Source organism: Vicugna pacos, chromosome 5 (genome assembly GCF_048564905.1).
Source record: "Vicugna pacos chromosome 5, VicPac4, whole genome shotgun sequence".
Classification (NCBI taxonomy): Eukaryota; Metazoa; Chordata; class Mammalia; order Artiodactyla; family Camelidae; genus Vicugna; species Vicugna pacos.
Window position 1 is genome coordinate 70,929,837 of NC_132991.1, and position 72,089 is coordinate 71,001,925.

The window sequence follows — 72,089 nt, forward strand, 5'->3', positions numbered from 1 at the left end:
GCTCTATTTCCAAAATTCTATCACTTGAGGTGTATTCTTGCCAAAGGCACAAAAATCGTGGTCAGTGTTGGCTGAATATTTCCTCTGGTTACAGGCCTCCAAGTAGGGGTTTCTCCTTGTAATAGTGTTTCCACTGGAGATTACTCACGCTGATTACATCATATTCTGGAATAAAAGGTTTTACATTTTTAGGCTACCATTTTGACTCTGCATTATTTCAGTCAAATCAAGATCAGTCTAGAGAAAGGGAAGGTTAACATCAGCATGGAGGAAGCACCAACTGCACAGAGGAAATATAAACCAGCATGCGGTACATTCTAATGAAATGATCATCAGAAATGATTACAGGCTCAATGGAAAGAAAGAAAAACCACAGAAACCTTTGTCTGTTTGTGAAGAAGCATAAGTATAACCATCATTTGCAGTTTAAATCTATTCCTAGGTAAGCCACCTGTCTCTGGCCACACTTTAAAAAAGCATGTACATTTTCTCAAGTTGTTCTTTACTGAATTAATAATATTTTGAAAGAAACTTCATTTATCCTCATGCTTAAAAGTGAAATGTTCCTTAAAGATTGTAAGCAACTTATACTATAATATATATAAAAACCGCCCTCCTTTATCTTCTCCCTCCCCCTGCCAACTCAATTGACAGCTAATCTGAAACTCAATAGAAATGTTCCTATTTAACACTGCGGGTAATTGATCCAGAGAATTTGGAAATTGCCCATATTAACCGAGGAGAGGAAAGGAGGGCTGTGGTCTGCTGAGCATGCCTGAGTCCCTGGCAGTATATGCCTTATTCCAGTCAATAGCCTCAGATTCATTATTTAAAGCTGTACTGAGTTCATTCAAAAATGCTATTGATGTAACATGCACACGTGTGTGTGTATACCTTATTACCTTATTTGAGGTTACAAACTCGAGATGAGTTATCAATACAACTGCTATATTAAAAAGGTGTGGAATTTTAAGTGCTGTAGCTCTGGAAACTGAGGGTTGTTACAGTCTTCAGTAAAAACCTCTGCCTCCCACTCCCACCTCCATCCTCAAGTACTGGGTAATAATACCTATGGCAGACCAAGATTTGTCTTCTAAGTTGTGGAATGTGTGTCTTTTGAGAACTGGGCTCTGCTCACAGTAGGATAATTAAGTAATCACTGCTATCATGTGAATCCAGCCTAAAAATGCAATGTTTGGGTCCATATGGGAACAATTTGGCATGGGAGATAATTACTGAAAGTATAAATGTAGTTTAATTCTTTGGCAATTGGTAACATCAGAGATAGTTACCCATCAACACTCCAATTACCTGATAGTGTTTATTAAACACCTAAAGGCCACTCATTCTGTATTGTGCATTGTATTAACAGTTAAAGTGGGCAGAGGCCTTGCCCTCTGGGCACCTACAAGAAAGAACAGATAGCAGATCCTCAGATGCACAAATTGAACACGTCTCAGTCCTCCTGGTTTTCAAACATCATGACTTTGCTGGTTGTTGCTTATCCCTGGGCAAACTGTTATAGACAATATGAGCTCTGGGACAAAAGATGGAGGATTATGATTTCCACAGGGAATTAAAGGTCTTGGTGCCTCAGCCTGGTATTATCTTATGTGTCTGTGAATACAAAAATACATCTAGGATCAAAAGGAAATGCTGTCAAGAATGTGAATGGGTCACCCCACCCTGCCACCAGCCAATTGCAGCCTCCTAGGAGAAAGCTCAAGAGTCAGATTTGGCTAGGATCTTTCAGGCCACTTAACCAACTTCCTCATTATATAGGAGTCTTTGTCAGTTGAGGTTATCACTGGGCATGTTGAAAACAAGCCTATTAAAGCTGTAAGAAATTTAAATAGACCGCTGAGTAATACACTGGATTTGAAATTGGATTTACTTGGAAATATGAATATTTGAGTAGCCAATAAGGACTCTAATGTTTATTTACTGTGTTGTGAGTGTGAACAGTAAGCCAAAGCCCATTTGTTTATTTATTTATTATTTTTTAACACCTTTATTGTAGTGTGGTTCCTGTACAGTAAACTATATATATTTCAGAAGTACATTTTGATGAATTTTGATAGATGTATACACTGAATGAGACCACCACCACAATCAAGATAGCTAACATTTCCATCACTTCCCAAGAGGTGCGATTTTCACATTCCCAGTTTATCCCTTCCCACCTCCTTTAACCCCAGGTAACCATAAGTGTGTCCTCTATGTCTGTGAGTCTAAGCCAAAGCCCATTTATGATGTATTATGGCTCATCACAGTCATTTGTTCTTCTCTGTTCTTTATTTTGGTAACTTCATCCAAATACCAGTTCTATTTTAATGTATTATCCCCAATTTATATGATGTCATTGTGGTTTTCATGGAATGGCCTTCTATTGCTGTTTTAACTTGGAAGACACAGAAAGATCTTTCCTTGTGGAAATGATTATGATGAATCAGATCTCAGTCTTAAAATTTCATATAGTTTTGGAAGCAAAACTTCAGACCTGAGTGGAGTTGTAGAGTGGGAGGAGAGATGAAAGGGACTAAGGTCTTTGAAAAAATGTGTTCCTTCCTCAAGGCTGCAGAATGGAGGACCCAAATGATGACATTCATTGAATAATCTGTTTTAAAAATGAATTCCCAGAAGACAGATTATCTTCTCTATTTTCTGGAAAGAACCTGCAAACTGCTTCCTACAGAAGAATTCTCACTGTACCATTTGATGAGGAATAATCCACTTGAGGTGGGTGTTCTCTTAGTGAAAGGTTTGCACAGGACTATGAGAAATCTATTGCACCAAGTTTTTCCTTTTGTTGAAAAATTTATTCAGTTTTTGCTAATACACATAATGTATATGTCCTGACTATCATCGCTCAATTAAACAAAGTTTTCCTTTATATTTTTTACTATTTGCAAAATTTGAAAGTTTTGGTGAGTTACAACTCTGCCCATATGAACACTGTGTATGTTGACACTGTAGTATACTTATACATGGAATCAAAAGCCTAGGAGAAGTACGTAGAATCTTAGAATTGGACAAGAGTCTTGGGTTCATGTAGTCTGATCTCCTTTCAAATTCAGAGTGTCTTTTTATACCCACAAGGTGTAGCACACCTGTATTAGTCAAGGTTCTCCAGAGAAATAGAACCAATAGGATGTGTGTGTGTGCGTGCATATATATATATACATATATATGCATATATATGCATATTTTTATATATATATGCATATTTTTATATACACAGAGAGAGAGAGAGAGAGAGATTTGTTTTAAAGAATTGGCTTATGTGATTGTGGAGGCTGGCAAATCCAAAACTGACAGGTTGGGCCAACAGGCTGGAGACTAAGGAAGACCTTATGTAGTAGTTCAAGTCTGAAGGCTGTTGACTGACAGAATTCCCTCGGCTTGGGACAGGTCAGTGTGGAGTTTTTTTCAGGCCTTCAGCTGATTGAATGAGGCCCACTCACATTAAGGAAGGCAATCTGCTTGACTCAAATTCCACCAATGTTAATCTTATTCAAGGACACCCTCATAGAAACATTCATAATAATGTTTGACCACATTTATCTAGGCATTGTGTCCCAGTAAAGTTGACACATAAAGTTAACCATCACAACATCCAACAACAGCATTTGGAAGAAGTGTTGCTTTCCCCTTTTTGCTCATTTTGGGCTACAAAATTTTGCTTGTAATAGGGAAGTAATACACACACAAACACACACACACAGACGTGAGGAGTTCATACTTAGACTTAATGAAAACAAAGAAAGGTTAACAGAGAATGAGTGAGTCCACTCTGGAATGACAACCTTACACATTTTACTCCATTTTATTGTTAAATTTCATTTGGCCCATCCATGGTTCTGGCCTTTCAAAATCTAGCTGTCAGAGAATAACATAAAACATCAAGGATCCAAAATATAAAAATTCTGATGTAAAATAATTGCTGGTGAGTGAAAGCAATGAAACCAAATAAACATACATTTAAGGAGAAAAAAATCACTGTTACATTCATATAGAATTATACATAAAAATAATTCCTTCAAAAGGAAATATTAAAAATTATTTTAAGAAGTATAAAATGAAAAGGTAGTAATTTAGTAGTAGTGATCTAGCTATAAATCTCAGGTTGTATCAATAAAGGCCTGAAGTGTATGGGGGAAGTGATGGGGAGACTAAGAACGTGCCAAATTCTTAATATCACATCATGAGAATCAATGGTTTTGTTTCATTCATGAATTTGATATTTTGTGAAATATAGGTTCACATATGATTTGAAACACTTAGCAGCAATCACAAGTGAAATAAAAAAAATAGGATGTCTGTGTTCCAAATCACTATGGAAGATAAAAGGAATCAAAACACCAATCATAGAGCAAAACACAGGCACACACAAAATAAACAGCAAAACATTACCCCAAAACAAAAGGAATGAACAAAGTACTAGAGGTAAGGTCAAATATCAGATACAACAATTGAAGTAAATTTTGTAAACTTTCCAATGAAAAAGCATATATTCATTAGGATAAGCTTCAAACAAGGTTAGGACGTGCTTTTCAAAAAAAGATAAAAGAATATGTATATTTAAAGCAAAATGACACAAATGTTTAATACAAAAGCATAAAACTTTACGACAAATAGAGCAGAAAATGGTTACTATCTTTGATATATAAAAACCACATAATAATTGTCAAGGAAAATAATAAATTTCCATTAGAAAAAGGAATAAAAGACAAGACAGAATTCACCAGAGAAGCACAAATAGTAATATTTATATGGAAAATATTAAATATCACTGTAGTCAATGAAATTCAACCCAAATAAAAAAGAAATTTGAGATTTGTTTGTTTGCTTGCTTGTTTTTACCTACCAAATCAACAAAGAATTTGAAAAGGAAAATCATTCTGAATGAGGGAAAGATGGGCTTTTTCCTCAAATCACTGCTGGTGGTAATGTAAATTGATACAAGTTTTCTTAGTATAAGTTCAGTACTATGTATCAATAATTGTTAAAACATCTTTTTACTCAATAATTCTACTTCTGGAAATGTACCCTAAGGAAATAATCAGAAATGCAGGTAAATATTTCTTCACAATAAATTGCAAAATTATTTATTAAAAATAATTTAAAATTTCAGAATAATAGAGTAATAAATAAATTTATGATTTCAATTGTCTAAATATGTATGTGTCTGTGGTCTGTGTATATATTTTCTCAGTTCTAATGTATTTTTTTTATATTTTAGTGCTTCTTACTAGGATAAATTATACATTTAATACAGTTTCTTTCTCAACTCAAAAGCTGTTTTTAAGTTGATACATTATCTCACAACGAACTACATCTTGGAGTCAAGGAAATACTATGTGTCCCACAAGCTTTAAAAAGTTGCTTATATAATTAGAAAAGAATTTTTTTTTTCAAACAGAAAAAGTCCTCTGTGGCTACCTTTAAAGGTTGCTACTCACATTGGTATTTAAAGAGTCTGCCTTATAGGAGTTCCTCTCTGCTATGTTGATAGTATGTGTCTATTACCTGCTCATCTGTTTACTTTACTAAAAAGAGAATGAAGCCCACTTGAAGTGGATTTTCACTATGAATACACAGCAGATCCGACTGATCAGCATTTTGTTTTATATGGTGGACAGACTGCTTGTTTCATAGTCCTTTCTGGAATTCTGCAAGATAACATCATGTCTACTCATTTACTGTTTGTAGAATCTGCTCCTAGACTCCATGTCGCCCACCTTCTGAAAATCCAAGGAGTTGTTCCATTCCAGTCTCCTGGGAGACTTGATTCAACAATTACCCCAAGTCACCTCACAATCACGCCTACAAGTTCCCTTAGAATCCTTGGGTGCATGTCCTCTGGGGATGGAATGTAAGATTCATTTAAGCAGCCCATTCTTTCTGGAAATTCACGTACCTTTTTAACCCATGCTGGACTTGTTAAGTTTTGAAGATAATTTTCCTTGATTGAAACACTTCTCTCATCTACTCGCATTATACCGTCCTCTCCAGTGCTGTATGTTTCTTTCTTGTTCACATCTGTGATCTAAACAGAGCTGAGATGATAGGTTTGATTGCCTTTGTCACTTTTGTAAGCTTTGGCTTATCAGCACATTAACGATTCTGACAATTTTCTTATACATTTCACAATTTGTGTCTTTGGTTATATGACCTTCCTTGCATTTATATATGTATTCTTGCAAAATCTAAACTCGTCAGAGCGTTTCTGGGCAGACTCACTGATGTCTTTATCTCCACATTTATTCATCATAATGTGGTCAAAATTTCATTTTTAGAACCCCTGTCTCTCTTAAGCTGTTCTCTTTCCAAATCTCTCATTGTAAAGCCATATTTGAACTTTCTCTATGCTGCTTTTCAATTTTTTAAAAAAATTCTTAAGGTGTTGGGTACATGCCTGAGTCTGTTCAAAAGTCTGCGTATTATTTGACACAACATTGTAAAATGATTATAAATCAATAAAAAATGTTTTAAAAAGTCTACATATTAGATATTAGCAATTCCAAGATGGCGTGATCACTTTCTCATACAGTCCCTACTGCCTTTCTGTTTCCAGAAAACGAAAGATTAAACAAACAGTATACTTTGTCAAGATAATTAGGCTAAGTAATTGATATCAGTGAGTAGCTCTGTGGCGGGGTCTGCTTGGTCCTGATTGCTCAGTTCTATTCTGTAACACAAAATGAGAGCTGTCAATTTTGGGCTTTGCCCTTAGAGAAATGCAACTTGACTGGTCCAGCAACTTCAACTATAGCTTCGTTTGAAAAGCTTTAAAGTCCACACGCACACCGTGTAGAAGTGTACGTAGTACACATAGCACGTTGAAATAGAGACTCCAAAGTAGCTCAGCCTGCTTCTCCAGGGCTCTGTGATTCATGACCACAACGAGCAGACAGCAGTGCTCCTTGTTTATTCCATCTGAGTAACCCAATAGGAGTAAAGTTAAAACTTCATAAACAAGAAGACATTGAACTCTTGAGCAAATTCAGCTATGTTGTGAAAAAGCCCAAATGGGGTTTTCAATGCAGGCGTTTTGTCAAGATGCTTAATTTGTTTGTCAGACCCAAAATGTGGGAGTTTCAACAATGGTTATTTCTTTTCCATGTGGGATGTAACAGTATAACAACTTATATCATTAGCATTTTGTCCTAGCCTTCTCTGTCAGGTTTTAGTTGAATTCTCAATTGAAATGATGATGTGTGTGATGGCTAAAGCACATAAGTCAAGATATTTAACATCTGTGAGATGGGTGTTTGCCGAAGAAAGTCCATTGGTGTGAAGGAAGAAAGTAGAACTTTAATTTCATCTCTTCAATTTCATTTTTGTGGATATTTTTATAATGTGTATATAATTTAGTAGTATATTTATAAAATATATTAATAGCTACATGTAAATATATCACAGGGGTTAAAGTTTATTGATTGTGGTGCATGATCAAAAAAGTTGGGAACCATAGTGTTTTATATAAAAGTGTAATCATTTTTATTATATGTATGTATGTTTTATGTACACATGTATATATAATATACACTTGTAGAATAAATATTCTCCCAGAGCTTGAAACTGATATTTTGCTACATTAAAAAATGGAGTCACTTAGTATTTACTGTGAAACCAAGAGAAATAAATATGCTAGAGTATAGAGAAACAAGTTAAATTAAAATAGGACCAGTGATACACACACACACACACACACACACACACACACATATGCACAATGGAACACTACTCAGCCATAAGAAAGAATAAAATAATACCATTTACAGCAACATAGATGGACCTAGAGATTATCATACTAAGTGAAGTTAGTCAGACAGAGATAAAGTATCATATGATATCACTTATATGTGGAATCTAAAACAGTGAACTTATTTACAAAACAGAAACAGACTCACAGACATAGAAAACAAATTTATGGTTTCCAAAGGGAAAGTGGAGAATGGATAAATTAGGAGTTTGGGATTAATAGATACCCACTACTATATATAAAATAGATAAACAACAAGGATCTACTTTATAACACAGGAAACTATACTCAGTATCTTGTAGTAACCTATAATGGAAAAGATTCTGAAAAAAAATATATATATATTCATATGAATCACTTTACTGTACCCCTGAAACTAACATAACATTGTAAATCAACCATACTTCCATAAAAAAATTAAAAATAAAATAGGACCAGTGAAGTTTGGTAAACATTAGGATAGTCTATGGAGGGACAGACTTCCAGCTCTCCCTCAACATTTGTTCTCTTTTCTTCCTTAGGCGTGGAACCCATGGTTTTTAAGTTGTTCACATTTCTCTTTCTTTTACCACGGGTGCTATATGTAAGTAAGTTATAGCTAGTGGGGTGTAATCAGATGTGCTTTGGCTTATCAGTGCACTAATCAGTCTGACAATTTTGTGTGCCACTTCTGAGATGTGCCCTAACAAAGAAGAGATCTACCATTCTCCCCTTCCTGCTGGCAGGAAAAAATGACGTGATGGCTAAAGATCAAGCTTGCATCTTGAACCACGAGGAGGAAGCCACACACAGAGGAGGATGGAGCCACAAGATAGAAGGACCATTGAATCACTGTATCAGCTCTGGACTGGTGACCTCCAGACAGCCATTACAGAGGGAGAAGTTAACCTTTACCTTATTCAAAGCACTGTTGTTTGGCGTTTTCAGTTATCCGCCGCTGAATCTAATCTAGTACAACCCTTAATTTAGGTTGTGAAATATCTCCTTGAGGTACAACATATTGAAGATTGCATTACAAAGCAGCACATGAACTATGGATTTAGTTATATACATTTGTCTCACCTTCATTGAGTATTAATGAGTATATGAAAAGGAAAAGATACAATTTCTTATAGTTAAAATAGGAGATATAATGCAGACAACAATAAAAAGTAAGAGAAGTACAATGAAAGGACTGTGGTTTAAAACAGATAAAAACATTATTAGGAGGAGAGAACATTTGATTTTGGCCCGAAGCGACATGAAGTGGCAGGGGGTAGGGGTGGGGGAGTAAGGCTGGTCACGCAGGCACAAAACATGTTAAGAAAGCATGAAGTGTTCGTAAGGAAAGGTAAATAGATGTGAGAGAAAACTCTCAAACTTGGTCTGAAATAAAATGGTTTTTGTGTGTAAGGCAGTTCGCAACCAACCTCTGGAAAGAAATTAGCATTCCTGATAAATGCTTAAGCAATTTTCTGATAAACTTTAATGCAATTAAGAGCCTTTCTGGGAAATCAGCTCCTCACCCTCTCAGCTGATGTTTTTTAAGCAGACAGATGATTTTTTCCTGAATTCTGCCTAAAAATTTATCTAAATATTCTCTGTTCCTAAAACACGTCCCTACCAAGAGTGAATCTTTGAATACACCCTTTTGCTAAATTAGCATCTCAGCCAGATTTAAGTGCATCATGCTTTTCAAAACATGCTAAGATTTACATGTATAAATTTATGTGCTTCTAAATTTTCTTCCCATTTCTTGTATTTGTACCTAAATAGCTAAATCAAGGACCCTCTCTCACGAGTTTGAGAGCTATGAATATGAAAATTCAGAGCCTGAAGGCTTTCAGAACTCCCAAGGATGTCGCTTTGTTCACTGCCTGCCTGGGAAGAGAGTCATAGAGGGAGAGGGGCTGCCGAGTGATCGTGGAAGAGGATTAGCAGGTGGTCAGAGGGCACTGGCATCCCTGGTACAAGCAGAATGATGTTTTTAAGGGCAGAGTCACTTGAGCTTCTAAAGGAGATAGTATATCAGCTTTCCTGTGAACCAGAACATTGGCGGGTGCGGACTAGAGGGGAGAGGACACTGCAACCAGTGTTAAGCCTCTGAGATTCTGAAGCAGGAACAACTATAAACAAATATGATGAACCTTAAAAAGAAGGAATATCTTATTTTCAAAGCTTTGATTCTTGTTACAGGAGCTGTGTTCTTTGGCCTGACTAGAAGGGAATTCTTCGCTCCTTTTAATACATATAAGTGGCTTGGCTTGGTGGTGAGACAGAAACAACTCCTGGACGAAAGAGACAGAAAAGCCAGCTGGCCAGGACAGCCTGGCTAACAGTCCTCCTGCTCAGTGACCACGGGGAAGAGGAAGGTGACGAGGCCTCTCAGCTAGGAGATGGGATGGCGGACATCTGAGGGGCAGTTTTTGACTTCAGCGGGGTCTAATAGAATTTTTGCTTTTGAAATGGACCTGGTATTGCTTAGTTGTTTATGGAATTTGGGGAAACTGCTATACACTTGTTAGACGTCAGCTTCTGAGGGTTTTACTCTTCCAGAATACGGAAAATGGGGCAGGAGTGGGACTTGTCTATTTCTTTCAAACTTCTTTGTCTTGGTTGTAGTTAGGGTTCCTGCTTAATTACCCACGTTTCCCTCTGCCTGGAATGCCCTTCCCTCCACCTGTACCATCGGCGGCCTTCCCATCGTGAGCATGTACTCCTTGGAAAGGTTTCCAAGAACCCTCCCTCCTGTCACCAGAATGGCTCACTGCCTCATTTGTGGTATCACTGATGGCACTCACACCTCTAAAAGATCATTTTCTCTGTTGTGTGGTCATTATCTGTCTTTGGACGTCATTCACCAGACTGTGAATCCCCTAGAAGGCCAGCCGTTGGTTTTTGTTTGTCTCTTTGTTGTTCGTTTGTTTGTTTTCCTTGGATGAAATACAGATGCTATGTCTTTCCTGATTTTTTCATCCCACTCCCTGGGCAAGTGATAGATACTCTCCTATGTGGGTCTCAACAGCTTGCCAATTGCAGAGAGACAAAAAGGCCCTCGACTGCCTGGGAGGAGCCAGCTGGGATCAATTACTACCTGTCACCTCAGCAGGAGAGTCAGTGACCCGTCTCCTCTTCTATAAAGTCTCCCCGGGGACATTGGTGCCGGGTAGCTGGTATACTCAGCACGGGTATGAACGTTCCCTGAGCAGCTGCTAACAAAACTTGGGTTGTTTTGCCGCCCACCCCTTATCACAAGGCTGCTTTCATGAGAACCCTAGAGAAAGAACAGAACAGGGGCTGGGTCTCCCCCTGCAGCACACCCACGGTATGCCTGGCCGTGCCCAGTCCAGCCACTCCTCTTCCTGGGATGCCGAGGCAAGGGGGCTCAGTGTTTATTGACCCTCCACCTGTGTGCCTCAGTCTGTTCTGGATGGTGACTATATGTGTTTGACTGGGCCCTTTCTTTGCCTGACACCAAGCCATAGCTTTGTGATCAAATGATCTAGAGATAATAAGCAAGTAAATAGATAAATCAATACAAAATTTGTGAGCTTCAGAAACAAGTGGTTTGAGTAAAAAGCTAATTTTCAAAAGTCTCCATCAACCCATGGCCACTGTCTCTTCTTCTAGATGACTTGCTGATGCAAAAAGCCAGAAAGGCAGATTCCATTACATTGCCTGGACATGTTTTCTCAACTTCCTTGTCATTTTGATTAGAACACCCTTGATTTCTGCTACTGACCCCAGTCAAAACTGATTTTTGAATCCTGTTATGCCCTCTGGAGGTGTGGCAAACTATCTGGGGGCTACCTGATAACCCCAGAACAGCGAATGACTGAAGAAATAATGAACCTAGTGGAAAGCTAGAATTAATGAATAAATTTTTTTTCACTGTTGATATCTGCTACATTTGAAGGAATCTGAATTCAGTGTTCTGCGCTCCAAAATAAAATATTAGGACAATCTCTGCCTTTGGGTCAAAAACAGAAAGATTCACTACCCCTTATCTTTCTGCACACTGTTGAATAGATTTGTGGTGTGACTGTTAGCTTAGAAAGGAAACCAGTGGGAAATGTTGTATTCTCCCAATGAACAAACCCATGTAAGGGCTATGCTTTCTGGTGGCAACAGTATGTTTTGTCTAATCATCATTTGAAATTTTACTTTTGAGTTGTGGTACTTGAGCAGGAAAACTACTATAACAGCCTCAAAACCAGGCAAAAACTCATTCTTGCAACTCTAGAGCTATTTTGGTATTGGTTTATAATATGTCTTACTTCTAACAAAGATGCTCCGAAGTTATATTTTATCATAAAATTCTCTAAACCTTACATTAAACGTTGTTATCTCTACCCAGATAACACAGATACCTAGAAAAGTGATTCTTCATTGTGTGCAACCACGGTGGGGGCAAAGGTAGGCTGGCTAGTCCCTGAGTCTCCTAATTCTGTTCTTTTGTCATAAGCTGCGTATTCCTCCACGGGCTTTATGGTTTAACAAACAAAAGGTTCAGTAGAACCTTCGGACATCAAATGGCCTTCCTGAAACAATGTCTTGATGAGTTAAATAAAAATGAATCAGAAACACATGGACCCAACTTCCCTTGAAATATAAGAGGGCATACAAATCAAGGCAAGGAGCACTTAGCAAACACTGGGTTTGGGTTTCCTGAACCTGAAATGTTAAAATAATTAGCAAGGACTTACTGAGGCTGAAAAGTGATCAGTTCCAGTATTTCTAACTCAAAACTGAAATGAAGAGAGGCGGAAAGGTCCTAGAAGAGAGGAGAGTGGCTGTGGGGTGCAGGGAGACCTTTGAAAATTAGCTCCCCCCCCCACACCACTTGTTTCCCGAAGCTCAGAAATTTTGTTTGTTTGTATGTATGTGTGTATGTGTGTGTGTATGTATGTATGTATGTATCTTCTCTTTTGCTTTGATTCCTAGGTTTCAGCTGAAGACCTACCTGAAATACTCTGAACTGGTTCAACACAAGTCTTTCTCATCCCTTCTTAAAGGCAGGAAATGATGATATGTGGTAAGACAGTGTTCTGTTCATTCTTAACTTGGAGATGAATTCATATACTGGCCACTCGGGAAGTTTGGTTAAGTAATCAGGTTGAATTTATTTCTTAGTGAGCTGGACTTCTCAGCATTCCCCAAACCCAGAATATTATTCTTTTAGAAAGCACTGTAAAAAAAAAAAGTTGTAAGAATGAATTATTACCTACTAGAATACAGATTTTAAAGTAGATCGTAAGCTTGGAGAAAAAAACCAAAAACTGAATTTTTAGAAACCAAGAGACAGTGCTTTCCTGGCTTGATCCTTCACTGTGTCTGGGATTCCCAGAATACCTGTGCTGGCCCAGATCTCCTATCTTCCTCACAGAGGCCCCTGGGACTCAGCCTGCCCCCTCTATTTTCCTATGGTCGCTTCCCTCCATCCTTTGTGATGTTTTCCCCCCACATTTAAGTCTGGCTGCAGAGTGCAAAGCAATTTCCTATCACTACTTCCGAATGCACACTATTTTTAAAGATTATTTTAGAGATTTTATTGGTAATCGTGGGAAACCGAAAGGAGCAACAAAAATAACCTTGGGGAAGTCTCGGAGCTAAAAGAGTAATCCGGGGTCTCTTGGTTCCTGATTTTGTCAGCCAGAAGCTTGAATGCAGTGGTCCTACCTTGCTTCTTACCTCTGCAGGTAGATCTCAGCAACTCTCTTCTGAAGGCCAAGCATCTCTTTCCTTTCCCAGTAGCCCTTGGTCAAGCCTGAAGATACTATCCAAGTTGCATCATTAATGTTTCCTTCTATCAAGGGGCAAGTTTCCATCTCTAAAGTCCTTTTCAGTAGAGGACACTTGTTCACTACTGTTGTGCACAGTCTAGAATCAGTCTCGTTTTTGTTATATTCTCATGTACCCCCTTCCCATTTATAAAAAATATAATTTTTTAGCCATTTCAGACCTATCAATCAGAAGCAAAATTAAAAATAATATTTTTATTATTTAAATATGAAACACTTCACTTATTCATCCATATAAATTTATGTCACTTAGGCCCAAAATGTCTGGTACTAAGAATTCAATGGTCAAGTGTGTGATGTAAGCGTCTTACAAACTGTGAAGGTATTCAACAAAATCCAAGAGTCCTGGCTGAGGGGAACAACTTCATTAATTCATTCAACAAACACATCATGTTACCCCTTCTGGGGTCTCTACTGATAATATTTTAGCACATGACAGAAAAAATGACACAAATCTGTTGGGTTTAGAGAGTGTTATTATGCAATCTGACACTCCCTTAGGTGCAAGAGCTTTCAGATGCTTGAATCCATTATTTCTTTTCCTGCCTCTGTGATAATAGCTTCCTTTTATTGGGCATCTATCAAGAGGCAGGCACATGACGTATGTTCTCTCATTTACTCTTTGAACAATGCTATGAAATAGGTAATGTGAGCCATATTTCATGACTGAGCAAAGTGAGACTCAGAGAAATTAAGCAATTTGTTCAATATTGAGCCACTGATAAAGTGAAAGAGTCCAAATTTGAACCCAGATCTAACCCAAAAGCATCTTGTATTCATTGTATTCCTCTCTATTTTCTCAATTATTCTGAATTGAATGCCTGGAACTTTCAAAGAAAGGTGCTATATAAATCAATTCTGACAATAGGGTAATTGTGGCCAGGAAGACCAGTCTCAGCTGTTTTATAATTACACCATTATAGGTTCACAAAATGTTAGTGTAGTAGGGACATTTAAGATCTCCAAAGCCAACCTCGTTTTCACATAGACAACAACTCCCTAGAAAAAGACTGTTGTCTTCGGAGTGACACTTAAAGCAAAAACCAAGACTGCAATCACATTTACCCACTTCTCAAGCCAGTGTGCTTTCCAATCTGTTTATCATCTGATATAACCAATCAAATTACATACAATCAAAAGAGAAAAAACTTCACCAAGAAAAAGCAACTCAGAAATCCACCTCACTTAAGCCCCAAAGCTATTATGTCTAAATAGTAACCATTTCTCAAACCAAGAGATCTGGGGAGACTTGTGAGCGTTTTGCACTAGGTTCCAAGGGCTAGCCAATCTTTGAATGTGCTGTTGTTTTTAACAGCTGGAGGTCAAGATAGAAGGAAGTAGGGTTATATTCTTTCAGATGTCCCATATACTGATGATATGAGCACCTGCTCTGGTGTCATTGAGTCCTCATTTTTCATTTTCAGTAGACAGTCAGGTTTAGAATTCCAGTTCAGTCCATCTATAACAGCTTTTTGATTGCTTAGACTCAGGGCTCCTTATCAGTTCTAAATAATCTTCCTGTGTTTTCTTTTTCTGTTTGCCTCAAGCTCTAGGAATTCAGCCTGTTTTCCTATCTCAGTGTATAATAATAATAATATCAGTGCAATCACAATTATGTTTATTGAGGTCTTGTTATATGCAAACACTGTCCTAAGTGCTTTACATGTGTTACTTCATTAACCCTTATGAAGTAGGTCATGTTATTATTTCCATTTTATAGATGTGGAAACTAAACAGAGGTTAAATAATGTTCCCAAGGTTAAACAATTAGTGGTTGAGCTGTTCTGTACTATGTGATTTTAGTTTCTCCTTCAATAAAAGTTCTCTCAGCTTTTCTTTGCTACTTCCCAAATACACACATACTACATGCCCCGTCTCATCACAATGAAACAAATAAGGGTTTGCTGGGAATTGCTGCTACAAAACAGAGTAACAGAATGTGAACACTGGTAAGTTACAAGGTTACGGAATCTTCTGAAGTTCTTTTGATTGTGATTTGTGGTTTGCAGCTTATGACTGCCTCCCGACATGACAACTGGAAGCCCCAGTGGTCTTCTGTTTGCTTCTTTTATTTCCCTGGGGAGAACAGGTGTTTACTCATCTGTGCTTTTTTCTGTGCCTCAGGAAACTGGGATGACTGAGTACACTGATAATAGAGGCTGAACCAAAGGTGTACCCTAATCCTATCCCATGGACTGATGTCTTCGCTGAGACCCTCCAGACGCCACTGTATGCCCATCACCTGATTTCTGTGTAGTCCAGAACAATGATCCTCTTTTGGGGAGGAGGAGGAAGGAAGAGGAGAATAAGGAGACAAAGAAATATTCTTCTCAGTTAAAGGAGAATCAGCTTGTTTTCCTGGTAAACGTTAAGAGTGTACCTGGCCTTAATTTTTATTTTAAACATGTCTATCACCTACCCTTGTGGGGATGGTAGAGGATAGATATAATTGAGATCACATGGTGAAGTACGCTATTCAAATTTTCAATGACAACACCAGAGGTTGAACTTTTGATTCCTAGCCTGCTAGTTGCCCAGGTGTTGGTCTGTTGGAAGCAGGCAGGCACATTTCACGCAGAAATGAACTCCACTGTTTTCTTATAATCTAGTATTATGCCTTCACTTCTGTATGTTATAAATGAAATTCTAATTAAAACCAGAAAAACCAAAGAAGTCACTAATGGGAAGACACATGTCTTGGCTCTGCCACTAATTAATGTTGTGATTTTGGCAGATTCTTCATCTTCTCTGGGACTCAGTTTCCTAGTTTTTTTTTTTCTTTCAAGTGAGAGAAAAACACCATTTCTAAGGTATTTTTCAATTCTAACATTCTTTGATTGATAAGAACCATGTGAATAAAAGGCGGCTTTAGAAACTCGAAAATATAATACTATAGGAGAGAGGATGCTTTTCTATTTTGAATTCTATCAGACTTTTATTCTGAATTTTAAAGCAGAATTGAATATTTTTCAGTTAGCTTTCTAGGTAGTACCAAACACATATCTAATTCAGGGAGGAAAAGAAAAAGCTAAAAATTTGTTTGGGGAAAAAAAAGAAGTACTCTTCAGCGTTCCTAGACATTAAATGGCTCGTTCAAAGCAACAGTTTGATAAACTGTGTAAATGAGAGAGGAACATATGGATTAAATTTTCCTTGAAATACATACGTACTTAAAAATTAAGAAGAAAAAGTGCTTGGCAAAGCCCATTTGGTGTTCTGCCAAATGGGAAACATTTTAAAAATAGTCCAAAATGTAGTTTTATCTCAAATTGCTGCCATATTCACCCATCCTTATTGATTATACATTTTAAAATTTGTTACTTACACTCCTTGTGTTTATTTTTGCAGTTTGTTTTATGCCCTGGGGGCTTGTTCAATTTTGCTACCAATTTTTTTTTTTTTTTTTTAACCAGAGGGCATAGTCCGTTAATCACAGAAGAGCACATCACGGTATCTATCGCTTCCTGTGAGATTCCTGTTAATTGGACTTCTGTGGAGGTTTCAGTTTGATCTCTCCTGGAGTAACAACTGGCATTAATTCATATTGCTGTAATGAAAATTTCTAAGGAGCACTTTGTGGTAGAAAAATAAAGGGGATCTGCTCTTTGAAGATGTGGAGTATGGTAAATAACTTTCCGGTAAATAACTTTCCATTAAATCATGCTATTGCAGTGGAAGAGCTTTGAGGGAAGACAAGCCCAGGGTTTCCTGATTATATATAATTCAAAACCAGAGAATCAAAAGACTTAGAGATAACCCTCCTGTGGATGGATAGAAGAGTTTGGTTTGTCAAGTGATCCCATGGTATAACTTGAAAAAGAGAAAAAAACTATTTTCTCAAAATTTTTAAAAATCGCAGGTTTCTGATCAAATTGGCAGTCCTTCTTAGTTTTAAGGGTTGAATTTATCTGAGTAAAATGACTCAGTGCAATTTGTTTAATTACTTTACAGCTCTCTGCAGACACTGTGGAAGTCACATCTCTGCAGATGAACGTACAGGTTCTGGTCCCTAGGACATACTCTTGAAACCTGACATTCTGGGTGAGATATTCTCCCACCTCCTTCCCTTTTTGTAATCTAATCTTTTTAGAAAGGATGCTATTTTGTTATGGAAATACCAGGAAACATGAAACATATTCAATTCTGTTTTAAAATTCAGAATCAAACAAAGTCTGATAAAATTCAAAATAGAAAAGCATGTTTGTTGGTGTTAAAATCTCAAACCCTAGGAGACAATATCATCAAATACAGCAGCATTCTACTCTGGATATGTCCAAAGCAATGATAAGATTTATTTTCACAAGATGGTAACAAATCTCACTTATCCTTTGAGGATAATCTTTAGAACACAAGAGTACATTTTTATTGTTGGATTGTTCTTTTTCTTCTGTAGTATTGAAATATTATATGTTATTTTTAATAATTATTTTTCCATGAATTCTTTATAATTTATAAAAAGGCCTCATTGGACTCATGTATTTTACCCATGCAAATTACCAATAGAACTTGTATAATTTCATGAGCTTTGAAGTGAAAAGTGTTTTAGGCAATTTTGCATAACAACTCAGTAGCAGATACAGAAGGACACTATTGGAACTTCCCATGTGCTCAGTTTTATTTTTAAAGGGTCATTTAACATAACAGCGTATATTTGAAATATAAAGAAAGTTATTTTGAAATGCTTTATTCCATTTCCTTAGGGTCTATTATAAGTAATTTTATAAGATAAATTTTGATGTCTGGTAACCCAAACATTTAAAATTTACATTATTCTATTCTTCAGTCTATTTGTTTGAAATGTAGTAGCGTATTTAGAAAATCTGAAAAAGAAAGAGTAAATGTAATTATTTTACTAATGGTATTATGGGAAATTATTTCAGTTTATGAATAAAGGAAGCTAGTAACTGAAATGCCTTCCTCAGTGTAAGGTGTTCATTTGTCATACTTAGATCAGAGTTAAGTATATTATGGTGATTTGGAAACTTAGATTATTGTCATAGTTTCTTAGTTACTATGAGAAATTACTTTGAAAGAAAAGCAACTTCATTGAGTTTTCATTTATGTATCATAAAATGCATCTATTTTAAGTGTACATCTAAATGAGTTTTGACAGAAGTATACATGTATGGAACCGCCATCGCCAGTCAAGAGAGAAACAGAATATTTATATCACCTAAAAAATTTCCTTTGCTTCCTTTGACAGTCCAGTCCTCGCCTTGAAGGTCCTTGGCAACCCCACAATAGATTTTGTAATGGAATCTGCTTATACCATAATAGGTTCGATTTGCCTGTCCTAGAATGTGATATAAATTTAAGGACACAGTATGTCCTCGTCCATGTCTGACTTCTTTCACACAGCATCATGTTTTTCAAATTCATCCCTGTGGCATGTATCAGCAGTTTGCTCCCTTACACCACTGAGTATGCTCCATTTTATGGCTGTATCACAACCTGCCCATGTACACTCAGGCTGTTTCCACCTTCTGCCTAGTGCAAGTAAGGCTACTCTGAGCATTTACGCACAGGTCTTTGTGTGGACATATGTTTCATTTCTCTTGGGTGACCACCTAGGAGGTAAAATTGATGGACTGTATTTTAAACATATGTTATACTTTTTAAGAAACTGCTCAAATGTTTCCCCAAATCGGTTACACTATTTTATACTCCCACTAAAAATGTATGTGAGTTCTAGTTGCTTCACATTCTCACTAACATTTAGTATCATTATTATTTTTATCAGCTATTTTAGTAGCATGTACTGGTGTCATAAACCAGACACAAAAGGATAAATACTGTATGATTCCACTTACATGTGGTACCTAGAGTAGTCAAACTCGTAGAGACAGAAAGTAGAATAGTGGTTACCAGGGGCTAGTTGTTTTCAGCTTAAAATAAGATGTTATAAATATAAGATATTTCATGTAAACCTCTTGGTAACCACAAAGGAAATACCTACAGTAAATACACACAAAAAATTATGATGAAGGAGTCAAAGTGTGCCGCCACAAAGTCATTGAATCACAAAGGAAGACAATTAGCAAGGAAGCAAGAAACAGAGGATCTACAAAATAGTCAGAAAACAATTAGCAAAATGGCAATAGTAGGTCCTTACCTATCGATAATTACCTTACATGTTAAGAGCCTTAAAAAAAATGAATATATATACAAAACAGAAACAGACTTACAGACACAGAAAACAAAGTATGGTTACCAAAGGGGAGAGGGAAGGAGGGAGGGACATATTAGGAATATGGGATTAACAGATACTAACTATTATACAAAAGATAGATAAACAACAAGGATTTACTGTATAGCACAGGGAATTATAGTCAATATCTTGTAATAACCTACAATGGGATATAGTCTGAAAAAAAACTGAGTCAGTTAGCTGTATGCTTGAAACTAACACAATATTGTAAAGCAACTATACTTCAATAAGAAAAATTACTTTAAACATATATGGATTAAATTGTCCAATCAATAAGCATAGAGTGGTTCAAAGGACGAAAGAACAAGACTCATCTTATGCTGCCTACAAGAGACTTCATTTTAGCTTTAAGGACACACAGACTGAGAGTGAAAGGATGAAAAAAGATATGTTAAGTAAGGGATGACAGCATTTCATCCTGGAGAAGAAAGGGTTATTTAAGGAAAAAGAAAGAAAGAAAGAAAGAAAGAAAAGACTGTACACTCCTCCCATACAAGGAACATCCAGCAGACTCGACATCCTACTCCTGCTGGGGACGGGGTGGAAGTCAGTTTGGAAACCGACTCCAGGCAGTTTACCTTCAATTCACTCATTTTCCCTATAAGCATTTAGGAATGTATTGAGGTGATGCTTGTCAAACTACCTTATGCAAATAAATTTCCCGAGGATCTTGTTATGCTACCTGACTTCGTAGGTTTGGGATAAGGCCCAAGATTCTGCATTTTGAACAAGTTCCTAAACCAGGCAGATGCTGCTGCCCCACGGCAGACCTGAGAGGCAAGGTGCTAAAGGTTATCAGTTCCTCGCACCCAGTGGTCAGACAGTCCTAGAGCCAGAGACTGCAGAACAGCGGGATGGGGCGAGAGCTTAAACCTTCTCAAAAATGTCAAAGGGAACTTTCTGAAGGACCCCAAAGAATCCTTACTTTATCAACTGATTTCACTGGCAGTGAGTGTCTTATGATAGTGAAGTGCTCATGTCTTTTACTGACATTAAAGGAACTTTGTTCCTTGTGTCTTCTGGCATCTTTGTGCCAAGCCCCGTGCCCTGGTGACAACTGTCAAGATCTGTATCTCGCATTCTTTTGCTCTCTCTCAACTCCCACTCAGGGTTATACGTTTGATTAATGCTTAATTGAATAGAGGAATAAATGAATGACTGAGTAAGGGAAGTCTTGTGTCCTTTGGGTTTCTATGCCTCCAGATAAACCCAAGGTGTGGGCACTTCAATAAAACTAAAGTGCTGTTCCACTTACTCCACTTCTCTCCCTACCCCGTATCCAGCCAAAAAAGGCAGATCTGCAACGTCCGCCTGCCACAAGCAACCTTTGGGCCTCTCTAAACCAGCGAGTTAACTCTGGTTACCTTACTTACTCCTAATTTGCAAGACCCTCATGACATTCCCAGGGTTACAAAGACAGAACCAGGATTCCGTGCCTCTTAGAAGTTTGCAATAATCTCTATCATTGAAACACCGACAGGTTTTGTGATTAAACCATCCCTTCTAATTTTTTTTTTTTTAAAGAATTGAGGAATTAGTTTCTGTCTCTTTCTTGGGTATTTTATTGCCAAAGTTAAAAACCCTCATATTCAGAAAGTCTTTTTAAATTTTTTTACCCAGGGTTTTTTCTTTTTTTTTTTTTTCCTGCAAAGTCAGTTTCTACTTATTTTGGCCTTAACGGAGACACAGACAATCAAATCGGCACATTCGCACTTTATGCACTTGAAATTTTACTATATTAGGACAATCTGGAATTTTATCTGGCTAAAGTAAACAGTCCTTAATAAAAGCTGGTTTTCTCTTCTTCTGCTTTTCTGTGTTGGTAATTCTATCAAAACAACGAATCAGAGGGGAAAAAACTATACCGCTAGAGGTAATTAAATAAAGAACAATGAGCAGCTTAGGGGGTATAACCAGCAAGGGTATGTGTCAGGCTGTCCGGTCAAATTGCTGGGAAAACATTATCTGGGAAGACTTTATGGGAAGAAGACAACGTCCAAAGAAGTCTCAAGTTCATAATGGGAAAGTTAAATATGAGCTTTTTAATAGTTGACAAAAATACTCCAATACAACACACTACTATTACAAGCTTCTCATGAATCATGCCATGTTAGAAGGATGATGAAAGACATGCCTTTTTCAGAGCTGAATCGACAGTCCCATGACCTATTTCCAGGTGCCAAAGGCTTACCACAATCTCATCTCGCAGGCAACCATGGTGCCGTAGGGACAGAGTCTAACATAGACTCCTATCTTCAGCAGATCTACAAACTGAAGCAACTCTCCCAGTTTTTTTCTAAGAGTTGGAGAACTGGTTCCTGTACCTTCCTTAGGTCTTCCACTGCTCGTGCCACATGGAGAAAGCTCTTTTTGTGTTTTTCACCTTAAGGTCTTTTTGTATTGTTAATGTCAGTTTCTACTTACTTTGGCCTGAGTAGACATACAGAAAATTTGATATGCGCATTAGCACTTTATGCATTACTATATTAGGACAATCTGAAATTTTATTTGGCTAAAATAAATAGTCCTAATTCCATTTACTTCTCAAATCCCTATTACCCAAGACTCGAATTATCTTTATTATATCCTTTTACACATCTTTAACTTTTCCATGTCCTTCTAAGTTGTGTTTCTAAAATTTAAGTACAATTGTTTATTAAGGTCCCAGGAGGAGATGGTTTATATTCTTAAGGCTCTCATATATTGCCTTTTACCTAGACAACTCACAGTGGGTATGATCTTTTTCTTAAGAAATACCCTTGTTTAAAAATTGGACGTTTAACTTCCAGCTGAAAATGGGAGACTGAGCACAGACATTTACCTCCCCTTTCCTCCAAAGATCCCTTTGAAATGACAGTAAAGCGTTTTTGTTTTGTTTTGTTTTGTTTTTTAATAAAAGCAGAACAATGCTGGGAACCATCTGTCAGTCAAAAATGTTGAATTCCTAGAATACTGAAAACACATGTGATCAGAATAGATAGAGAAAGAGCAGAGGAAACCAAAGCCCAAGATACCAGAAGGAAGCAAGGGACGTCCTCAGGAGTCCAGACATCTCCAAGTTCAAATCACTAAATGTGAAGGATAGGGTGGGCCAGTTACCAGTTAATCCTTCAAAACAGCATCCTTGCCCCTCTCCTACCATAAAGTGGCTGACAATGAAAACTCCTGCCCTTAAGCTAAAGCCAGCATTTCACACTCCAAAGGAAGCATGTAATTTGTGCCCAGAGCTTTGTAGTGAGGGTTTGGGGAGCTGAGAAAGAACCACAAGAGAGGTTGAGCGTGTCCAGAATAGACATAAGATATGGAGAGGCTGCTCCAGGGTCATCACCATCGTCACTCTGGGACCTACACTGATGGTTCTGCTAGATGGAATGCTGTCATTCACCATGGTGGAGGCAAATGGGAGGGTTCTAGAGGTTCTCAAAATAAATGCTGTGGCCTGGAAGGGACACATATCTCTCTGCTCACAATTCATTGGCCAAAATTAGTCACATGATCCTATTCAAACTCAAGGAGGCCAAAAAGTGCAACCTTACCACAGGCCAAGCACTGGAAATTGGTGGGCAGGACTCATGACTACTCTTATTACCTGCAAAGGAATGAGCGTCAGATGACAGAATTTCCATCATCCAACTGTGTGCTAGATGACAATAAAGCAATGCTTTCAAAGTTATAAGAAAAAATGAATAATTGCCTAGCACTTTATTCTCACAATCGAACTATTAATTAAATGTGAGGACACGCAGGAATTTAGAAAACATACTGCCCATCCACTCTTGCTGAAAAACTTCTTTACATGCTTGAATAAAAGGAGATCTCCAAACTACATGTGCCACTTACATAAAGGTAGATCCGGTGCTTAAACTGTAGTGCTGTTCAGCAAAATATTTGAGAAAATGTTCTGTGATATGGAAGAATTTGTAAGGGCTCAAATATTTGACAACCCTCTCCTTCCCTTCTGAGGGATTGTTTTGGACAAAAATAAACATATTGCAAAGAGTTCTGGGACCCAATTCTAACCTGTGTGTGTGTGTGTGGAGGTTTCCCACACCAGCAAACAATTCTCAGAGGTCAGCCGGATGTCCAAGATTTCAGGTCAGTTCTTACACTATCTCCCTGGAGACAGAATCAGATTCCACAGGTAAAGGGTTCAGTCCTATAAGACCGCCCTCCCCTTCAGATGCCAGTCACAAGCTCAAGTTGTTACCTGTGCTTTTGACCAACCAGCCATGAACTGGAGGTGCCAATGACCCCTGTAACTCAGGATGCCAATCACAAGTCCAGGTTGTTACCTGTGCTTCTGACTATAAATCAGAGTTCCCACGGTCCACTCCTCAGGTTCAATTAATTTGCTAGAATGGCTCCCAGAACTCAGGAAAACCCACTTAAGTGCTAGAATACCAGCTTATTACGAAAGGATATTAAAGGATACGAATCAACAGCCAGGTGAAGAGATACATAGGGCAAGATCCCAAAGAAAGACGCTTCTGTCTTCATGGAGCACAGGGGCCTGGATGGTGGCACAGGGAAGCTGACGGTTCCCAAAGTGGAAGTTTCTGGAAAAGGGCCAAAGAGCTATCCTTTGGGTTTTCATGGAGGCTTCAGTAAACAGTCATGATTGACTAAATCATGACCAATGGCGACTGATTCAACTTCAAGTCCTCTCCCTCCCAGTAAATCAAGGAATGGTGTTCAAAGATCCAGCCTCCTAATCACACGATTAATTCGGCCGGCAACCAGCCCCAGCCCTGGAGTGGGATGAAATCCTCAGGGTTTTTAGGAGCTGTGAGTCAGGATCTGTGGACCGGCAACCAGCCCCAGCCCTGGAGTGGGATGAAATCCTCAGGGTTTTTAGGAGCTGTGAGTCAGGATCTGTGGATGAAGGCCAAATATATATGAGAAATATGTTTTGGTCATCTGGATGACCATATATATGTATTTCTCAAAAATCATAGTATCGTACAAATGAAAGCCTTGCCTTATTCAGGATCACATGATACTAGAATACATTCTAATAATTCAAAATATTAATATAGACAATGGAAAGAAATGGCAATTGAGAAACAGAGGAAAAAGTCAAGAAAGTTATAGAAGTTATAAAAGGATATAAATGTGTATATATGTATGTATCTATTAATATTTATTTATTACATACATAACCATAATATATGTTATATATTAATTTTCAATTTTTCTAGTCATTCTATGTATAGGCAGAAAATCTGTTATTCTAATTTAAAAAATTATAAATGGTGGGAAAATGGAGGATGTAGAGATAAGGGTGAAAAAAGTCTAAGGCAAGGAAAGTGTGATAAAACCTCATTGGGTAGCGCTTGGCAATTCACAGAGCATTTCCGTTAATATTTCATCAGAACCCCTTAATGGGGTTCCCCCAGAATGGAGGATCTGAGAATTTTTTCATAAAGTAACAGCCTATCAACTAAAAATAATGTATTAGATTTTAATTCTAGCTGCACTTTTCCTACCTGGCCATGAAGCAACTGATCCATGTCACTGCAATCATTTCAATGAACTATCTTAGGGCAGTGAATCTGGGGACATTTTGGAGCCAAGGGCCTTTTTGAAAATCTGATGAAAGTTACGGATATTTTCTCAAAAAAATGAGTATACAGCTTTGCGAACCACTTCAAGAGGTTTATGAAGCCCCGGAAACCTATCCACGGAGCCTGAGATCCACAGGCACGGTTTCAGAATCCTTGCGGAAGAGTGGCCTCACTTCACTGGTTTAGGACCTGGTGATGCTCACGCTCGCAGCGTAAGCCCAGAGAGGGCACGTGTGCGCGCCAGGCAGTCCGCGCTTTTGACTGGGGAGGGGAAAGTGGAGTCCGCCTCTGCTCCTAAGGTTTATATGGGTTCTCTGGGGCCTCACCACGTGGTGAGGGAGGGAATGTGAAGGGCTAAGGGCCGCCTGATAGGGTTCTCCACAGGACAGAGTGCCCTCTGCCCCCATCACCATGCGGCGGAACTACTGACGTCCGCACAACCCTTGGCCGTCGTGAAGCCCTTTCACGAGGGTCGTCTCGTTGGAACTCCTCACTGGGAGTTTAAATGTTATGTCTTCAAGTGGGGCGGCCGAGGAACAGCAGTTCTGCTTCGGAAGATGAGCCAGTGCAGCCTCGCACAGGTTAAGTGACTTGCCCAGGGTCATCCGAGGAGTGAGTGACAGGGCGGGATCAGACCACAATCGCATACTTTGTCCATTCTGCCCCCTCAGGCTAGCCTTCTGTGCGGGTGAAGTGTGGAATATGATTTTGGATTTTTGGAAAAACTTCTTTTCTCTAAAGGAACATAATAAAAAATTGTCTATTCACAAGCAGAGAGAAAGCCCCAAATGCAAATTAAATGTATTGCCATCTGGGAATAATCGGTACCAGTTATCAGAGGATGGGGCTGGAGGGAGGCTGGGAACTCCAGGTGTGGTGGTCTGCAGGGACCCTGGGTGGGGCCCTGGGTGCTGACGAGGAGCTGAGAGAGGAAGCAGATTCTCTGGGCCCCTGTTTCCCAACGAGGCCCAGGGCTGGACCTGAGAATAATTCAAGAGCAGCAGGAGGCTGGCCAGAGAAGAAAAAGGTAAAGTAGCTCACTGTGTAGAGGCCTAGCCACTCAGCAACTGGTTCCTCCTCGGCCTCGTGACTCCTAGCCTGGCCTCGAGGGTTGGTGCCAAGTAGGCCCTTGGGATTACCTGTGCTGAGGTGTGGAACGCCACAGGGCACCAAGATTAGTACCTAAGGAGAACGATTACCTAGATGGTCAAGAATAACCTTGCCACGTGTGATACTGTCCACTGGTACAGCAGTGCTGCAGGGGGAAGTACTTGGGATACAGAAACTGGAGTGGGCAAAGAGCCGGGAGCAACAGTGCAGCGGTGGGAGGGTCCCACGTTGGCAGGCGCTGGATCCAGGACCCACAGACCTCTTTTGTCTGTGGTTCCCAGATGGTTAAATGACAAACTGCTTCTAATGAGGGCGACTCAGTGGTTCATTTCCATTAAAAAGAAAAAAAAAAAAACAACCATCAACGAGGGTCTTGAATCTTCTCAGCTGAGAGAAGACAGGACTGAATGAGGAAGAGAGAGATTGAAGACCCCCTGCTCCAGCAAAGAGGGAGAGAGAAAGGCGAGGCTGCGCTAGGAACCCTCCTCTCACTTCCTTGCTGTATAAACACTGCCATGGGGACAGCCAGCCGCCAGGACCTCCAAATGCAATCGCTGGCGTGACCACTGTGTTTCCCTAGGAAGACACTGGAAGGAGCACAGAGAGGCTGGTGGGGACATCCTTGCTCCAGGATGTGACACTCCTCTGTTTCTCACAGAAGAGCTGAGAAATGTCAAGAACATTCTCTGACCCAGAGTTTCTCGAACCTTAGTTACTTATTTACCACTGTCACAGTTTTTGTTCTACGCAAGGAACAGCTTTACTTGTATTTCATTGATAGTTTTCTATAAATACGTCTGCATTTTTTAACCTAATACTAGAGAAAAGTGTTCAGTATATAAGCAATTATTTTTCTGGAAACAACAAAATAGCTTCAGTTTTATGCTGTGCTTTGTGGCCTGAAAGCACATTTTTTCACTATGATATTTCTTTGAATACTTGGGTTCTTGGGGAATGACATCACTCAGAACAGAAACTGGGGAAACACTTTGTACAGATTTTTTTTTAATGTGGTTAAAAGTTGAGGAAAAAACAGATTCTTCCAATCAATGACAGTTTTGGAAGAAAGTATTTCTTTCTTACTGTATTTCATTTTCTGAATGAAAGTCACCCCAAACCTCTCCTTTCCCCAGCCCTGGCTGTGCAAGCAGGGAAGGGGGTGACTTTCATTCAGAAAATGAAATACAGTAAGAATGATGTGAATTTGCTCAAAATAATAACAAGGAAAGGAAAACATCTCTTAAAGGCAAAATCACACTTCAAGTCAATTTGTACATCCCTAAAAAAAAAAAAAAAACCTGGCCAAAGCAAGAGGCTGTAGCTAGTTCAGATTCTTGGTGAAGATTAGATGTCTCAACTTCATTCCCAGCAAGGTGAGTCACCCGCAGTGGAATTTACAGGTTTCTAATCCAAATGATCTTCTCCATCTGCAAGGACCTCCCTGAAGAATGAGAGAGAATTTGCCTTTACTTTCCTCCCAGGGAATAGGTTGAGTTTAGTTTATTTAAATCAGCAAACATTTATTGCTTGTTTACCAAGTTTAGAACCTGTGCTCTGTAAACCTGGTGAGCACAAAGGTAGAAAGACAGAAATCCTGCACTGGATGAGTTGTAGTTGAGCGAGGGCAGTATAAGCAAACAAATAATTGCAGTATAGTGTGACAGGCAACCCAGGACACTGAGAGCTGGCGTTTGTGAAATGTTCACAATTCGATGCACACGAACTCACTTAACCCTCACAAAAACCCACTTTACAGATGGAGAAACTGAGGCAAAAAGCAGTCAGGTCACTGTTAAGATCACTTGTGAATGGCAAAGCCAAAAATCAAACCCAGACTGGCTGGCTTGAAGTCTTGGGCATCACCAGCCTGGGATTTGTCAGAGAAAGGGATCTGAAGGATGAAGAGGAGTTCACTGGGCCTGTGGGGATCAGAAGGCAGGACGCTGAAATGTGCCACTCTCATCAGAAAGCAGCATGTCCGAAACATCTGTGAAATGTCCACACGCGTGAGGTGACGCCAGAGAGCTCCTAAGTGAGTGACAAGGCTGAGTTCCCACCTTGTAGGTGCCCAGTTTTCATTAATCACTTATTAAGTATCTCCTCCGGGCCAGGCCCTATATTCAGCACTGAGAATATAACCAGAAAGAGGGCGCATCCTTCTCCCAGAGCGGGAGGGTCATTATATTTGATTTGAAAATCCACTGAGTTTGAAGAAATTGTTTGGGGTGGCATAAACTCTTAAACTTTTAAAACTAAATTAGAACTGGGAAATCTGTCAAATTTGAGGTTTCTGTTCTACACCTCAGTAAAACCAAACAAACAAGCAACAACCACCAAGATCCCTCATTTTTTGCCCCCCTGGCAAAACACTTTTATTTTCCATAAATGCTTTAATCAGTTTGGAGTATTCGTTTAAACGTTTAGAGTGTACTTGAGAGCTTTAAGCATCAAACAGACTTTTAAAGTGGCTTTTCCTGTTAACATAACGTTTCTTGTAACCAGTCAGTTGTGCCAGAACTCACTGTACGAGAGTAACGCTGCCAGGTGGGCTAGCATTTTGGCAGCAGGGCATCAGCCTTCTGGATGGCACTGCATTTTCAGTCTGTGTTCAGTTCACATTTTTAGTGTCTTTGTGCACAAATTCCAGAATATCACTTTGCCATCTTGTAAATCGGTTTGCATTATTCGTGATAATGCTTCCCCTTTATTATAATTACCGCAAGTCATGGGAAGGTTCAACTGTTTCATTAGCTGACTGAGAACAACAAAGTCTAAAGTTTCATTGAAATCAGATGTAATGTTTGTGTTCCAAGGTCAGCTGGAAACTAATAGGAATAATTTAAGCCATAATATCCCAACTGAGGCTGAGCCACGCTAATCACTCTGCAGATCATACTGGAGTGATTCTGAAGGGAAAAAAAAAATCACATCCTATTTCTCCCTCATTAAGTATACTGAAGCCCCACTTTATAAGAGGAAAGAATTAATCTATCGCAGGGTGGTCACAGCTTCGGGAATGGCTCACAGGCGACCCTGAGGGACCAGGAGGCTGGAGAGGTGGTTCCCCTTTCTCCTTCCCTTTTATTTCTTTTCAGTGCTCTGTTCCCTCTCCCATAACCCAGCAAGTGCGGAGTCACAGGATTCTAAGTATGTCTAGAGTCTTCCAGAAAGTTCCCTGGCCCCTCCCCGCCAAAAAAAAAGCTGTAAGTTGAAGGAGGCTTGGGAGTCTGGTAGGTAAGTGTGGCCGGGAGGAGCTTTACCCTCAAGACTTCCTCTTCTGGCAGACGGCTGATTGAAAAACTTCCCGTGATACCCTCTGGCCTTTTATCTAAAAATTCATTCTTTACTTTTCATCATTATTTTTGATTAATGAGGAGGTGAATCTAGCAAGATAAGAGACTCACCTTCTTCACCGTGAGTGGAGGAGCCTCCTCCCCATTCAGGAGTCTGTCTGGGAGCTCCCAGTGGCGTCTCTTCTCTTCCATGAAGACAGTCGAGCTGGGAGGACAGTGCTTCCACTCGCTGCAGACCTACAAGAAGAAGAAAGTCTGTCCAAGGCAAACTATAGACTGAATGCATCTAGTCATCATCTAACCAGTGGCTACGGAGCTCTACCAGAGATGGATGTGAAAATCATTTTACAGGTTATTGGAAAATCTGATTCTGTTAGGCACTGGAAACTCCTGGGAGAGCACATCCCTGTGCCCACCACACACACCCCTTTCTCTCCCTTTGCTTTGAAGGAGGGAGGGTGGTGGGGTGATTGGGGACAGGGAAACAAGAGGCTAAAGCAATATCTGTTTTCTCTGGGGACACATGAACGTCCTGCACAGACCCGTGAGCAACAACAGTTTGGGGGAATGTTGAGGAGGGGCACACTGTTGACACAGAAGGTGCCAGACCAGGGATCAAAGAGTTGCTTCTGGCTGTGAGAAACTTCGGAGCCACAGTGCTGTGGTTTTTTAACCCTTACCCTGCTATTCCAAGTAGCTGCAGGCATTCACCAAGGTCCCTCTCCCTCCCTTTTTCTTTCTAATTCCCTTGGAATCTTAATCCCTAAAATCATTTACACTTTGCAAAATGCTTTCATATTTTAGGCTGAAACACAGGAAACTGATAGGAGTCAATTTTGCCTGACAAATAGATGGTTCCCAGTACAACCAATACAATAGTGTTTCAACTGATTGCTTCTTGCAGACAGATTACTTGTGATACATCTCAGCCTCGAGGTCACATAACAAAGGAGGTAGCCCACACGAACTGGAACCTGGCCGTCTGGCTCCAAATCCAGGGCTCTTTCCCCTGCCTCCTGCTCCATGGGCTGACCCCAGGGGAGAACCAGGAGAAGGGAAGAAGCTGTTTCAGGTCCTGGGCTCTTTTTCACCACTAGGAATACAATCATCGTGGACTTGAGTCACCTCCATAGGCCCGGCAATTCCTCTTCCAGTGTACATGGTATCAAATACATAGACGTGCATTCACATCTCGTACTGTAATTTTTATACATTTTACAAGATTGATGCTTATATTCTTGTGTTTAAAATGATTTGACCATGGTTTCTTGATCACCTGAAAAATGCTAAAAAATCTAGCCCATAAATTGCTTTCAAATATAATGGACATTTCATGAATTCCAAATTTAGCACTAATGAATTTGTCATAGTGTTACATTTTGGAGACAATTAATTAAGCATTTATTAATTTCAGTTTGCCCTTTTCATGTTTTTTGAACAATTTTTTTTAGTCACAGCTATTTTGTTTTTTAATCAATTTTTTTTTGGGGGGGAAGCTAATCAGGTTTCTTTCTTTCTTTCTTTCTAATGGAGGTACTGGGGATGGAAACCAGGACCTCGTACACGCTAAGCTCACCCTCTACCACTGAGCTATATCCCCCTCCCTGTTTGAGTCTTCTGATTGAAGACATTTTGAGGTGTCTTGGGGTTAGCCAGAAAGCGTGTTTCCTGCACTCCTTCTTGTCTTCGCTTACTTGCCAGCCTTAGTGAGTAGCGCATGTAGAACAAATTGAGAGCTTTCATGGTGAGGACTCTCCACAGCGCATGGCAATTTTAACTGAATGGGCTCTGAAGGTATATAAATTTGGGATGATCCAGCAGTAGTTTCTGGACATTGATTTTCTTTTTGAAAAACAAAATTTCTGCTTTCTACTATTTTTATAGCCTTGGATGTTTTCTGGTGAGAGTGGAGTGCAACAAAATTCAGAGTTACCTCTGCTAATCAGTGTTTTTGTTGACGTCCCAGTATAAAAGCCAACTGAAACATTTAATCAATATGCTGGTTTACAAGTCCTCTTTTCCAGAACATTATCTTACTCAAAAAAATCAGGAGAAAATCCTGTAACTTCACGGGCAACATTTTATTCTGCACCTAACATAGGCTTTTACCCTTCTCTGGATCACTGCATCCAATGCCTTAATAGTAGAGATATTTTTCTTTTATATTGGGGGGAAGCATTCTCTCAAACATTTATCATGATGCTGATAGACTTTTCAGCTACTCTAAGCACCATACTTCGTTAAGAAAACAAGTCTCAGTACTTCTGGCTTATAGAGAAGAGTGATGACGGCACTTTCCTTGTTCCGATTCACTTACTGACTCGTTCATGATCAGTCATTGATTCATTTAGCAAATGTTTCTTGAACATCGACACTGTGTTAAGTACTAGCCAGACCCAGTATTAAAAGATGAAAATGTCCTCCCGTAGAATTAATATGTTGTCATTAATGCCTCAAATCACATACCTACACCATATTCATAGGAGGCGATGTGAAAGTGCCAGTACCACCAATTTTTGTTTCCAGGAGTGTAATTCAATAAATGCTATTTACGTGCAAGGCCTTACATTGAGCACCATGTATGAACGTTTCTTCATTAATTTCTTCAACACAAATTTCCTGGGCATTACTATTTACCAATATTTCGCTGGTCCCTGAAGTTACAGAAGTCAGTAAGCAACAGTTTCTCCTCTCAAAGTGTTTCCCCTTTATTGTGGGGGTGATGCACACACAGGACTGTGTGATAGGTGATGACGGAGCCGGCATTCCACACACAGGGAAAGCATCCCAGATGAGCTCTGTAAACACTGAGCCTCTTCTTCGTGAGCGACTCTGAATATCTTGTCATCTAGACCCACCAAGATGAGTATGCAGCTTATGTGCTGCTCAGCCATAAAAGGCATTATTTGTATCAAAGCTGTTATAAATGAGTATATTTTTAAATAAGAATTTTCCTTAAAATATTGATGAAATGTTTGTTTTAACAAAATCCATGTAGTTCAACAACATTCCGACAGAGGGAAACAAAGTGTCTTGAGCAAGGGGTGGTTTTTCTAGTGTGTGCAGAGATGCCACGTGAACTAGGGGCCGTGGAAGGGTAGACAGTCCCACGGAGCCAAGGTGGAGAAGGGCGCTCCAGGTGGGAGGAAGAACTGTGTCAGGTATGGACCAGCAAGATGCCCTGGAAGGACTGTCTAATTGGGTGGGAGGGAGCCTGGCTGAGGTGTTGGAAGGAGACTGAAGAAGTAGGCACCCGCTCCATTACATTCTCTGTACTTCTCCTTCTGGGAGACCTCATGATGCTGAACGTTAACAGCCTAGGCCTGTCAGTAACCTTCAGCATTGTCCTTTAATGTCGTACAGCTTTTTCTTCTCCTCCAAGAAGACCAAGTACTGGTCCTTCACAATTTGACTTGTCCTTTATTTTAAGTGGAGAGTTCATGACATTATTCCAATTTCTTGAGGCACATGTAAATGTCAGTGAGCAATTTATCAATACCATTTAACTCAGTAAAGGAAACCTTTCTCAAGTTATGTGTCCTCAGTGCTTTTTTTTTTTACCATAGGACAATCTTCCTCAAGCCATGGAGCTTGTGTCCTGGGGAAATTCCAAAAGAATCTCTATGATTCTACAGAACTGAGAGTCACTCAATGCAAACTTCCTCACTGTGTGCAGCTCTTTCCTTCGTGGTGGTCACATTATCTCCATACCTGTCCCTCTGCCCATCTTTGCTTGGCTCTCTTCCCGCCTCTCTTACTAACATCACCATCCTTTATTTCTATTGTACGACTATAGGTAAAGCTTAGCTCAGGTGAAAATGTCACTATTTCTAAAATGAGCAGAAAACTGAGATCTAATATCTTCAGTAAAAGCTCTCTGCGAGGAGCCCACTGGTGGCTACCCTGCCCAGTGGCCATTCTTTTTGACGAGGAGCATGTCTCAGTTGGTCACTGACTTCTCCCATAGGTAAGCTGGTTGGTAAAAATTTTAATGGACACGTCTGATTTTTAAGCAACAGTAAAGAACCTTGTCTCAGTTAAGAAAAAGAAGAGTTTATGGGGCAGAGATGGAGAGGCTGAAGAAGCAAAGGCAAGACTGAAAATTCATATCAGGAATAGTTCAGGACTCAGGGCAGCCCTGGGGTTCCAAGTGGCAGAAATGAATGACCCATCTTGTCAAGGCACTGCCACTAGCCGTGAGCACTCACCTGTCCTTCAAAGCTCGGGAGAGCACATCTGATTGGTCCAGCTTAGGTCAGGCACTTCCTCTTTGGCTGGGGGAGAGGGGATATCTTAATTGATGGAATATTAAGACTGAACTTAATGGAGCCAGGTGATTTCCCACAAAGGAAATAAAAGGTGAGGGGTGTGGATGTTGATGGTCAGAAAAAAACAATTGTTTGCTACAATATGTTTTTCCAAACAATGAAAATCCTACCCTCCCTTTTTTGATGTTGGTGGAGGAGTTTTAAAGTTTTAACAGTGGTGAGAAATATGTATAGTCAGAGAGACAAGACTAAGGGGTTTATCTTTCCCGATTTCATTCAGATATTCTGATTCCATTTTATAATTATCAATCATATGCACTTGAAAATATGAAAATAGAAGAAGAAAAATCTTTGGGGAGAGGAGAGTATTTTTTTTAAGGAAAAATTTTTTTGAAACTTGACTTAGAATGATGGGAGTTCTTCAATTTGCTGCATGAAAGTAACAGAGAGCTTAGTGTATCCCAGAGATGGATTAGACAGATGTAGCACTTAACTACTAACATTTGTGAGGTTCATTCCCACCAGTGAGACTTGTGAGCAGCTTCCACGAGATGCTATGCAAAATCAGTTTAGTACTTTCCTCATTTGTCACTGTGCCGAGAAACTGGGAAAATATAGAGGAAACAGAAAATTGGGCACATCTGTGAATTTGGTTGTGTCCTGATTATAGCAGTGCAATTCCACATATGTGCATGTTTTCACAGGAGAACAGGTTTTCTATTTGACTCCAAACTCCATCAATACTCAGCTGATGTTTTATAGCTCCCTGGGGTTAAGCATGCCCTCCCTTCACAGAGCCAAAACAGTCACTTAGCTGTAAGACCCACTGGCACCACTTCGGTACCTATTTCCTTAAATTATGGCAAATGGGAACTTGGGGCATACGTACGTCAGCCTCATCAACCTAGTTCTCCTGTAATAATGCTTGGCACATTTATACTACCTCTTAGCAGAAAGCCCCAAATACTTACTAAACATTTATTCATTCTTACATTAAAAAGAGTTTGGTAGCTCTCGTAACTCCCATTTTATAGAAAAGTGAACGTGGAAAGCCTGTAGCTCATGAATGAATAAGAAATTTTAAGTATTAATCATCTCTTTCTCCTTCTCAAAACAGAGAGAGAAGTGCTTAAGCTGTAATAACGTCGGTAGTGCCATTAATTTGTTCAACTGTATTCTATACTGGGTGTTCTCATCCTTGGGTGTGCATGAGGACCACCAAGGGATCTGGTTAAGATGTGGACTGCCTATCTCCATCCCCAAAGACTCTGACCCTGAAAGGCTGGGGTGGGGCTCAGGTGTCCACATTTTTGACAAGCACGTTCCCCTAAGTGATTCAGGGGACCACCCATCAAGAAACAGTGGTCTAGATGAAATAATCAAATTACAGGATCATTGGCCATCATTAAAAAGTCCGCACATGATAAATGCTGGAAAGGATGTGGAGAAAAGGGAAACCTCTTACACTGTTGGTGGGAATGTAATTCGGTGCAGCCATTATGGAAAACAGTATGGAGATTCCTTAAAAAACTGAAAATAGACTCACCATATGATCCAGCAATACCACTCCTGAGCATATATCCAGAGGAAATTCTAATTCAAAAAGATAAATGCACCCCAATGTTCACAGCAGCACTATTTACAATAGCCAAGACATGGAAACAACCTAAATGTTCATCAACAGATCTGGAAAAAGGAGGTGTGGTATATTTATACAATGGAATATTACTCAGTCATAAAAAAGAATAATACCATTTGCAGCAGCATGGATTGACCTGGAGATCATCATTCTAAGTGAAGTAAAACAGAAAAAGAAAGAAAAATACTACATGATATTCTTTATATGTGTTATCTATATAAAAAAAATAAAGATACAAATGAGCTTATTTACAAAACAGAAACAGACCCACAGACATAGAAAACAAACTTATGGTTACCCGGGGGAAAGAGGGTGGGAAGGGATAAATTGGGAGTTTGAGATTTGCAGATACTAACTACTATATATAAAATAGATAAACAAATTCATATTGTATAGCACAGGGAACTATATTCAATATCTTATAGCAACCTGTAATGAAAAAGAATATGAAAACAGACATATATGTATGTATGACTGAAACATTATGCTGTGTACCAGAAACTGACACAACGTTGTAAACTGACTAAACTTCAATAAAATTTTTTTTAATTTAAAAATTGCAAGATCATTAATAGAGAAGCAACAGCAGAGCTCTGAGCAAACTGCAAATCCTGTTCCCAAGCAGGCCTCCCTTCCTCCCCAACCACTTCTGACTTCACAGGATTATTCCATTTTTTTAAGAGTATTTCTTGAAAGTAGCTGTTATTATCACCATAGTCTAGGAATCCTCTCAAGGATAAATTATCTCAAAAGAAAGAATGATGATGTAAAAACTAAAGCTTGAGTCTAATGTTGGGATCATTTACATAGTCAGTCAAAGAAAGGACCATGGCTTCAGTTTGTCCTGCCAGGACCTGGAGGATCTGGAACCATCTTGGTCATTCAGAAGAAGAAGAAACCATTTCCAGAAGCAAACTGCACATCTTTATAGATTTTTCTAGCATTCAGCAAACTGCTTCCCATGTGGCAAGTGACCATCCTCAAATACCTATGGCCTGTTGCCGCAGTTTTGTATGGACCTCTATGACCTGGTAATAATGACAACTAACTGTTTACTGTGTGTCAATAACTTGGTACCCAGTATTGCCTTTGATCCTCATTTTATGCCCATTTTACAGATGAGGAAACTGAGATTAAACAACTAACCACACAAGCTAATAAGGCTGCTAAGTGATTAAGCCTTGATTTGAAACCAGTTTTGTCTGTCTCTGAGTCCCTGCACATAACCACAATCACACTGCCATTCTGGGAAGAAGGATGGTGTGTGACAAAGGCAAAGTCGGTCAGCTAGAAGAATCGCTGGGATAAGAAAATAGGCTATGATAGAATTAAACCAGGGAGAAGGCAGTGGTATTCTTTCTCATTTCTCAGAATTCAGGCTGCAGAAAAGGGTTGCATTACCTTACACACCATGTAATATTCTCCATGTCATTACAGAGAGTGGAATACCTTTAGAGTAATCGTATACATAATCCAATATTGCACAAATCTAAAAGCTTGAAAGTGCCCGCCAGCTTCCCCCAACCCCAGACCAAATAGAATCCTATGTACTAAACCATAGTTATAATTTTCCCCCTGGTTTCACTTGGATTTCCTTTAATAATGTTTGATTGTAATTAAAAATCAACGTATATGTGGAATAGATGAAGAAACCAAAATTATCCTCTTTTGTCTTTGAAAAAAGTGACAGTTTTAAAAATGCTCAATATAATCAATTCACTTTTTCCCCCCATTGAACTAGCATTTTTATCAACCACAAATATGCTTCTCCACATAAGACAGTCACTGCAGTTCTGTGGTAAATGCAGCAGGACTGAAGTCGTTGCCAAAGAAGCATCAAAGCTTTCAGAGCAGCCTTGATGTGCGCAGCTCTCAGCTCAAAGAAAGAGCAAAGAGAAAGAAGCCAATGGCTGGAATAGCTTTGGGCTATGCTTTCAAAATAGGTTTAATATAAAGGCTAGAACAGCGGTAAGATATTCATATATAAAACAGATATCTGCCCCTTAGCGAGCTGAGTGGAGTAAGTTTTCAGAACCTCTCAATGTTCAGTCACTGCTGATCCTAATAACAATAGGACTGGGGAAAAAAGAAGCCCTAATAGTTTATTCTGGCCTAATGGTGTCTAAATGGGAAATCCAGACATTTAAAAATTTTTAAAAATTTTTTTTTTATTGAAGTGTGGTTGATTTATAATGTTAATTTCTGGTGTACAACAAAGCAATTCAGTTATACATATACATATATATACATTGTTTTTTCAGAGTCTTTTCCATTACAGCCCATTACAAGGAATTGCATATAGTTCCCTGTGCTATACACTAGGTCCTTGTTGTTTAGAAGTCCAGACATTTTAGTGATCTACTGTCTTTTCAATCCTGTTGTTGTGAGGATCAATAGTGCTAGAACATTGAGAGGTTCTGGAAACCTCACTTCACCTTTCAGGCCAAGGTGACTGACAACCATCCAGAGACTAATCCAGGACAACCAGGAAATCTCTGGTTTGTTCTTGGGTAAACCTAATTCTTGGTCTGATAAATTACAGCCCTAGGTTTCAGAGACATTAGTAGCAGCAACATTATTTGAGAAATTCTACTCTCCCTACGGAAATCTCTGATTTCACTGGTCTGCAGTCACTCCGTCCTCTCTTTCTACCTGGCCTGATGTTGCCACATCACGGTTATGTAAGAACTGTGCTTGGAATGAATGCCTTAGTCACAACCTGTCATGACAGCCACCGCTGTGATGGATAAGAATCCCCTTTTTATTTCAGAAGGCAATGTAGTGTATGGGAATAGTGCAGTGCCAGGAGACACATGAAGTCTAGTCTAATCTAAGTGCTGCCGGTTATTAGCTTTGTCACTCAGTCTTTCTAAGTCTCATTTTTCTCATCAGAAAGTTGAGATACAATTGAACTTTACAGGGCCACCATAAGGAATAGAAATATTAGAGTGAGGTAAGTAGAAGGTGGCTGGTGCCATTTTGGGGTTGGTGATGGAAAGGAAAACAGACGGCGATACAGAGTCTAGTCCCCACTTTTCGAAGAGTAAGATGCACTTCTGGTGACTTTCAGAAGGGGATGGGAGGAGGGAAGCAAGACCATCTGTTTTCCATGGTTGAGGGAAAATAACTGGTAGGAGGCAGAGGCGGTGAAGTAACACCAAGCTAAACAGAGAAGACTTAGGTGATAGAACGCTATCTAGAAGGACCCTGGTGGGGTGAGATGGGGTCCCCCTGGGAGTTGCTGAAAGAGGGATTCACCAAAGATGAGCTCAACTCCTTTATGACTCTGAAAGTCCTTCCTGAATCTATTCAAAAGAGGATGCTGAGTATAGTGGTGGACAAATGTAAATGAGAATTGTAGCATCCTAGGGTAAGATTAGTGGGAAGTCAATGGCAGTCCTGATGCATGGATCTTTCAGATCCCAAATTCCTTTTCTTCAAAATAGAGCAGATATTCTTCTGTATTCCTCTTGGAATGACAGCAGATATTCTCTGGTGTCTGTATTTTGTCATTTGAACACCTTTTCCCTGAGGTCTTAGGCAGCAAGGCTAGAAACCAACAAACATCTGAATGAAGGGGTTCTTCAGCCCACATGTTGTCCACAGTGTGTTGCAGAAGGTTCCTCATCCTGTTTCCAGTCTCGTGATTCTCCTCCCTGTTTGAATGAAATTTTGCAATGCATTTTCTCACATTACTTTGGCAATCAGTGTTCAAGTACACAACATTGGTTATACATTTGAAAAAAAAATCTGGTTATTTGGGTGAACACAGAAAGTGATGATTTTGGAGAGAATGTGTTTTTACATTCTTACATTTAAAAATATGGCTTTTGTTTCATCATTTATGGAGAATTTTGTACTTTTGAGCACCAATTGTGTAACTAAAAGAACTGGGGAGAATTGGATAAAACTCACAGACCTGAATATTTTCTTATAATCTTAAAAACCTTTTCTTAATTGGCAAGAGCATCTTCATTAAATAAGTGCATGAAAATTACAAGTTGCCAAAAGAAGTCCAACTGTATATAGAAAATAATAAAAATCAAAGAGATGATTTGTATGACACCATGGCCTGTTGCTACAGAAAATATGACAAAGCAGGTTGAATAATATTATGCTAATAGAAAATTAGGTAAAATAAAGGTGAGAACTGGAAAAAGAGAAGTCCTATATTACTGTACAAATACCTTCCATAATTGAAAAATGTAGCAGAGAAAAATGAAGTAAGATATGGAAGTAAAAGGTAAAAAGATTTCTGTCTGATCGGCTTGAAAATTATCCTCATCACCAAAAGGGTGTCTTCAAACGTAAAATATAAAGATGATTACTTTTTACTTGAGTGTACATTTTTTATACAACACTTTGAACTCCTCAGTCTTCACCATCTGTAGAACTCAATTTCCGTTTTGTAAAAAAAATTGCTGACATCTGTTTAAATCTTAATATCTCCACAACCATGTAGAATGTTCACTCAAGTTTGGTGTCATGTTAAATCGTTTTAACTTGAAAATAATATTAAACTTATGATTCTGTTTCAACTTTGCCATGATACTAGTATTTAACCCTTCTGAGATTCTAAACTGCTCACTGAAGAAAAATATCTTGGATGGAAAAAAATGAAGTCAAATGTGAACCCTTCATTTTTTATGGGATACTGGAGAGATTTTTCTAAAACCTACCAAGAATTTGGAGCCTTAGAATAAGATGACAGATCATTGGAAGGCCAATGACTTGACTGAAACAGGGAACAATCTGACTTAAAGAGATCTTGTCCTGCTGACCACGGCGGTTGATTCTGTGTTTGGGCCAACCCATGTCAAAATTGTGAAGTAATAAAAATAACCTGGATTTATTAAGTGTTGAACAAATTTAAAGCCCTTCTACTTCCATAATCTTATTAAATGTTCACAACCACGTTGGTAGATACAGTGGCAAGTTACATCCTAGATTTCTCTCCCCACCCCCACCCACAGGACTACGGTTCATATTCTCCCAACTGTTAGCATTGTTGCCTGCTGATGGCTTAGAGTGAGTCCCTCCCTAAAGCCGAAGGCAGAGGCCTCACACAAATCGACGTCTCCACTCCGAGGATTCCCCACCTCTAAACGCATCTTGGTCAGTAAGAGAGCAGCAACGATCCCACCACTTCCCCTCAATTCAAACAACTCTGAAAGGCCATTCCAGGCCCAAGATCCCCCGGGGATCAGCTGGGGCTTTTGTTGCAACTTCACTGCAGTTCACGCTTTTCCTCTGCTCAGCCCTACTCTCTCTCTCCCCTCCCCTGATCCATACTGTTCCCAAGAACGCATCCAGTGGAATCCTTGTATGCAAATTTCCATCTCAGAGTCTGCTTCCTTGGGAACTCAACTTAAGACTGGTGCCAGGAAAAGTCCCAGAACGCAATCTCGAAAATGGGATGTGGGAACAAGGTCACCTGCCAGCTGGCTGGCAATGAGGTCTCCAACCCTGATAATCGATGCAATGTGGACGGTCGCTAGCATATTGCAGCAGGGCAGTTGTTAAAACTTCCACTGATTGTGAACCGGGATGAGGTAAAAAGGAGGGAATACACTGGCTAGTGCAACATCTCAGAGGTTCAGAAAGCGAAGTAATTATAAAGACAGTGGTTCAGTTGCTCTAGCTGAGTGTGATCAATGCCATGGAGAAAGACAATGAAAGAGTTAGGGTGATTAATCACCAATTTAAAGCTAGTTATAAATTCAGAGGGCTTTCTCAGAAGCATATGAAAGGACAATAATCTCTGACAACCAGAGAGCAAAAAATGCTGAAGATCAGTCCCCAGACTTAATTACAAGGGGATCTGAGCACCAGAGAACTTTGAATTGTCAGCCCTCCAGCAAGTCAGTTATGCCGAGGTCAGAGCCCTGGCTGGAAAGGGAAAGACCTGTGACCTGGGATGGGGATAGCTGGGTGTGTGCACTAAAGAACTGTGAAACCCCAGATGTTCCTGGACCCTTGGCACATGCAAAGAAAAGCCCATGCTTTCCTACTAAGGCTAGCAGTTCCCCTTGCTTGAAGATGATGCAGAGTCCCCTGCCTTGCAATAAAACTTTTCCATCTTCAGATTTGCCCCCAACTCCACTCTTCCTGCTGACCAATAATTAGGAACACACTGTAACACAACCCAACCAAGGATGTGCTGGGCCTGCAAAGAGCGGGAAGAGACCGGGCACTCAAGGAGTTGTAGGGTCCAGACAGCATGTACCAATGTTGGTAGTTCCCATCTCTGCAAGGCTAGGCCTTGAGGGTCTAGAGGCCCTGGTTCCCAGAGAGCAAATGTCTCCAATGGGATTTACAGCGAGAGTTCCTTTCACCTCTAAGTTACAGCTGCTACCTGGTCACGTTAGCCTGCTCATGCCAAAGGCGAAGAAGGAAGTTCACCACCTAGCAGGGATAATGTAATCATCAGAAGAAGGGAGCTGATGCACAATAGGAAATGATTCATATGGTACCCAGGTGATCCATTGGGTCATCCCCTGATACTCAGTTCCCCAGCTATGACTATAAATGATAATGTGCAACCCAAAGCCAAAGACAGGCATAGTGACCAGGAGCTCAGACTCACTCAGAAGGAGCGTCTGGGTCACTCCACCACGTCAGCCACTTGGACCAGCAGAGAAGCTAGGGGTCTAGAAGCAAGCACCTAGGACGCGGAGTGGAACAGGGAGGTGGGACAGTGTCAGCTGCAACCTCGGGACTAACTGCAGTGGTGGAGGTGGTGTTTCATCCACTAACCCTCCCAATGTCGGTTTTCCCAGGAAGAGACACAAACCAGAATTATGGAGGAGCTGTTTCCAGATGGGGTGTATTTACATGTGAAGTAAGTGCATCCAAGTGGCACAGGGGCACCACGTGCAGTGGATGTTGAGCGCTGCCCAGCACCCACCCCCTCCAGGAGGCCTTATTCTCCCAGCTGCCTGCTTTAGTACTGACTGATGGCTTCGGCTGGGTCCTCCCCAGGCTTGCCTTCAGCCGAGGGGGGCTGCCTCTTCCAGGGCTGTGTCCTCTCCATGGGAGGGGACCAATCTACGTGTAGTGACTGGTTGGCGTGGAGGTACAGACACCTGCCCCTTTGTCTCAGTGCAGGACAACTCTGGAGAGCTCTACTCATCCAGAGATCCCTGCAGGGTCAACTGAAGTTGCTGTTGAGACTTCATCACAGCTACCTTCTGCCATTGCCCAGTCCTGCCTCCCTCATGCTCTGTTCCTGAAGTCATCCTCATAGAAGGACAAATATCAGAGTCTGTCTCCTTGGGAACCCAACCTAAGACAGGAGGTTGCTATCATTTTACCCAGTTTTGGAGATACAGACTTGCCCAGGGTCACAGAGCTGGCAAGGGGCAGAGACAGGACAGCACTGCCTGGACTCTAAGGCCAGTACCTCCCGCTACTTCCTTCCTGCTCAGTTCTTCCCTCCTGACGCTGACTTGGTGCTGGACCCAGCGATGAACTGAGCACTACCCCACTGTCGTGGCGCTCAGTGTAGAGCCCACAGATTCAGTCCCTTGCCGCTGTCCTGGCTCCTCGTTGCAGGGACACCCTCTGAAATGCCTGAGCATTTCACAACCTCAGTGGGGATCATATCACTGGCACAGTTAAAGATCTGGGGGATTGAGACAACATTGTAAACTGACTATACTTCAATATAAATAAAAATACACCAAAAAAAAAGATTTGGGGAAGATTAAATGAACTCTTTAATGTTAATAATAATATGAAAATTTATGCATTATTTTCCCCAAAGAATGTCATTCTTTTAATACGGGATTCATCCCTAACAGCAGCATTTTTGCTTTCAGCACACGCCACAGGAAAATTGATGTTTGTGAAGACCTGGGAATCTTAGAAGCACACAAAATAGGAATCTTCTCATTCTCCCTACAAATGCACCAGGCTGGACCAAAGTCACTCACAATGGTCACTATGCGTGCACAGGGACCCTATTTGAAGACACAACTTTTCATAATTTATAAATGCAAATTAGGCTTTATTACAGAAATGTATTTTTTAAATACTAGGATTAAATATAAACAATGTGTTTTCACTGTTGTCTCAAACTCTCTAAGCATTTGAGGATATACACACTTTCCAAAATATGTAAAAAGTGTGGTCAGTGTGACAACTCAGTTTAATCCCCAACTTCTTGAATTAACAGGGGGGGTTCTCTAATATTCCACTTAGCTCAGCATTCACTCTGATCTGACTTTCTCTTTTTAAGTAGTTTTACCCAATACACATTCTAAATTTTCCCTTGCTCAATTTCATCCCACTTCTCCTTTTTATGCCCAACTGGCTTTCCCATAGAACTTTGCTCCCATTTTAGTGGATGATTAGGATGCTGGACTAGAGCCCAATCTCTGAGCTAAAGAAATAACCTACTTACAAAGGTTTTCTTGAACTTGAGTCAAAATCTATGAAGTATTAAGCTCACTTAATCGTGTAAGTATATTGAAAAGATTAGAAGAGAATCTTTATCCTAAAACGACAAACTAGGAATTTGAGCAAATATAGATAATTCTCCCCCCAACACACACACACACACACACACCTCTCTGGAGTTTTAGCACTGAAAAGGCAGAAAATGTGTTAACTCTGTGCAATGCATCTTTAAGAGTAATACTGCAAAGTAATAGACAAATTGAGTCAGACTTTAAATTAGATGAGGTCTCTAAGGATCCCAGATCTGGAAAATCTTTGGGGCCAGTGTGTGGACACACCCACTCCCTTGTTGACTGCAGACATACTCAGATGCATGAAAACTGATAAACTCCCTTGTGAATCGTACGTGGAGATTCCCGCCTATAGTGATTGATACTCGGAAATTGACTTCTTCTAGTGGGCAGAGTAAGAAAAGGCTGAAGTGTGAGTGGAGAGGTGAAACAACTTGTCTGTGTCTTAAACTCCTATAACTTACGAGGACATCATATTGGATTAGGGCCCACCCGAATGGTCTCATTTTCACTCAGTTGCCTCTCTGAAGACCCCATCTCCAAATACAGTCATATTGTAAGGTACTAGGTGTTAGGACTTCAGCATATGAATTCAATAATTCAACCCATAACATCCCTGTTCTATGCTATTGCTCTTTGGTTGGTGGTGGGGCTGGGGGAGGGCTTTCAAGAACCTCCATGTAGCAATAAGAGCCTCCACAAATGAGAAGGACCTGGGCCCAGCTCTCCGTGAGAGTCTAACTGTCACCTGATCCTGGCTTTTCTTTGCACTATGATGTCTGTTTTATAAGTAGAAGCTCTTGTTTGGCAACTCAAGTCTGTGACCTCAACATTGGATGATAGATTTCAAAACACTTCCTAAATCTAGGAACTTACTCATTATTCAACAATGATTATCGACTATACACCAAGGGATGAAACCAACACATCCCTTTCCCTTATGAATCGTATGGTCTAATAGGGGAGACAGATACTAAGGAAGTAAGACATACATGAATGTTTAATTACAAACTGTGATAAATACCATCTAGGAAAATAGCAGCCTTGTCGTAGTTCCTCTTCCCATCAAGGTGGGCACATTATGAGAGAGAATAACAGGATGGGGGACCGACTTTACCGAGGTCAGGGAAGGACATTGAGATCTGAAGGATCCAAAGGAAGTAGCCAAGTGATGTGTGGAAGGGAGAATATTCCAGACAGAGAAACACCATGGAGAAAATCACTGAGGTCAGGACGAGGGACAGACATACAGTAATCTGGGACAGAAGTGCAGTGAACAAGGTGGGCAAGGGGCCTTCTTTGAAGCTGGAGTTGCAGGCGGCAACTTTGTAAACCATGAGGAGGAGTGGACTTTCATAGTAAATGCTTTGGAATGGTTAAGCATGGGGCGACATGGTGTGCCTGAGGTTCTAAGATCAGTCCAGCTGCTGAGTAGAATATGGATGAGAAGGTCTAGAGAACTGTTAGGAAGCTTTTGTAAGGATAGAAGCAAGAGGTGAGGAGCCTCACACAGGCAGTGAGGATGGAAGTCAAGGGACCTGAGACGTGGTTTGGAGGAAGGACAGGAATGGGGGACTTCTGAGCAAATGTGAATGGATAAGTTTGGGGTGCTGAGGGCGAGGAGAGGACTCAAGAATGACACAAGGTTTCTGGTGTGAGCAGCTCAGTGGGGGCGAGGCACCCAAGGGTGTCCAGGAGAAGACAATGCAGTGGTTCCGAAAGTGGAGTTCTGACAGTACAGACACAAATGCTCCTGTCACAGAAAAGAGAGACATTTTGGAAACCAACTTGACTGCACAGAACCTCTGATGGCCTCAGACTCCAAAGAGAAGTATAAAAAAAAACAAACAGAGTATTTTACCATTGAACATGGCAATGTGAATATTGTGACACTTTGACAATATATGAACATTGTCAACACTGAACACAGGTTCCCTCAGATTCCCCTTTCAGTGTCTGTGTGCCTTTGCTTCTACCAGCTGGCACCTGCAACCATCTTTGGAAGAGTGCCCTTGAACTATCAAAGACTGTCCTTGAACTACTGCACACGCGCGCGCGCACACACACACACACACACATACATGCTGGGCCTCTGCTTGAATTGCATCCTTGCTGGGCTTCTTCCCCTTTGCTGTCTTACTTCCTCTGCTCCCTCACTGGACTTTTCTGGGTTTACTTCATTAACAAATCCCTTGCATACACATCCTTGTCTCCGGGTCTGATTCTGAGAAAACCTGTCTTAAGACACTTCCCAATGATACTCATACTCAATACAGTACCAGGAATTAGAATAGATCCAGGCAAGCCAAAGTCCTTTAGGAACTGAGACTTGCAAAAACTACAACAACAACAAAAACCATTCAAGCTACATTTGCAAAAAGAAAAGAAACAAGGAAAAGCTAGGAAATTTTCTAATGTAAAAAGCGACATAAGGAGCAGAACTCCTCAGCTCCTCTGTTGACTCCATCTGGTCTGTTAAGGAAAATAATTTCCTCAAACTAGAAACAGTAGAGCAAGCTTGGTTAAGGAAATAGAGGCAGTGATGTGTCCTGGAGCAGAGCCTCTCGTTTCTGGTGTATCCACATTGCAAAACCCAGGCAGGTCACAGCTCAGAACTCTAAGTAACATTTCATGGTGTGATCTCATAAACACCCGTGGAGTATTAAGAAATTATGAAGAAGGAGGGGATTGCTTAAAGAATGGAGCTGGAAAACTGTGTCCTCAATTTTCAGAAATGGGAAAAATGTAGGGTGGTAAATTTGATTAATTGCTTTCAAGTTTCAAGAGTTGGTAATCAAAGAGACAAATACTTAGAAAAGATCACTAAGAACCTTCCTGACAAAGAATTTTTCATTTTTTTATTGGGTTATTGAATGAAATGTTCTCAGCATAATGAACATTATCAGTAAGGTGTCTGATAAATCCACACAGAATTGCCTTGTGGGCAAGACTGGGAAGTGACACTTTGTTGATAGTAAAGTGTAGTTCAAGCTGTTATCGATTAATGGGCTGAGGTCAACCCAAAGAAGAGGTCTTGGAGAATGTACTCCTGAGAACCTCATTTTCTTCAATGACCCAGATACCTTCCACAATGTCCTAAGCCCTGGCCTTTCCCATTCCTGAATTCCCACCAGAACTGCTTTCTGATTCCCAGCACCACAGTCCTTCCTTATCCCTCCGATACCTCCGCTTCTTCCTCTACCAGACCTTACATGCACTACAGCATAGTCCTTTGTTGTTCTGCTACTTCCAACCTACCAATATCCTGCCTTTAGAATAATCCAGCCTTCTCTTTTCTTTTATTATGCTCCCAGGCTACTGAGAACTATTGGAGAAAATTGCAAACCTATAGTTTCCAATTACAGCCGTTTCTCCTTAGAGTGGTTTCTGCTTCTCTCAAGCTTTCTAACCTCTGCAAATAACACCATGTACTGAAACTGAACTCCTGAGAGGACTCTTGACCTCTTTCTCTTCCTTACTCTTTATATTTAACTGATCCTGTAACATTGCTGATTCCATTTCCTAAAAATTCTCAATTCTGTCCCTTCCTCTTCTCTCCCACTGCCTCTGTTGTATTTAAGCTCTTATTAACTCTTACCTGAAATCTTGCAATAATTTCCTAACTGGCCTCTCTGGCTCCAGTGTTCTTTCCTTCAACCCATCATCCCTGATGCTACTATAGATGTTCTCCTAACACAGTCATCTGATCAGTTTATTCCCCTTGCTAGAAAATGCCTTAGGGCCTAAGGGGTCAAGTTCACTCTCCTGAATGAGGTAAGTGATGGCTGTCACAAGCTGACCCCTACCTACCTCTCCAGCTTCATGCCTCATGCTCCCCATCTCTGTGTCTCCCTAGATGGTGAATGCTTTGAGGACAAGCAATCTTATTTATTTTTGTATTCCTCTGAACTGGAATAAAACCAGCTTGTATGTTAGTGAACAATGGAAAACACAAAAAAAGATTTATCAAATTAGTCAGGATTCAAACATGGAGAGAGTAGCTCCAACATGACAAAATAAAAACCTGAAAGAAGCAAAAAAGAAAAAACAAAAACAAAAATAAAACCAGAAAGATTTCAATATGCTAGACTTGAAACTAACCAAATTAGTTTTAGTGGAGACCAATGATTCGAAATCCACTTTTGCAAGAAGAGAACGAAAGAGGCCTGCTTTATTCTTAGTTAAGGTGAAAAAGACCTATGAGTTTAGTTGAATTACAAATGAATAGGGGCCGGGGAGTACAATATGATGAATCTTTAAGCCGTGTTACTAGAAGCATACAGGACCGTATAATAGAGGATTTATTTCCTTGGTGATCTTTGCTGGTCAGAACACAGCTGGATTTCAGGGATACTACTGACAGAGAAGTTCTGAGGATGGCACCTAGGAAAGTGAAGGAAAATATGTTCCATGAGGAAGTATTAAAAACGTGGAATGTTTAACCTAGCAAAGAGAAAGCTTAAAGGGAACAGTACAGTTTTCTTGAATTTTTGCAGAGCTATTGTGTGGAAGGGTGATTGATATGTTGCAGCAAAGTGTGTTATAGCTCAGTGTTACAGCTCAGTTGTGACAGCAACCTGGATCCCGGCGACAGACCAAGCAGCACTCGGAGGGTTGGAGACCTCAGGTTTACTATGCCAGCAGGCCCAGAGGAGTTAACACTCCAAGCTCTGGACCCCATCTGTAGGTTTACACAGGTTTTTATAGTCTAGACTTTACTTACCAGTCCAGACTTTGCAACATTTTGCAACATCATATGCAAATAAGGTATAACAAAGGTGACTAATTAGGAACAAGCTTTGTAGAAATGGACCAATCAGGAGTGAGAGAAATGGACCAAACAGGAGTGAGAGAAATGGACCAATCAGGAGTGAGAGAAATGGGCCAATTAGGAATGAGAGAAATAGACCAATCAGGAGTTAGCTCAGGGAACCAATAAAATATTAGGGGTAAGTTCTGCTTTCCTAGAAGTAAGCCGATTCAGAGTTTAAAAGGCGAGATAATGCCACTGGGCAAGGTAACCGAATGGTCCTGGCAGGAGGGTAGTGGCCCTGCCTAGGGGTCCTGCTGTCTTTTTCATGGGGCTTCCCACCTCAGTAGAAGCTGGGTTTCTTTCAAGGGATAAACTAGCTTGAATGAGCTGGAGTTACATGGCAGATGACTTTAGCCCGGTCTAATGAAGACATTTCTATCAATAAGAGTTATTAAAAAAATAAATGTGCTGTTGTCTGAGTTTCTTGAAAACTGGAAATGTTCAAGCAACAGTTGAATGATGGTATGTCAGCAATATTGGAGAGGGAATTCTAAAAGGCCTCCAAGTTTTTTCTAACTCCAAGATTCTGCAACCCTATAGTTTGTTTTTAGTTACATTTTAAAGGAGCCCACTGAGGAAATTCATTTGGAAACTTTCAGTAACAGTGCAAGGTAAAAATCCCAGGCCACCAACTAAATTGTCTAAAAGGCAACCCTTAACCTCCTTGGTGAAGGCCTATGTTTTCTTTCTTGGTTCTGGGGGCCCCTAAGCACCCTAGGGGTTGCTTGTGGCAGGAGAGGATCTTTGGTGTGCTCAAGATCCTTATGGCCAAGCTCAAGATTGGAATTAGGAAACAGCTGTCTAAAGATGTTTATAAGTGCTGGAAGCAAAGGTAGAAAGAAAATGTCCAAAATGGAAGCTTCACCGGACCCAGGAATTCTCCTGGTTTGTGGCAAGTCCAGAGGAGGACATGAGCAAGCAGACGCAAGCAAGGAAGGAAACATTGTTGTTAGCTTGTAGGCCCAAGAGTTCAGCTCCTTCAGAGTCGCTAAGTCCTTGGGTGCACTGTGCCTTGTACCTTGTTTTGTCCAACAACGGATTGCAGAGACTAAGTGCAAATTAGCCCAGTAAAGGTTAAATTCTGCACATTGACTGTATTCTTACAACTAATAAAGTCACTCACAGAAATCCAGACGTTCAACTACCCTATGATGGGTCCACCAGCCACACACAATACCACGAGACACCATGGATGCCACTCACCAGAGGCCTGGGATTCAGGAGTTAATGTCTGCAAAGCATATTGAGCTTGTTGGAAGAAAGGCGCTAGATAAATACAAAGTGTTGTTGTTATTATAGGGAAGAAAAAGTAACTGTTAGCTCAGGGTCTATAATTAGGAAGCAAATATAGTGTCTGGTGGCTTTGATAATAGGATTTCTATGAAGATGTGGCATGCAGTAAGCCTGTTGACTGAAATGTTATAAATGACATGATTTTTGCCATCCTCGTCAGAAGGCTTGACATTTTTAGTTTTCAGTTTTGCCTTCCCGCCCTTCCCCCACACTCTATTTTTAGGCAAACTCTAAGAAGGCAAGTGTCAAATTAACAGCTTCGAAACTAATAAACTCAGCATGTTCATGGAGAAATCATGGTCCTGAAGGAATGAGGACTTGCTTCCTTCTGTCTGAAGCCAAATCCCGAAGACTTTGAGTCGAACATCAGGAAGAGCTTCGGAGCTCCTTCCGAGCCTGGGTGCTGGTCCGCCCGCCTGTCTGCAGTTGGCAGTCCCTGGGCCCTGAGGGAGGCCTAGTCCTGCAGCTCGGAGAAGAAAGCCTGGGAATTCTTTCAAGAGAAGCATAAATCCGAGTTCAGGTCTTGGAAAGTAAGTAAAGAAGGAAATAGTTTTAAAATATTTTAATGTGTTTATCTGCATATTTTCGGTCTACCCATAATGTTCTGAGAATTTAAATGGTTTAAGAAAATCACTTCTTAAAATAAGAAATATTGTTTCTGGTGGAACAGTTAGCCCTTTAGACTCCTGCGACTCTTTCTGTTATCAATTTGCTCAGTGATTTTTACCTGTATTTGCCTCAATCGCTGCCCTGTAAAATTGTCAGAACCGATTACCGCTCTTGGCGATGGCGCTGGAGGAAGGCAGCGAGGGCAGAATTCATAAGAATTCATAGAGTTACAGTTAAACTCTGACCTTTGGCCTGTCATTAACCAGCCAGCTAGAGGGCTCCCTGCAACTTGCTGAATTCCCCGTGCCTCAGTTTCCCCATAATTTAATAATTATCAAATGACTTCAATGAAAGGAAATGCATTTTTATTTAAATGCAATATTTAAATAATTTAAATGAATCACCCATTAAGGACTTTTCCACTTTTAACATCTTTTAATTTTCTTATTTCTTCTGTTTTCTTTTCTAAAGTGAACACATACAATTATACCTCGTAATTTTCTTTTTTTCTAATTTTACTGTGAGGACGAGTTTGCTCCAAGGAACTTGGTGCCATAATTCTTGATTTGAATGTACTTGCCACAATTTTGGAATACAGAAGTTTCGTGTGTGTTTATTTGATGGATAATGTCTCCTTTTAGGTGTATTTTATGGGATAGTGACAGGTTTGCTACTATTATTACTCCATGGGTTTGGGCTATTTTTTTTAAGGTAAACATTTTTTTTCTGTTACTGCTATAAAAGAATTAAAATAAAAATATGTAAAATAGAGATCTATATTTTTCCCATTCTTATCAGCCGAGTTTGAGGAATTTGGTCCAACACATTTATTCAACGGTTACATCAACCGGGCGATGCACGCTGTGTCCGTGGTGCGTGAGGGGTGGGGGTGGGGGTGGATGGAGGTGAGGAGCTGTGGGAAAAAGATAAGGTCTCTAATTACACGCCGTTCTCTCTCTGCACCCCAAGGGTGTGCTTAACGCTTTCAGAGGTGTTACAACCTAATTAGTGTTTATTTAAATGTATTAAAGTTTGCTTTGCTTTAAAATAAACCGATGCTACCTGAAAACATACTGCTTTACACCTCAAAAACAGGACTACTGATTTTTTTGTTTTAACCGTCAAATTCCGTTTTCCTCAGAAGCAGATGTTCTGAGAAGAGACCAATTTGGGATTATCAGGACCTATTCCTGGGCTCATGTCACGGCAAAGTAGCATTCAAAGTGCTTTAAAGAGATGCTCGCACCAATTCAGGGAACGCTACAGGAAATCGTTGTGTCGTTCAAAGAGCTATTGTGAGAGGACTGAGGATTAATGAGATGATGTTTGTACGGTGCTTTTGAGATACAGATTGTGACATAAAGCGTGCAAGCAGGGTGCCGACACGATGGGGACCGTAGGCGGTGTGGCAGCCCCCTGCAGTGACCCGAGTGGGGGTGGCCCCCGGCCCGGCGCTGCCCCCACCGCTCTCTCAGCCCGAAGGGAGAGGCTCATCCCAGGTCCGGGTGGGTAAGCCCCGCGGGGAGTTCGCTGTGGTCACCGCCCCAGTCGTCCAACTCCCTGACACAGCTGCTTTCCCCAAGTGACACATTAAAACGTCTGAAGCGCTGGAGCCCGCTGCCGCCAGCACACATGGCCAACATGTGAAGCTGTGATATTCCCGAATTTTGACGCATTCCATCTAGGACACAGGGACAGCAGTGTTTAGCAGTTGACACAGGAGGGGTTTCTACTGCCTGCCAGACAGCTAAAAAGCTGCAAGAAATCTTTTGTGGGTTCCCGGAACGCTTTGAATTCTTCTAGCCAGCCTGACAGCCCTCCAATAGCACTCTGGAAAAGACTGCAATGTTCCCGTAGGGCCAGGGGGGCGTGGGGGTGGCGGTGAACAGGACCCCAGGAAAACCTGAAGGGGACAGTAAACGCCAGGAAAGCAAATACTTTCGCCTGCCTCCCTGCAAAGCAGCAGCAGCAGAAACCCCAGCAGGCAGGACCCGCCTCTGCCCTTCACTGATCCAGGGGACAAAGGGGCCAGCCGCACTATCTCAGTATCTCAGTGGATCTTAACTTTCTCTGCCCTCCCCCTCCCTCCCAACTCCTCACCCACCTCTCCCCTCCCCAGCCCCCTTCTGCCCCTGCAGAGTTTGTGTTCAACATCAAATTAAGTGTTCATGACAGCTAACCACAAGTTATTAAATGTGATTCACTGCCACATTGCCGGGCCTTCACTGGTGGTACAGAGTAACCACTTAGACAAACCATTTGGTTCATGGCATTGATACAAAGAGTCTTTCAGAAGGAGAGAGGCCTTCTCAGGCCTTTAGCTGAAAATTGTTTTATTTCCGTTATTCTCTTAAACAGGTCGGTGAGCTGAATTAAGCCCCAAATCCTTTCTAACTGCTTAGCTGTGAAGTCTTTAAGATATTACAGAGCTTCGGAGAAGTGGCCGTGGATTGCCAAGTCAGCGGAAATTTAAGAAATCAGTGTCAAAAATGAACTTCTGTTTGACAAGTGAGACAAACGATCTGCAGCCGGTGTGAAGGGTGGCAATCTTTCAGTGTTTAATGCTCTTAATAATTAGGTTTCCTCTCCCCAAAGACATGATTATTTTTGAATAACTCCCTGCTGTGAAGGGAGAGGTGATGAAATTGTAACTGTCGCTTTTCTTGCGTCGAAATTTCGCTCCCCCCACCCCCCCACCCCCTGCCCCGTTCGTGTTTGGAGACAGTGGATAATGAAAGACCACTGGTCTTTCAAGTATCAGACATCTCATTTCATTGTTTCCCTATTTCATCGGGCAGAGAGAGCCTCAGGGTCCCATGTTGGTTCCTTGTGCGTGGTGCTGTCCTCTCTTGGATGGAGTGTCAAATTGACTGGGGTGTTAAGTTCTGTTTGTGCTGAGCCAACTGGATTTATGCATTTAGAAGGTCCTAAAATAGGAAGCTGAGTGGTCATTGTTCAAAACTTGCCGCCCCTCGTCTTCTTCCTCACGGTGCGCCCGGACAGCTCCCCGTAAAAGCACAGCGTGGCCAGGGCTCGCCGCAGTGTGCGGGGTTCAGAGGCTTACCATCTGTTTATAATTGGCATTCAGATCTGATCCATTATAGAGGTATCCCAAGCTTATTGAATTTAAAAGGGGGACCAAGTTTATGTGGGATAAATTCAGATCTAACTTGTCATCTCTCTGCCAAGAGCATGTAATTCATTTTCTTATTACCAACATAGTCTATTAGAAAATAAGTTAGCTATGTAGCGAATTGAAGTCTAAGAAAATATCCATATTAGGAAACCTAGTTCGATGATTAAATTAAGCAAGGATTACTTTGGCGTGAATAATTCCACAATCTGCTTTTCTGTCCTGAAAAAATGAGTTTAGCAAGACATGGCTGTGCTTGTAATATTTAACAGCTTTGTTTTCAAGGTTTTGAGTTATTTCCCTCTCCATCAGTCTTCCAAACATCTTGATTCAGTGTCACCTATTTCGCTATCATTTATAAAATTTACAGAATTGGGTTGAGGCAAACAAATGTCTTACTAAAGGGGCCAGATCCAACTTCATGTGTGCTATTTGTTCACTCATCTATTTATTCAGTGTGTAATGAGTGCTTCTTCAGTGGGAGGTGTCTTAGAGCAAATCAAAAGCATTTCTTCATTAAGACATCATTCAAAGTAATAGAAAAAATATAATAAAACACAGTTCCCTGAGATACATGGAGTTCAAGTAAAATCAAGGTTTCTGTTTAACTGAGGGTGAAACTGGCTGCCTTTTTGTTTCAATGCTTATTGAAAAATCTAGACAATTCTATTCTTCTCCCTTTAGAATGGAAAGAAAGAATCAAATCTTTGGTGACTTAGCATATTGATAAATCATCATTCTTAAAAAAAATTAATGTTCATTTTAATGCATTAATATGCACTTGCCACAGATTGTATGCTGCAATTGTTTTGTTGTTGTTTTAGCCCAAACTGACTTGTTTCATTGTCTTTTGACTCTTTTTCCTCAAGTATAAAGCAAAAAGTAAACCCTGGATGATGGCAGGTTTAGATTACAGTTAATCAGAATTCTAATATACTTCAACAAAAGATGCCATGTTATCTTTAAGGTGAAGATGGTCTTTACTTGGAAAACAGTTTCACTGATATTAATAAAAGAAAGTTATTGAAGGACCAAGGGAATAATTGAAATATTTTTGTCTAATTGAAATTATATATTAGAGATTGAATTAATGGCTCGCTTTTGGCTTGTAACTTTTTGCGTACCTATGAAAACCTGATACAGTCTACTGAATTAGCAAAATCAGAAAGAAGTTTAAAGTTCAGCAAAAAACATTTTGCCACATAAAGTTCAAAATTATCCAACACATATGATAATTAAAAATGAGTATTGGAAGAGTGAGAAACTTGGAGAGAACATGAAATTAAAAAAAAAAATTCCAATGTAAATTGGCAAAATTTGCAAATTTTTATGATTCATGATAAATCCATTTGAGTGTTTAAGTAGATTTCAAGTCAGTACTGGTCTAGGATGGCAAACATATTCATTCCTTCCACGCACTTACTTAACCCCTACTATGTGCCATTCTCCCTAGTGTGTACCTGGATTCAGCAGTGAACAAGAGAACTTTCATATGCCTTGGGTCCTACAGTGGAGGTAAATAGGAAAAAAGCAACTTCCATGAAGTGTGACAAGTACTATTCGTTATTTAATAAGCACCTAGTATGTACTAGGAAGGAAAGTGGGGGCCCTTCTGGCAGAACTCTTAGTCTAGGAGGGGGTATGAAAGCCACACAAGCTCTTAATGAAGGATAAAAGATTTGAAGAAAGCAGTGGGCATGTAGGTAGAGGAAACTGTGTACACAGGGGTCAACTGAGAAAGCAGGAATGAGTTCGGTGTGACGCATGCAGAGGGAAGCAGGTGGTGAGAAGTGAAGCTGGAGGCGGAAGAGCTAACATTAAGTGTATAATCTGGGCCAGTGTATCACCTCAACCCTGTGAAGTGTTTGCTCTTATTATCCCCACTTTAGAGATAAGGAGGTCAAGGCCAAAAGATCAGATATCTAGGAAGGTCAGAGCCAGGACCTGAAACCAGTATTCTGGCAGTAGAGCCTCCACTTTCAATTGCTTAAGGTCAGAGAGGGACAGTTGTTGACACCAAGATGTTTTTTGCCTTTAGGACCAAGGAAAGTTGAAACATTCAACTAGGGAATGAGACCCTCTCATTTGCCTCTTAGATGGATCATTGTGGTACCAATGAGGAGAGTGGACTCAGAAGGAACAAAGTGAAGATGGTTCATTGGAGGCTATCGCAATGGTCCAGCAGAGAGTTTCTAGAGGCCAAACTACACTATGAAAGGAGAGATGGAGAGAAATAGGAGTTTTAAAAGACGTTTAGGAGATGGAACCTAGATGACATAGTAACTGACTAGGGAAGCACGGGGAGGGTAAAGTGTCAAAAAGAGCTCCTGTGCTTCTGGCCTGGGCAGCTGGATGGATGGTGGTGCTGGTGCCCAGGCTGGGAATACAGAAGGGAGGCCGGATTTGGAGGTATGCCATGAGCTCAGGAGGGGACATTCTAAGTTTGAGTTTCCTTCGAGACATCGAGTTGAAATGTTTAGTCTGCAGCTGAATCTCAGGAGAGAAGAGACTGGGCTAGCTGGTAGCTGAATCACCTTCGGCACACAGAAGTAGGGGGAGTCATTCACATGCAGTGATAGGAGGCTCGCTCATCCGTTCTGTCCACATCCTGCACGGCAATTCTGAGTTTGCTGCTGTCCACTTTTCTTCCCTCATCCTCCCCCTCATTTTCCTTTTCTCACAAAGTAAAGAAGGTGAGAGAAGGCAAGTGAGCCCTTATCTGCTTCTTCAGATTTCCTGCCCCTCTACTTCTTCCCTCTTCCTCCTCTTTCAGGTTCCCATTTTCAACTACAAGTAAGTTATCCACCATTCTTTCAAGCCACAGAACCAGTAGACACCCCTGACTGTTCCTCACCGTAACCAACCACTGATGGTGTCCTAGGAGTGTCCCCCAGGAAGATCTGCAGATTCCGGCCCCATGGTTAAGTCACTCTCTCTTCTACTTCTCCCAAATGAAAGTCCATTTTCACAGAACATTGGATTCATCTTTCTAGAGAGCAAAACAGATCAAGCCATTCTCTTGAAGAAATCCAAGAGTTCCCTGCAATATTCAAAAGGCAGCCCAAGATCCTTAGAGGAAGAAGGGAGGGAGGGAGGGAAAGAAGGGATCTATACGTACTGGGAACGCATCATGTGGCCAAGTGCTTTATGGACTGACTCAGTGTCCTAACAGGAAAGAGATGGTAGGCTCAGATCAGGTAAATGGAGGCCAGTCTGTCTACAAAGGAACACCTTCTGAGCTGTGGGTATAGGAAAGAAAACCACAAGAGATAGTGTAATAACTGGGGGAGGAGTAGGAGACCTAAGGGAATGGCTTAAAAATCTAGGTACTTCCAAATATTTCCCCAATAAGTTGCAGTGATTTACAGTTCTCCCAATGATGTTGAAGAGTATCCATTTCCCATCATTTCGGCCAGCATGTAATATTTTCAATCATTCTAATTTTTGCCAGCCCAATGGGTTAGGGGCAGAGAAATCTCATTGTTTAAATTCGCTTTTTCATGGAGGAATTTCACTCCATATGTTTTTGGCCATTTATCTTTTATTCATGAGGAAAGTGAAGTGAAATAATTTGCACAATATTACACAGCTAATAAGTGGCAATATCAGATTCAACAGTCCAACGTAAACTCATCCACTCTTCAGCCTTTTCCATTTCCACCTCACTATCTACCCTCCATGGTATGGCATATAAGACCTTTCATAATCTGACGCTTATTAGTGTTCCATTTTTATCTTCCCCCTCTCCCCAACTCACCTCTAATTCTAACTAGTCCCTGAATATACCATACACTTTGAGACTGTTGTTTTGCACATGTTTTCTCCTCAGCATTTTCTATTTAATAAATTTTCATTCATCCTTCAAACCCTGGATAAAGGGCTTCCACTTAGAGTTATTTCTTAACTTCTTGAATTCACTATATGAGCACTCTGTCTGTTTGTAAATTTCAGTTCATATCACATTTTATCATAATTACTTGCTACTCACCTGCCTCTTTCCCTGGACCAGAAGCTTTCTCCTCACACTATTTCCTTTGTCATTCATCTCTGTCTCCCTGTACTTTGCTGAGCACAAGGCTCAGAGTGGGTGTTTGATATGTGATTGCTGGATGGATGTTAAAGATAAGAAGCTTTAAATTCCAAACAAGGATAAAATAAAGGCAACATAAAATCTCTGAAAACTTACTGACCTCCTACCACAAAATATGTGAACTATTACATCAGCCAGTGGGGGTGAGCGGCCGTCTGAGGGCTCTCTCCCCTAGGCTGCCAGGCTCCTGCTCCTCTGTCCTTCCACAGAGAGGACCCATGGAAGGGAGAAGACATTTGTGCCAAAAATTATCCACTGAGAGAAGAAAGCTGGACTTTATCCTAAAACCGCCTACAATTGAGTTTTGTTATCAGAGAACATCCAAGTTTTTCTTGAATCTTTGTATACAGGGAAGTTCCTTGAGACATTAGGTCTTGTACTGTGTATATTTCTCTCTACCATCCTTAATTTGTTCCCAGATTTAGAGGTTTAAAATAAATAAATGGAATTTCCCCTCTTTCCAGGCACATTTCTAAGTCTTTTATGCATGTATGTCCAGACGACTTTGTGTAATCACCTATATGAGTATCCTGCTGCTGCTGTAACAAACAGCACATACTTTGTGGCTTTAAAAAAAACAACAGTTATCTATTCTCTTGTAGCTCTGAAGATCAGAAGTCTAAAATCAAGGTGTCACATGGCTTTATCCCTCCTGGAGGCTTCAGGGGAGAATCCGTTGTCTGGCCCTTTTCTGCTTCTAGGAGCTGCCTGCATCCCTTGGCCCATGGCTCCTTCCTTGGTCACTCCAACTTCTGCTTCTGTTGTCACATTTGCAACTAGTAACTCTCATCCTTGTCTCCTTCTTGTGAGGACCTTTGTGACGACATTGGACCCACCCAGATAATCCAGGATAATCTGCTCATCTCAAGAATCTTAACTTAGTCGCATCTGCAAACTTCCTTTTATCATAAAATAGTCACAGGCTCTGGGGATTAGGACAGGAACATGTTTAGGGGAGCACCGCTCAGCCTACAGCAGAATTTTAGTTACTGGTATGAGTTGAGTAGGGCTACATGCTGGGCGGGCACGTGCTAAGCACTTCACATACCTACCTGACTTAACTTCTCTCCACCCTCAAAGGTTGTTTTATTACCACCCCAATTTTACAGAGGAGGACACTGGGTACACTTGCTCAGTCTCACAGGCATAACCGAACTGAAGCCCAGCTTAGTTTTCATCTTAACCGCTGTACCATTTGCTCCCCAGAGCTGATATTGTCATTGACTATTTATATCTTATATTTATATTTTATTTTTATATCCCTGTCCAGATGTCCCATTTCTAGCCCCCTTACCCCAAATAGCTGCCCATGGCTGCCCCAGGCCTTTAGCTGCCCCAGTCCTCTGAGAGAGGACACTGGAGGAGAGGCCCACTGCAGCTAGGGCCTGCCTGGGAGCCTGGGATTAGGCTCGGGACACTGGGACAAAGAGTCCTAGTGTGGCCTAGAAGCAGGTGTGCAGGTTTTGAAGCCGTAGGTACCTCCCTGTAGCCCCAAGCTATCCTCTCTCCAAGGCTAGGGGTGGTGGGGGGAGCTCACAAGTGGAGGAGGACATAGTGGGCTCCGGAGCACTCAAGGACAGACCCAGGCGAGGGGCCCGTCTAGCTCGGATCTAGGGCCACCCTGTCCCCTCCCTTTCAGCCTCAGCTGGTGACTGTCGAGGGGCCGGCTCCTGCTAGCTTCACCTCCCCCTCTAGGCCTCCAGCCTAGGAGAGCTCACAGCCCCTGCCCTGTTAATCTCTGGATATCCTAGCTGTCTCTTGTTGGCTTAAAGCCCTCTCTCAGCCCCAGTTAACCAATCCCCTGTATTAAAATCTTTGTTCTAAATGCTCAGAGAGGCTTCTGTTTTACTGGTTGGACCCTGTTCCAGCAGCAAGTTACTAAGGATTTTTGCCTGGGGCCATTTGGGAAAGGGGTCAGATCTTGGTGTACCTCCTTCCTCGAATGAACGGGCTTGAAAGGTCCGGTGACACTGAGGGAAGTATCTCTGTTGAGCAAAGCAGCAATTTTACATTGGCAGGTCTGACTTTCTAAAGACCTCTCTCAGAAAAAGGGAAGAAACTTCCTGCCCAAGTAGCGCATGTGAAATCTCAGAGAAAGAACCCTTCCTTGGCGAACCATCGCACGTCTCCTGGAGTTGACCTTGACAGTTATTTACAATAGAGTCACTTCTATACGCACACCACCCTTTTGCAAAACTTTATGAAAACCAGACTTTGTACAGTGTTCTAAGTTTTGCTGCATCAAAAAAGAAGTTTAAATATTTTCATTTAATGTGGAAATATTTTTAGATGATGAAGATGATTAAGTGTTGAAAATGTAGCGATCTGCTTGGCACAGAGAGAAAAGAAATATGAAGAATTTTTAATAAAAATCTGACCACAATGATGTTGGAACACAATCTGTCTGAAATACAAGACAGATACTTTATCCCACAGGCTCAGCTGACTTTACTAATAGTTTTGGACAGTTACAGGTGTAATTTTAGCTACCAAAGGGAACAGAAATTGTGTTATAAGAATGCAATAGAAACAATGGGAAATGCAATTAAATTTTTTAAAGAAAAACTGAATGTTAAGTTAGCAGAGCTAATACAAAGCATATTTTCATAGACTTTCACCAGCAATGTATGTGAATCCAAGCTATTAGGAAAATCAGATTTACTTGCTAGCCTTCTTGTACAGAGAGTGTGGAGTATGAAGGTTGTTTCTGCCATGAGCTCTGGCTGTAAATATTAAGTAAACCTTGCACCTAATACAATTATTTTTGAAATGTTTGGTTTATCAAGTTAAATCTTTAAAGAAATATTTAAACAAAGAGAGAGAGAGAAAGAAATAATGATAATGGATACTTATCTGGAAAGAAACCTGTGCTTATTGCTCTTTCTTCTATGCAGTAAGAATCTCTCACTTTTTCTCTCTTTTTTTGGTCTACGTGGCTTTAATTTGCCATCGTAAGATGCAGCGTGTGTGGGGAAAATATGTGGAGAGAAAGCTTTTATGTGTTTTTTTGATTAAAAAAAAAATCAGTGCCACCCGTCCATGAGTGATCCTAAAATAACAAAGCAGTTATATGTGTGTGTGTGCATGCTGAAAAGAAAACTTTTGGTAAGGAAACAGATTTAAGTTTCAAGTTTCCAAAGATCTATTTTAAATGACAGCAAGGAAAAAAATATTATAAAAGTGATGAAAAATATCCCAGCAGTATCCTTTCAGAAAGCCATTTAACTTCTGGTGGTTTAAGTTGTGCAATATAATTTCTACAGCCTTTGAAATATGTGGGCGCCCTCACTGCTATTTATGTTCCCAATACTCAGAATCAAATGCTCCATTAGGGCTCTGAGAAGACAGGAGTTTCCAGAAGAGTTTGGTAATTGCCCACTCATTACTCAAAAACAATGACAGGGAATCATCGTTTTTTTCCCTAAGTAATGCTGGCCTGTGGTCCAAGCCAGGCACAGGAGGAGGCAGGAGAGTGTCAACTCAGAAGGCTTCTGCAGACCAGCTAGTAATACCGTGCATGGGCTTAAGTCATCACTGAGCGTCAAGCTCTTCCTCTCCTGTGTCTGGAGGGTAAGACCTCTCTCCACACAGTGATGCTCTTACGCATGCAACCTCCGGACTGGCTATGCTGGTCAGAAGGCTACCCTTCCCTGCAGCAAGGAAAGAGACAACTACACACCTGTCCATCTTCCTGCTCTAGGTTTTCCACGGAGAAGTCCTCCGTAATGTGGACAATTTTATTTCCAGTCAGTGACGAAGTGCACTTCCCCAGGTATAAATAGTGATGTTGTTTGCATTCCTTCAAGGGTCGCCATGGAATCTGCAGACCCCTGTCCCACTAACATTCCCTTGCTGGTGTCTTTTCACTTTCAAGTCCCAGCTGTGTGCACTGTGCCCAACAATGTGTAGTAGGTTAAAAATATTTTTTTTCTTTTTGTTAAGTGTTTTTTATTGAAGTGTAGTTGATTTACAATGTTAGTTTCAGGTGTACAGCAAAGTGATTCAGTTATACACATACATATATGTATTTTTTTCGGATTCTTTTCCATTTATGTTATTACAAGAAATGGAACATTGTTCCCTGTGCTATACAATAGGTCCTTACTGTTTACCTATTTTATATATAGTAATGTGTTTTATGTTAATCCCAAACTCTTAATAAAATAATACATATTTTTAAACACATTTAGAGAAACTTCTCAATTTTTGCACCTCTGTAAAGGACAGTAGAATAACTCCCCATTTTACAGATGATGTGACTGAGACTTTCTCTAGTCAGCTGGTACCAGGAGGGAACCTAAATTTCTTAGCTCCCAATTCAAACCACTATTGTTTTGGTGGATTTGGTCTCTTCTCCTGTTTACTTCCCTGACTCACCTCAGCATCACAGTAAAGCTATATCACTGGGTAACAATGAACACTTTTTTCCCTTATTGTGTCTCAGAAAGAGTTTAACTTATAATTTTATAATGGAATTAAGGATTTGGAATTTAGGAACTGGCCCCCACTCCTAGCCATATTGCTCTTCTCCAGGCTTTATGTCTTAAGCCAGGTAGATCTACAAAGTGAAGGTGGGAAAAGATGTTTGGTGCGAGTTACAGCCTTCTCCAAATATTCCTAGGTTAGGGTGTTTTCCTTTGAAATAGATTGTTAATACTTAGAATAAGAGGAAGAGATATTTAATTAGTATAATTAGTTTAAAAATATTAAAGGAACTAAATCCTCTGTTCTTTGAAAAGTTTGTTTCCTAATGAGCTTTCTCTCCCACTTAAGAGTTTCACATCCAAGAGAGAATTACGCTCTTCCCCAAGCAGAGACTTTAATGTGTGGGTTCAGAGGGGTGCTGGGCCTTCCATCTTGGATACTCAGGTGCTTTCTGACAGTCATTGTGCTGGAGAAGAAATCTTCCATATCTTACCAAACGTTCTGGCTTATAACCCAACAGCCTCAGTCCTTTAGCTCTTTTTGGTAAAGATCAGTGAAAACTATTGCACAAATGGCCCAGGTATCAGACAGTCTTTGGAGTTTACAGCATGAACAATTGCATCTAAAAAAAAAAATTTGGTAGAATTTTACATGAATTGTAATCTCATACACTCTCATCCACCCAAATGAATCAACCTTAAAGACCAAATACGAGATAATGTGCAAAGATCATAGCAGAAAATAGAGTCATATAATAACTCCACTTAGCAGAGCTCATTGTTCCATAGATTCGTATTTATTGTATGTCCAATAAAGGCCGACCATCACAAACCTCCAGCTTGGGGAACTAGGGTCAGCCTCTCTGAAGAGTCAGTCAGGATGAAGGAGGTGCCTCTGTTCAAAAATTTCCCCACTGGTTTCACATCCTTCACCTTGTGCTTATGCACAGCTTTGAACTTTTCTAAGTGTTAAATAAGAAAGGAAAAATGGCCACGATTGTTTTTATCACATAAAGGGTCCGAACAAAATTAAGCATCAGTGTTAAATTGTGGATCACTTCTTCACAGACCTTTGTTAGATGTCCCCTCCCGTTAACCTCTGGGCTCTGTGGGTCCCAAGTGACTCTGCTGGCTACCAACATCCTCTGCGTTCATGTGGCTCGTTGGGAAATCCCACTGTTTTCCTGCCAAAGGGTTTGTTACCTAGGTTTAATTTCTGTTTGGAATGAAAAGTATAGTTAACTTGTTTCTGTGGGCTTTTTTAGAGCGATATGCAAAACCAAAGTTAGAGCAACGGAAAACAAACATTTAAGAAAGCACATAATTAGGGGGATGCAAACTCAAACTGGGGAGGCTGATTTCATAAAGGGGAGAGGACTGTGTGTGGTCAAAGACGAGGAAAGTGTGTGTGCAGGATTCGTCTGCTTTTGGAGAACTGCCTCCCTTAGAAGTGGAGGCCAGGGAGCTGGAAAGTTAAACAAAACCCTACAAACTGATAAAAAGTCAACAACCTAAAGCATCCGATTAATAATCAAAAGTGTAATTATTTCTCAGTGGCAAAGTCTCCAGTTATCCACAGGCCCCATAGAAGTGACCAGACAGCGAGAAGCTAAGTCACTTCTCCCTGAAGGGTTTACGTGGAGGTGTTTTCTTCCAGGAGCAGGGGAGCGTTGTCACAGAACCACAGGAGAGAGTGAGGAAAACGAACATTTAGCACGGTCCGTCTCCAAGAGGACGAGACGAGAAAATTTAATAAAACAAAATATACCCACTCCCCCAAACACCGGACCACACTGTTTTTCAGCGGAAAGATAAAAGAAGTACGATTCTCATAAAAACCAACACGGTGCTGAATTTGAGGGGTACAATGGGGAAAGTCACCGCTGTGATATGGGTGGGTTTCTTTTCTCGTGGCAAAGGCAGCAGTCATTTGAATGCCGTCGAGCAGCTTTTCAGCTAACACAAAAGAGCAGACGGTCCCACTTATTTCTGAAATTAGATGCAATCATATCCGTGAATCACGCAGCAGCAAACCACCGTAATCTGCATTACAATACATTATCCTGCCACGCTCCCTAACTGCAGTCTACCTCGGCAACAGACACACTTTGCGGTGACCTGCACCGCGTCTGCCAGGAGCGCCGAGCCACGCGAAGGCAGGAAAGCGGCAGAAAAGAACCGCTTTCTGCTGCGAAAAAAGAGCAAATTACAACAGGAGTCAAGTCTCAGCTAATGCAAGACTAGCATCTTCTTGTTCACAGTTTGCATAATTAGATATCATGAATAGGGTTTTTTTTTTATTGTTCTAAAAATACCCCTGCTTTGTTTAAATCAGCTATTTCCTTAACAGCATGACTTTGCTACCAGAATTAGTGAGGTAGTTAGGGCAGCGGCAGAGATAAGGTACTCTGAGTTAACATTTAGGGAAAAAAAATCACTTTATGGATTATTTCCCCCCCCTCCACCCCAGCTCTTAGCAATTGTCAAAAGAAGCCTAGGTTTCCAACACCATGTAGCTGGAGAGGTAGCCCCACTGGAATGGCGATGTGAACTAAGTCAGGAGTTTGAGGGTCAGAACGACGCCAGGGTTCCCAGTGCTGCTGAAACCAACTTTCATAACTTCCCTACAATAAGACACTCGGAGCCACTACCGACATCTTCGCAGATTAAAATCCTTAATACGATGGGGCCCAGGGTAACAGTACTTGCACTCCAAATGATATCATCTCAAAGTTTAAACCCAGACGAGAAAATAAAATACTTTTTAAGCTTCAGGGGTTTGAATACTTGCCCCCATAGGACGGTGGGGGAAAGGGGACACATTGCCTGACTTCCTAACCTCCAGCCCCTTTTCTGTTTTTCTTCTCCTTTACATCCTTGTCAGTGTATTATAAACAGCGTCTCTCTTTCAAGGGGAAAAGTGGTCGTCAGGCTCTTTCAGGAACTAGACGAGTCATTAAAAGTTTTCTTTTCCCCTGATTTCCCCTCTGCCTGTTAGCGGGAATAGTTGATCCTGAGAAGCTACAGTGACAATGACCAGTCCTGGGGTCTATCTTGGTGTCATACACACCACAGGTCCTCATGAAGAGGAGGCCACCGGGAAATTACATGTTGGATTTTTCTAGGTCCCCAGAAGCCCAGGATCTGGCTGGAGAGCCCCGGGGGCCAGATGAACCCCCAGCAGCACAGTCACTCTTCTCCCACTGAGGGGGGCCCTGGCTCAAAGCAGCCTCTAGTGGAGACATTTAGAATTTCTGTCTCATGGTCCTCTTAGGACAGGTCTGAAAGTCCAAGTGACATCCAAAGATCAAGGCTATGCTGTTCTTGAATAAGCTGCACCATGCACTTTTAAACATTTGTTGTTTTTAATTTGCATTAATGATCCATGGGTTTCCAGTGACTAAGGCAAAGAAAATGGCACCAAAGCTTTTATTTTATTTTGGCTTTTATTTATGCATTCAATGCAATGAGGTGTCCTACGATTCTTGAATTTAGGTAGAAGTTATTATCAGTGAGATTTTTCAGACCTGGACATATTCCTTTTTTAAGGGAAATAATAATAGTCATTGTAACAATATGATGATAAATAACGTAGTATGACTATTTCTATTTCTGCTAGATAAAGTTAGCCCCTAAAGCCTCCTGCTCCTGATTCCATACCACTGTAGCCTGAAAGCTCAACGAAAATATACAACTCATCCTTTCTCCCCCTCAGAGTCATAGGACAAAGGGAACACCATCCTGTGTCAGACCTTCCGTGCCTCTCCAGTACAGAGGGGTGTCAGGGGCTATTGGCATCCTCGTGAGAGCATGTAAGAAAATTAAAAAGGCGTTCCCCAAGTAGCCCCATCTCCCCATCACCACCAATTAGAAACTGGCGCCTGTGCTCCCATCTAAACTCTGAATAAGCTAGTTTCTCAAGTAGTGGACGGAACAAGATTGTTAAGAATGCTCTGAAACTTGAACTTCTCTTTCCTTGATCCAAAACTATTCTTTTCCTAGATCTGGTCATCTGAGCTTAGGTAAATGGGTATTGACACCTTTCATGATTTAACTTTGATCAGCTTTCATCTTTTCTGAGAGAAAGGTGCTACTTTTACTGTCTAATCTCAGCAGAGAAACTCCTTAAAAGCAGGATCATTTTCCATACCCATCTATGGATAAATTTACAGTCTGTTTTGTATTCCTTGAGATGTAGTGACCAGCACTGCATGCCCAGGTGGAAATAAACCCTGCGGTTGTACAAGAGTAACTAACACCTGTGACAGCTTCCAGCTTCTCCCAATCCTTCGTCTCATCATCTAAGCAAGACTGGCCTTCATGCTTCTAATGAAAGATGCTTAAATACTTAAGAACACCCAACAACCTTCAGACCCCTGCAGATGAAAATTTGAGTGCCTTTGTCTTATCTTAATATGTACTTCACCAAAGTAAGCTGTAATTAATCAGTATTGTGAGTTTTAATGAGTAATATGAGAAAGAGAGTAAATCTGGCTATTGTGCATTATTTTAAGGGACATTTGAAAATTTTACTTGTTCAAACTGAGGTGCAATTTTCCAGAGTTAGACTCTGTTGAAGCATGAATCCCAAGAGTTTAATTTAATTGTGTGTAAGCTCTAGGGTAAGTTCTGAGTGTATTATGAAGTACCCGATGATCTCTGTTGTCTTACTGGAGGCCTGGCACATCTGGTATTGATTTCTTGTGCCAGGAAAGGTGACAGCAACCCAAGTTGGAACGGGGTGGTGCCTAGATTGGGATAATTCTGTACTGATGTGATGTGTCCTAGGGGGAGAAAACGAAGTTCCATCAGACAGGCACTGACGTGGCACAAGGCTCCCTTCCACCTACTCCTTTCTCCAAGGCCGCTGCCAGCTAACCCTGCATTTCTCATGTTGATTATAAGTGCAGCTTTGACAAGGGGGCATTCTGGGTATCAGACAACCACATTGTAATTCGACTGAAAAGTGTTCTTATTGTTCCTAAATTACTAGTTACAGTGAGCAGCCCTGGTGACTTGGGGGGGGGAGGAAGCATTTTGAACAAACACATTTAGCCTTAAAGCTGGTCTTTGTAAAAGGGGGCGAATAACAGATAGACATCACCTGTGTACCTCAATAGGCAAAGTGGCTTCTGCTTTGGAAGAAGAGGGCCCCGTTGACGCAATTGCAAATATTTTTTCATTAATTAATTTATTTACATGCCAGTACTGGGGAATGAACCCAGGACCTCGTGCATGATCAACATGCTCACTACCACAGAGCTGTTCCCAGCTGCCCCGACTCAACTGCAAATATTAAAGAACTCCTGGGGGACATGTCAGGAATAACTGCAAACCTCGAACTGAATTTTCATCTCGTAGAGACATACAGCATACTTTTACTGCAGCCCTACAAGCCAATAGAAGCCATTCCTTAGTTTTTCTATTGCATTTTCCTGCCCTAAGAGTCAAGGTATAGGCTTATATGGTCCCAATTGCCAGGGGCTTCATTATGGTGAATTTCCTGGGAATGATCTAGATTCTAAAGTTAAGGTGAGAAAAGAACTCTGTCCCTTCAAATAGTCACCCTATTCATGTTATTTCCCCAGACAGAGCTTAGTAAATGCAATGCAACTCAGGGACTAAAGGACGTTAAAGTTGCATTGGGATTCCTCAGTCCAGTGGATATTCTGAATGTTTTATGCGTGCTGCCTAATAGCTCGGTATTTCGAATGAGTCTATATAATCAGCATCTCACTTATTTTCTTCAATTTACTTGCCTGATTCCAAGACCTTCTTTAATTCCTCAGAATCTTCAAGTTCTGTTTATTGATGTGTAGACAAAATCACAAAGGCAAGTGATATCTCTTTGAAACCAGGGATGTTATCTGGATTACAGCAGGTTTTGAATAATAATGAATTTAAGAAGTAAAACCAGAATGTTGTCCCCTGTGGGTACCATTCCCAGCAGGTCTGGCCCTGCCCCCCAGAGAAGACCAAAATGTCAGTTTGACTTCACTATTGTGGTTGCTGTTGTAATAGGAGAGGATAATAGCTAGGTTTTTTTGGTTTCAAACAACTGATTTATGATGCAAAACTGCTGAATATTTCTGGTAAGGGAATGCATTGTTCTTTTTCATTTTTTTCCAAAGCTGAGGTCTTGAATATTTGACCAGAAATATGGAAGTCCATCTTACATTCTAGATATTACTGCTGTTCCATTCACTCCAAAAAGACGGCTCTTCCGTCTTCATTCCCTTTACTTTCTTCCCCTACTCCATCCCCTGCCCTGTCCTACTGTAATCTGAGCAAATCATGGAACTCATCTTTTTTGTCAGTTTGGGTACCATAGTCGAAAACAGAGAGCGCTTTTTTCGTTTGTTCTGAACACGAAGAACCCTTAATCAGCTGTTTTGAATTAAAGGTTGAATTTCTTTCATGTTTCAGAGATCAGAGAGTTGAGAATTATATGTATATAAGCTTAAAGAACTAAGTAAGATTTGCAAATGTTGGTAAGTGGTCATTATGTCACATATGTGTATATGTTGGCAGTGGGGGCGGAAGGAGACAGGGAAAAGTGTAGAACTTGGGGAAAAAGGGGAATGATGCTAAGGAAAATAGAGGTGTGCTTGTCAGGGATGGATGCACATAATGTGTGAAGACAGAGGAGTTGACACAGCTTCATAAACCACAGCCACACCTGCCTGTCTTAGGTGCCTTAATCCACTCATTTAAATAGGCCACCGTGACCTTTCTCTGCAAAGGTCCAACTGGACTACGTGAAGATGGTGAGGCTGCCATGGCATTGTGGGAATGACACTGGGTCTGACTCTAGGCACCAGGTTCTGGGCCCTGATCTTCCACCAGCCAGCTGGGTAAAGTCTCAGGTCTTTGCGGCTTTTGTTTCTTCTTCTGGAAAAATGAGATCCTGGGCCTAAATTAATGTCAAAAAGCAGGGGAGGGTACAACTCAATGGTAATGCTTAACATGCACAGGGTCCTGGGTTCAATCCCCAGTATCTCCATTAAAATAAGTAAATAAATACACAAATAAACCTAATTACCTCCACACACGCACACACACACACAAAATTGTTTAAAAATTTTTTTTAAAATGATGTCAAAAAGCTCACTCAGCTGTAAGAATCTAAGAGCTTCTGTATTTCTTGGCTACTTTGAAGTAGCTAAACAAGCCAGAGAGAGAGCCTTCCGGCAGCTAGAGTTTAGCAGGCCTGTAGCTCAGTATTAATCCCAATATCTGAACATTGAGGGGCTGAGGCTCAGAGGTGGAGCACAAGGATGTTTTGCTGCCTCTTTTAAGAATATCAGAGCCGTGGGACAAACACAAAAGCACCTGTTCACACGTGAACATGCACATACGTAGAGACATGTCCTCTCCGGCATACAGATTTTTAAAATAAGTTCTACTAAGTTTTAAATGAATGTTTTCATAGAAATTAAAGCTAGGGAGCTGTGTGCCAAAAGAGGACAAAATTTAGTTTCAGAATGCCCAGCACTGACCGCTTTGGCCAGGTAACTGAATCTGGCTGATCTCAGTTCTCTTCTATACAACGGAGACAATACCTATGTTCTAGGGGCTTTGCAAGAATTAAACAAGATTGTGTATTCAAAAGTGCTTCATAAAATACCCAGTTTACACAGGCATTGTTATTATCCAGTCATTACAGCCATACATACAGCTAAATATGTGTCACTAAAACCCAAAGCATTCCCTGCAAAGCTTGGGGATTCTATGAGAGAAAAGCCCTCCCCAAGCCATTTTGGAAGCCACGGGCTCTGTTAATGCAACAAGAGATGTTCACAAAGTGTTCTGCGGGAACTCTGCGCCTGCATAAACCGTCCCCTCTCCACCGGAAATGACAAAATCGTGCTGATAGGCACAAAGAACTAGAATGTCAGCGTTCACATTTTACAGCTGAGAAAACTGAAGTCTCCACAGAGATTAGATGATATGATTAAGGTCACACGACCAACTGGCAGCAGGACCCTGGTTAGATACCTGGGTTCCTGATGCCTTATTTTTTTAAACTTTTCTACTTTAGCATTATTTTAGCTAAATCTAGTAAACCTATGGGAGTTATCCTTAGGCTGAATGGTAATTAGTAACCTAGGTCCTTGGTGTTAATCACTTAAAATATTTAGGAAAAAAATAAAATAGACACTGGAAAGCTAAATTAGGTTAGAGCAAGGGGGAAAAGCCTTAGCACCTTTCGCCCAATAATCTGTATATGTTGGGCTGTCAATGTATAGTCTCTGTTTCTCTATATCGCTAAAAACCACCTAAGATGCCTCTGAAAGGGAGGGGACACTGGAGACACGTTTTTCCAGCAATTACCAGTGAATAAGTGAATTCTTTCTAAAATTTTACTTTAGGGCCAAGATTTATCTAAATATGTCAATGTTTAGACCAGCAAAAAAAAAAAGAAAATACAGTAAAGCTTCTGATTCTCATTTCCCAATATGTTAATCTTTCTTTATTTATTCCCCTCAAATGTTTTTAAAACAATCTCTCTCTGGGACAATTGGATCTTGTGTATCCTGTCAAATTTTAGTAGAAAGCAAATTTTTACAACCAAATTATAAAGCTTTCAACACTGAGGCTTATTTATGATGGAAACATTGACAGAATGTTAACTATAGTGGCTTCAGGGATACATGCGCCAGTGAGGTAGAATTTCCAAACTGGGCAAATGTTGGAACCCAATTTTAACGCCCTTCCCTGAACATTGTGCACTGCCCTGACACCGCCCTCCCCATGTCAAGGGTGTCCAACCCATCTTTGGAATGAATTTTCAGATTTGACAACAACTTTATACACCCCTTGAAAAAGAGACCTGACTGTTGCAGAGTTTTTAACCTGTGAAACTTGTTGTTGTTTCTCCAGTAATTGATTTCAGAAGCAAGACTTAGCAGAGCATTATCCTACAGCCATTTGGTGCTTGATCTTAAATTTAGCTCTCATTGGCTAGGATTAAATCTTCCAGAAAAAAAGTAACATTTTGCTTTTCCCTCGGAATCACAATTGGGAGGGGAAGGGAAAACTTAAATCCAACCCTTCCTTTGAAAATCGCTATATGAGTTCAGAGCTGCGTGGCTATGAATAAAATCTCTCCACGAGGCCAGACACCTTTTCTCCCATTTGAATAACAGCAGAAATTCCTAATTCTTCTCTTTTCAAGGTCTTAACAGGCTTCACAGATCAGGGTTAGGCTTTATAATGAAATTTAAAAAAATAAGAATGTGACTGAGAAATTGAAGCTATGATGAAAATAGCAAATGCTTATAAAAAGCTATTTGTAGCCCAGAGGGCTGAGAGCAGGAATCAGATCACCCAGGTCACCTTCCCTGATGTAAACAGATAATTGGTCGAGGATGCCATTTAGGTCTGGAATTGTTCCTGTGCTTTGTGGCAGACACAAACCCCTGGTCCTGTGTGGAATGAAAATGGATAGGACACGAAGAAAGGAGCAACTGGAAAGAAACAGAAAGCACGTCCGACTGCCAACTCCCAAGTCGGAGGGACCTGGGGAGACCCCACATAAAGGTTGTTTAATGTGGAGGAGACTGTTTTTGAGAGCCTTTTTCCCCCTTGGGTTTCTGAAAGAGATGCTGATACCAAATGTATGG

General features: G+C 40.7%; 1 long non-coding RNA gene across 1 annotated transcript; it reads left to right on the forward strand.

The window, feature by feature from the left end:
• Positions 1-15,589: 15,589 nt before the first annotated feature.
• On the forward strand, positions 15,590-17,551 carry LOC140696653 (uncharacterized). The gene is made up of 3 exons (XR_012073162.1): positions 15,590-15,909; positions 16,962-17,186; positions 17,500-17,551. It is a non-coding gene; the product is annotated as an uncharacterized lncRNA (long non-coding RNA).
• The last annotated feature ends 54,538 nt before the right edge of the window (positions 17,552-72,089 follow it).